Source organism: Hemiscyllium ocellatum, chromosome 30, assembly GCF_020745735.1.
Source record: "Hemiscyllium ocellatum isolate sHemOce1 chromosome 30, sHemOce1.pat.X.cur, whole genome shotgun sequence".
In the NCBI taxonomy this organism is placed as follows: Eukaryota; Metazoa; Chordata; class Chondrichthyes; order Orectolobiformes; family Hemiscylliidae; genus Hemiscyllium; species Hemiscyllium ocellatum.
The window spans coordinates 54,883,929-54,956,017 of NC_083430.1; the positions used below are offsets into that span (position 1 = coordinate 54,883,929).

The following is a 72,089-nucleotide window of genomic DNA, read 5'->3' on the forward strand; positions in this document are numbered from 1 at the left end:
ACTATCTCTGACATCTGTCCTATATCCATCATCCCTCAATTTAAAGCTATGTCCCCTCATGCTAGCCATCACCATCCAAGGAAAAAGGTTCACATTGTCCACTTGATCTAATCTTCTGATTACCTTAAATGTCTCAATTAAGTTACCTCTCAACCTTCTTCTCTCTAACAAAAGCAGCCTCAAGTCCCTCAGCCTTTCCTCATATGACCTTCCCTCCATACCAGGCACATCCTAGTAAATCTCTGAACCCTTTTCAAAGCTTCTACATCCTTCCTATAATGTGGTGACTGGAATTGTATGCAATACTTCAAGTGTAGCCGCACCAAAGTTTTGTACAGCTGCAGCATGACCTTGTGGCTCCGAAACTCAATTCCTCTACTAATAAAAGCTAACACACCACATGCCTTCTTAACAGCGCTATCAACCTGGGTGGCAACTTTCAGGGCTCTATGTACCTGGACACCGAGATCTCTCCGCTCATCTACACTACCAAGAATCTTACCATTAGCCCAGTACTCTTTATTCCTGTTGTTTCTTCCAAAGTGTATCAACTCACACTCTTCCAAATTAAACTCCATTTTCCACCTCTCAGCCCAACTCTGCAGCTTATCTATGTCCCTCTGTAACCTGCAACATCCTTCAACACTATTCACAACTCCACCAACCTCAATGCCATCCGCAAATTTACTAATCCACCCTTCTACGCCCTCAACCAGGTCATTTATCAAAATGACAAACAGCAGTGGCCCCAGAACATATCCTTGCACTTCACCACGAGTAACTGAACTCCAAGATGAATATTTCCCATTAACCACCACCCTCTGTCTTCTTTAAGCTAGCTAATTTCTGATCCAAACCACGAAATCACCCTCAACCCCATGCCTCCATATTTTGTGCAATAGCCTATCGTGGGGAACCTTATCAAACACCTTACTGCAATCCATATACACCACATCAACCACTTTACCCTCACCCACCTGTTTGGTCACCATCTGAAAGAACTCAATAATGTTTGTGAGGTATGACCTACCCTTCACAAAACCATCCTGGATGTTGTCAAGCTTCTTGAGTGTTGTTGGAGTTGCACTCATTCAGACTAGTGGGGAGTATTCCATCATACACCTGACTTGTGCCTTGTAGGTGGAGTCAGAAAATGAGTTATTAGGTGCAGAATTCCTAGTCTCTGACTGACTGGTCAGCATTTATTGCCCATCCCTAGTTGCCCTTGAGAATGTGATGGTGAGCTGCCTTCTTGAACTACTGCAGTCCACATAGTGTAACTTGACACACGATGCCATTAGGGAGAGAATTCCAGGATCTTGGCCCAGTAAAACCAAGTCAGGATGGCGAGTGGCTTGGAGGGGAACTAGCATGTGGTGGTGTTCCCACGTACCTGCTGTCCCTGTGTTTCTAGATGGAAGTGGTTGTGGGTTTGGAAGGTGCTGTCTGAGGATCTCTGGTGAATTTCTGCAGTGTACTTTTTAGATAGTACATACTGCTGCTACTGAGCATCGGTGGGGGAGGAAATGGATGTTTGTTGATGTGTTGTCAATCAAGTGGGCTGCTTTGTCTTGTTTGGTATTGAGCTTCTTGAATGTTGTTGGAGCTTCATCCATCCAGGCAGATGGGGAGTATTCCATCACACTCCTGACTTATGCAATGGAGATGGTGGTTAGGCTTTGGGGAATCAGGAGGTGATTTACTAGTCTCTGGTCTGCTCTTTTGGCACTGTGTTTATGTTGTGAATCCAGTTGAGTTTCTGGTCAATGGTCACCCCAAGGATGCTAATAATGGAGGATTCAGTGATAGTAACACCACTGAATGTGAAGGGCTGGTGGTTAGATTGCTTCTTATTGGTAATAGTCTTGGCTTGGCATTTTTGTGGCATAAATGTTACTTGCCACTTGTCAGCCTAAGTCTGGATATTGTCCAGATCTTACTACATTTGAACATGGACTGCTTCAGTATATAAGGAGTCATGAATGGTGCTGAACATTGTGCAATCATCAGAGAAAATCCCCCCCATTTGAGGGCAGTTAAGTGTCACACACATTGACATTTTACTGCCTGAGACACTACCCTGAGAAACTCCTGCAGAGATGTCCTGGAGCTGAGATGACTGACCTCTACCAGCCACAACCATCTTCCTATGTGCCAGGTATGACTCCAACCACCAGAGAGTTTTCCCTGATACCCACTGATCCCAGTTTGTGAGTGCTTCTTGGTGTCACACCTGGTCGAATGCAGCCTTGATGTCAAGGGCTGTCACTCTCCCCTCCCCTCGGGAATTCACTTGTATGTCCATGTTTGAACCAAAGCTGTAATGAGGTCAGGAGCTGAATGGCAGGAACTCAAACTGGGTGTCACTGAGCAGGTTACTGCTGAGCAGATGATACTTGGTAGTACTGGGTGGCATGGTGGCTCAGTGGTTAGCACTGCTGCCTTACAGCACCAGAGACAAGGGTTCAATTCCTGCCTCAGGCGACTCTCTCTGTGTGGAGTTTGCACATTCTCCCCGTATCTGCGTGGGTTTCCTCTGGCTGCTCCAGTTTCCTCCCACAGTCCAAAAATGTGCAGGTTAGGTGAATTGGCCATGGTAAATGTAGAGAAACGGGTCTGGGTGGGTGGCGGGTTGGTCTGGAATTTTTGGCCGAAGGGCCTGTTTCCACACTGTAGGTAAGTAATCTAAGTAATCTAATCAAGTAAGTAATCTAATCTAAATTGCCCGTAGTGTTAGGTGAAGGGGTAAATATAGGGGAATCGGTCTGGGTGGGGTGCTCTTCAGAGGGTCAGTGTGGATTAGTTGGGCTGAAGGTCCTGTAAGTAATCTAATCTACTGTTGATGACACCTTCCATCACTTTACTGACTATTGAGAGTAGACTGATGGGACAACAATTAGCTGGATTGGATTTGTATGTGCAGGACAGATGTGGGCAATTTTCCACATTGTCAAGTAAATGCTAGCATTGTAACTCTAATGGAAGAGCTTGGATGGAGGAGCAGCAAGTGCTGGAGCACAAGTCGTTAGTACTATAGAGGAATATTGTCAGGACCCATGCCTTTTGCAGTATGCACTGTCTCCAGGTAGAGTGAATCAAATTGCTTGATGACTGTTACCTGTAGTGCTGGGGGCCACTGGAGGAGGCTGAAATGGCAAATGCTCCAGCCTTATCTTTTGCACTGATGAATTGGGCTCTTCCATCATTGAGGATGGGGATATGTGTGCTGCCTCTTCCTCCAGTGAGTTAATTGTCCACCACCATTCCTGACTGGATGTGGCAGGACTCCAGAGCTCAGATCTGATCCATTAGTTGTATCTATCACTTGCTGCTTATGCAGTTTGACATGCAATTAGTCCTGCTTATTCCCTTCACCTGGAGTACAGATTCATTAGCCAAAGGAGAATGTTACATGGTAATCAGCAGGAGGCTTTCTTGCCCATATTTAACCTGATGCCTTGAGACTTCATGGGGTCTGGAGTCAATGTTGAGGAATCACAGGACTTTGCAGGATCGACAGGGCTGCTTCTGTCATTGTCTTTTCTGGTGCCTAGGTCAGTGCCAAGTGACCTGTCTGGTTTCATTCCTTTGAGACATAGTAGTGATTGCTTGCTGGGCCATTTCATAGGGTAATGGAGAATCAACCCCAGAGCTGTGGGTCTGGAGTCACATGTAGGCCAGACCAGGTGACATGACTATAGCGATTGTCATGACGTCAGCCAGGTGGACCTCATACAATATGAGTTTCTTGATCTAGCCCAATCAGAGAGCCCTGGCTGGCAGATATAAATTGGAGAGTCTGCACTTTTGTATGTAACAATATTGTCTAATGTACAAATGTCATTGATGTCTCTTTATGTTTTTATGTGAAACTGGGATTTGAGGTTTGTCCTCATGTCCCTGTAAACTGTTTGAACGGTAGGGTTTGGGGCCTGGCTTTGTTGCTCCTCTCCTTGTAAAATTGCTGTCTCTTGTATGCAGTTGTAAATGTAACTGTTTGTTGTAAACTGTTTTTGTAATTTGTTTAATAAAAAAAAACTGGAGAGTCACAGGTTCTGATCACTCTGGGAGCTGACTTCAGGTGGCTACGTCAGTGTCAAGGACTCCCCACATGTAAATAAAGGGTGATTTGGCGATGGGATACCAGCCTCTGTGGAGTTATTTCAGTGATGGTAACTTTAAGAGAGATTTGTTCTGTGCTGTTTCTCTTACAGAGAGATGTTGCCACAGTGGTGATGGGCCGTCTGCTTCAACATCTTTGAGTTATCCCTGAGTGTTTTTATTTAAATGAGATAAAAGGAACATGAGTGGGTGGAGTCAGGTTGACACAGTCCTACAGCTTAAGTTTTGCTTTCAGTTGGGGGTTTGAAGCTGTCTGTTGAACAGACAGGAGTTGGGAAGTACAGATTGGGAGCAATTGTTCCACAGAAAGGGCATAGCAGACATGTGGAGACTGTTTAAGTAGCAGTTGTTGCGAGTGATGCATGAATTTGTTCCTCTGAGACAGACAAGAAGGGGTAAGATTAAGGAACCTTGGATGACGAGAACAGAGGAACTTCTTGTCAAAAGGAAGAAGGCAGCTCACATAAGGTGGAGGAAGCAAGAATCTAGCACAGCTTTAGAGGATTACAGGCTTGCTAGAAAGGAGCTCAGAAATTGACTGAGGAGAGGCAGGAGGGGACATGAAACAGGTTTGGCAAGAAGGATTAGATAGAACCCAAAGGCATTTTACTCATATGTGAGGAATTAGAGAATGATCAGGGAGAAGGTAGGGCCAGTCAAGGATAGCGGAGGGAACTTGTGTGTGGAGTCTGAGCAGATAAGGGAAGCCCTAAATGAGTTTTTTGCTTTGGTTTTCACTAACAAAAAGGAATTTGTTGTGAATAGAACTTTGAGGAGCTGGGAAACAGGCTTGAACAGATGAAGGGTGAAGAAGTTGATGTGCTGGAAATTTTGGCAAACATTCAGATTGATAAGTCCCCAGGGCCAGACCAGATTTATCCCAGGCTGCTCCGGGAAGCGAGAAAGGAGGTTGCTAAGCCACTGGTGAGGATATTTGCCTCCTCACTCTCCACGGGAGTTGTGCCAGAGGATTGGATGGAGGTGAATGTAGTTCCTCTTTTCAAGAAGGGTAATAGGGAAATCCCTAGCAATTACAGACCAGTCAGTCTTACGTCTGTGGTCAGCAAGATTTTGGAAAGAATTCTGAGGGATAGGATTAATGAGTATTTGGAAAAAGCATAACGTGATTAAAAGCAGTCAGCATGACTTTATGAGGGGCAGGTCATGCCTCACAAATCTTATTGAGTTCTTTGAGGAGGTGACAAGACAGGTCAACAAAGATCAAGCAGTGGATGTGGTGTATATGGACTTCAGCAAGGCATTTGATAAGGTTCCCCATGGTAGGCTCATTCATAAAGTCTGGAAGTATGGGATACAGGGAGATTTGGCTATCTGGATTCAGAATTGGCTGGCTGACAGAAGGCAGAGAGTGGTTGTGGATGGAAAGTGTTCTGCCTAGAGGTCAGTGTTGAGTGGGGTCCCGCAGGGCTCTGTTCTTGGGCCTCTGCTCTTTGCAGTTTTTATAAATGGCTTGGAGGAGGATGAGGGGTAGGTTAGTAAATTTGCAGATGACACAAAGGTTGGAGGTGTTGTCAATAGAATAAAGGGCCACTGCAGGCTGCAGCACGACATAGACAGGATGCAGAGCTGGGCTGAGAAATTGCAGATGGTGTTCAACCTGGATAAATGCGAAGTGATGCATTTTGGAAGGTCAAACTTGAATGCTGAATAGAGGATTAAAGACAGAATTCTTGGCAGTGTGGAGGAACAGAGGGATCTGGGTGTGCAAGTACATAGATCCCTCAAAGTGGCCACCCAAGTGGATAGGGTTGTTAAGAAAGCATATGGTGTTTTGGCTTTCATTAACAGGGGGATGGAGTTTAAGAGCCGTAAAGGTTTTGCTGCAGCTCTACAAGTCCCTGGTGAGACCACACTTGCAATATTGTGTCCAGTTCTGGTTGCCCTACTATAGGAAAGATACAGAGGTTTGGAGAGGGTGCAAAGAAGGTTTACCAGGATGCTGCCTGGACTGGAGGGCTTGTCATTTGAAGAAAGGTTGACTAAGCTCAGACTTTTCTCTCTGGAGAGAAGGAGGAAGAGAGGAGACCTGATCGAGGTGTACAAGATAATGAGAGGCATAGATAGAGTCAATAGCCAGAGACTTTTCTCCAAGTCAGGATTGACTGATACGAGGAGTCATTGTTTTAAGATATTAGGAGGAAGGTATAGAGGAGAAGTCAGAGGTAGGTTCTTTATGGAGAGAGTTGTGAATGCATGGAATGTGTTGCCAGCTGTGGTGGTGGAAGCAGAGTCATTGGGGACATTTAAGTGACTGCTGAACATGCACATGGATAGCAGTGAGTTGAGGGGTGTGTAGGTTAGGTTATTGTATTTTAGATTAGGATTAATCCTCAGCACAACTTCCTGGGCCGTAGGGCCTGTTCTGTGCTGTAGTTTTCTATGTTCTATGTTCTAGATAGATACAGCTTTCTCTCTGCTGCAGCTAAAAGCCTGGAGTTCACTCTCTGCTGCTAAATTGTTTCTTTCAGTGTTCCTTTCTCCTGGACAGGGAGATAACTTGTGAGGAAAATCTGTTTTGCTGGGGTTGCCCTTGCCAAGGATATATTTATGGGATGCTGCTAAAATGGAACAGTTGTTGATTCATGGTTAAATAAGGTATTATTTTGTTTAAGCATTTCAACAGAGTGCAAGTTATGCCAATTCATTTTTTTTTGTTTGTATTTTAACTGTGATGGAAGAATAGAGTGTGCTTTGCTTAAAGCCAAGTGTTGGACCAATCAAATCACATCTTGAACAGAGCACCTTACACTTGCCTTTAAATAAAATAAAAAGCTGAGAACTCGGCTATCTCCTTCAAATATTTTGGGAGGATTTTGTCTCATACATAACAGTGAGAATGGCAGATTTCCTTCCCTGAAGGACATTAAGATGTTTTTCTTTTCTGACAATCCATGGTCATAGAGTCATAGAGATGTATAGCACAGAAACAGATTCTTCATCCAACTTCATCCATGACAACCAGATATCATAACTTAATCTAGTCCCACCTGCCAGCACCCGCCTATATCCCTCCAAACCCTTCCTATTTATATACCCATCCAAATACCTTTTTAAACATTGTAATTGTAGCAACCTTCATCACTTCCTCTGGCAGCTCATTCCATACACGTAACACCCTCTGTGTGGAAAAAGTTGTCCCTTAGGTCAGTTTTATGTCCCTCTCACCCTAAACCTATGCCCTCTACTTCTGGACTCCCCGACCCCAGGGAAGAGACTTTGTCTATTTATCCTATTCATGCTCCTCATGATTTTATAAACCTCTATAAGGTCACCCCTCAGCTTCCGACGCTCCAGGGAAAACAGCCCAGCCTATTCAGCCTCTCCCTATAGCTCAAATCCTCCAACCCTGGCAACATCCTTGTAAATCTTTTCTGAACATTTTCAAGTTTAACAACCTCCTTCCGATAAGAAGGAGATCAGAATTTTTCACAATATTCCAAAAGTGACCTAACCAATGTCCCATACAGCCACAACATGACCTCCCAACTCCTGTACTCAGTACTCTGACCAATAAAGGAAAGCATACCAAACACCTTCTTCACTATCCTATCTACCTGTGACTCCACTTTCAAGGAGCTATGAACCTGCACTCCAAGGTCTCTTTGTTCAGCAACACTCTCTAGGACCTTACCATTAAATGTATAAGTCCTGCTAAGATTTGCTTTCCTAAAATGCAGCACCTCACATTTATCTGAATTAAACTCCATCTGCCTCTTCTCAGCCCATTGGCTCATCTGTTATAATCTGAGATAACCTTCTCCAATTTATGAATTCCCTCCCTAAGAGCATTGTGGGTCTACCCACAGCACATGGACTGCACTGGTTCAAGAAGGCAGCTCACTCTCACCTTCTCAAGGGGCAACTAGAGACAAGCAATAAATACTGGCACAGCCAACAGTGCCTACAACACATGAGCCAATAAAAAGGCTTCTGCACTGGATTATAATACAATTCATTAGCGCTTCTCACATCAAGGTAAAGGCACCATAGTTCCACTGAACCAGCACCTCAATAGAGAGACAACTGCTGGCGGTGGTTTACCTGAGGGGGGGTCACCACTCCCTCAGGCGAGGGGTGAGGTTGAGAAATGGGACCTTCACAATAACGTCAACCAGTTTGGGATTCGAAGCCACGTTGTTGGTGTCACTCTGTGTTACAAACCAGCTATCCAGCTAACTGAGCTAACTTACTTTGCCACATAGATTATGTGAGTGTTTGCAGGGATATGATCGCTTACGTGCAGGACAGTTGGGCGGACACTTGCCTCATCAGCCTGGACCAGGAGAAAGCCTTTGACAGGATATCGCATACCTACATGAGAGATGTTCTCTCCAAAATGGACTTTGGGGAGGGAATCTGCAATTGGATCAGACTGCTCTACACCAACATTGTCAGTGCAGTCTCAATCAATGGGTGGCAATCAGATAGCTTCCCAGTCAGATCTGGAGTCAGGCAGGGCTGCCCTCTCGCTCCTGCCTTGTTTGTATGCTGCATAGAGCCACTTGCCAAGTCCATCAGGAAGGATGCGAACCTGAGAGGAGTGACTATTCCTGGCAGCGGGGACCTGCAGGTTCAGGCTTCCCTGTACATAGGTGATGTCGCCATTTTCTGCTCGGATCCGCTGTCCGTGCACAGACTCATGCGCACGTTTGACCAGTTCAAATGGGCCTTGGGGCCAAAGTAAACAGAGGCAAGAGCGAGGCCATGTTCTTTGGGAACTGGGCTGGCCAATCCTGTATCCCCTTCACCATCAGGACTGACCACCTGAAGGTGCTGGGTATGTGGTTCGGGGGGGCTGGGGCATGTGCCAAGACTTGGGAGGAGCATGTCACCAAAGCAAGGCAGAAACTGGACAGATGGGAGCAATGGTTGCTCTCCATCGTGGGTAAAAACCTGGCCATCAGGTGTGAGGCACTGTCATTGCTGTTGTACATGGCACAGGTCTGGCCAATTCTCTGAACCTGCGCCGCTGCATTCACCTGGGCCATCTTCCAATTTATATGGAGATCAAAGATGGACCGGGTCCAAAGGGACAGAATGTACAAAACTCTGGGCGACAGGCAAAAAAAACACATCAAATGTCACCCTCACCCTGATGGCCACCTTTGTGTGTGGCTGCATCAAGCTGTGCGTGGATCCCCGGTACGCAAACACCAAGTGTCACTACATACTGAGGTTCTACCTGTCCCCGGTGTTGTGAAGGATGGGCCTGGCCTCGCTGCCGCGGAACGCTCCGAGTAGTTGGACCGTTCCGTTTCATCTGTCCTTCGTGGAGAAGTTTATGAAGAAAAACACCTTTGACCACAAATCCATCAGGAAGTGGTCAGCACGTAGTGTCCTCGAGACCTTCAGGAAAAGGAGAGGGCGGATCCTATCGAGCGTTTCCCTGAGCAGACTGTCAAAGCCATTTAGCAGAATGCCTCATCGCCAGAAATTTCCAACAAGCACCAAGACATGGCTTGGCTGGTGGTGAGAAGGGCTCTGCCTGTGAGATCCTTTATGCACGCCCGGACTCTCAGCCGCACCGCACGCTGCCCTCGAAGCGGCTGCGGGGGGGACGAGACTGTCACACACCTCCTTCTGGAATGTGCCATTGCAGAGGAAGTCTGGAGAGGAATGCAGTGGTGTTTGTCAAGGTTCGTCCCGAGCAGCGCCGTGATGCGGGACTCTGTGCTCTACGGCCTGTTCCCTGGGACGCACACCGAGACAAACATCAACTGTGCCTGGACGATCATCAACTCGGTGAAGGACGCTCTCTGGGTGGTCCGAAACCTGTTGATTTTCCAGCTGAAGGAGTTGACCCCGACTGAGTGTTGCAGACTGGCACATTCCAAGGTCCAGGACTATGTGCTGACAGACTCACTGAAGCTTGGGGCAGCTGCTACCAAGGCGCAGTGGGGAAACACCACCGCGTGAGGTCCCTCTGCTGAGGAATAAGAGGGGGCCCATACAGTAATTGGATCCCGTTGTTGCCTCAGCTATCAGCCAAGAGGTAAATATAGAATATCGTAGACATCAAAGACTTAATTTTTTGTCTGTAAGCAACAAGAGTATAGATCTGAGTGGGTTCATTAACCATCCATGCACCAAAGATTTATTTTCTATGAATAAAGCATATTTTTGAAATTTAAAAAATTTTGTAGGTGTTGGCGTCAATATTGAACAAGTGTTTTCTGTGGCTGAATATTTCTAATTCTTAAAAGTGGAGATAAATTAATTTCCTAAAAGTAGAGATTAGATTAATTTATTTTTCAAATTCCTGAAATTTAAAACAACATCAAGGAGCAATAAAAGGAACCAATAATTGAGGTGCCACCTACTGGCTCAAGTGGAAAAGTATGATGCAACAAGTGTCCAGCCTGCAAGATACTTCACAGCCTCCTGAACCTCATATGGTGTTCAACATCTTCCAGTTGTGAACCTACTCCCATTCCTTTCCTTTCCTTTTCGCTTTACTTGTTGTACTCTCTGTCACCATGTCCTCTCTCCCCTCCTCCCCACCCCAGTGGGATTGTCTATTCTTCCTCATCTGGCAGTTAGACACACCATTATTCAACCATTCTCACATTCTGATCACTTAATCTGACCTATCAAGATCCTTTCTGCCCCAGCATTCCATCCTCTCCGTCCCCCACTCACTTTTGTATAAATGCTGTCCCCTCCATACTTCATGTCAGCTATGGAGAGTCATCCAGATTTGAAACGTTTGCTTGCTCTCTCTCCATGGATCCTGCCTGACCCACTGTGATCTCCAGCATTTTTTTGTTTTCAGTGATTCCAGCTTCTGAAAGTGTTCAGAAAAGATTTACAAGGGTATTGCCAAGGTTAGAGGGTTTGAGCTATAGGAAGAAGCTGAATAGGCTAGGGCTGTTTTCCCTGGAGCGTTGGAGGCTGAGGGGTGACCTTATAGAGATTTATAAAATCATGATGGGCATGGATAGGGTGAATAGCCAAGATCTTTTCCCTGCAGTGGGGAGTCCAGAACTAGATGGCATAGGTTTAGAGTGAGAGGAGAAAGGTTTAAAAGGGATCTCAGGTGTAACATTTTCACGCAGAGCATGGTGTATGTGTGGAATGAGCTGCCAGAGGAAATGGTGGAGGCCGGTACAGTTACAACATTTAAAAAGCATCTGGATGGGTATATGATTAGGAAGGGTTTGGAGGGATATGGACCAAATGCTGGCAAATGGGACTAGATTGGGTTAGAATATCTGGTCGGCACGGATGAGCTAGACTAAAAGGTCTGATTCCGTGCTATGACTCTATGTGCAGTAGTTTGCTCTGAGGAATTGCAACCTCTTACACATGGCTCAATGAATGTGTTAGTGTCTCTTCCTTTAAAATTATCGTTTGTAATATCTTGTAATCTTCGACCGAGCAATGTTACTTTAATTACCTAAATGTTGAAGAGGCCCAGCTTATTCATATTTTATTGCATTTAATACAATGGCATATAAGTATTCATGATATTATGTTAAGATTCATATTCTGAATCAATTTGTTTTTATCGTTTGCTGCTTTACATCACATCGTCCACTGATACAGCATGGAGTTTACTTCATATAGAGTCAATAGACAGTAGACAATAGGTGCAGGATTAGGCCATTCTGCCCTTCGAGCCTGCACCACCATTCATTATGATCATGGCTGATCATCCTTAATCGGTATCCTGTTCCTGCCTTATCTCCATAACCCTTGTAATCCCCACAATCCATGAGAGCTCTAACCAACTCTTTCTTAAATGAATCCAGAGACTGGGCCTCCACTGCCCTCTGGGGCAGAGCATTCCACACAGCCACCACTCTCTGGGTGAAGAAGTTTCTCCTCATCTCTGTCCTAAATGGTCTACTCCGTATTTTTAAGCTGTGTCCTCTGGTTCGGGATTCACCCATCAGTGGAACCATGTTTCCTGCCTCCAAAGTGTCCAATCCTTTAATAATCGTATATGTCTCAATCAGATCCCCTCTCAGTCTTCTAAACTCAAGGGTACACAAGCCCAGTCGCTCCAGTCTTTCAGTGTAAGGTAATCCTGCCATTCCAGGAATTGACCTCATGAACCTACGCTGCACTCCCTCAATAGCCAGAATGTCTTTTCTCAAATTTGGAGACCAGAACTGCACACAGTACTCCAGGTGTGGTCTCACCAGGGCCCTGTACAGCTGCAGAAGAAAATGCGGAGTCATAGAAATATACAGGATGGAAACAAACCCTTCAGTCCAACTCATCCATGCTGACCAGATATCCTAAATTAATCTAATCCCGTTTGCCAGCATTTGGCCCATATCCCTCCAAACCCTTCCTATTCATATACCCATCCAGATGCCTTTTAAATGTCGTAATTGTACCAGCCTCCACCACTTCCTCTGGCAGCTTGTTCCATACACGCACCACCCTCTCTCCACTATTTCCTTCATTTTTAATTTTCTGTATATTTTAAGTATTCTCCAGATTTGTTTTGCAACCCACTTGTCTTTTGCCTCCATTTATTGCTTTGCATTTTTCACTTCACTTTTTCATTCGGTCTTATTTTAAATGTTTTCATTTCATATTTTTTAAAATATGAGTCTCCCCTCACCCCTCCACCAAGTATGTTTTCTCAATTTTCCTTCTTTTGTCTTCTGAAGAAGAGTTACAGTGGATTTGAAACTTTAGCTCTGTTTCTCTCTGCACAGGTACTGTCAGATCTGCTGAGTTTCTCCAGCATTCTCTGTTTGATTCTGATTTCCAGCACGCGCAGTATTTTATACTCATTTATTCTTCTTCTGTGTCTAGTTTTCCTCACTATTTATTTCTTGTTTCACTCACAGATGTTCCAGAACTGTTTTATGTTCTTAAATAGCCAAGGGCTACGGGGAGAATGTGGGTAGGTGGAGTTGAAATGCCCATCAGCCATGATTGAATGGCGGAGTGGACTCAATGGGCCGAATGGCCTTACTTTCACTCCTATGTCTTATGGTCTTATATCAATTTATAATCAATATTGCCTTTTTTCTCATCTTCCTAATACAACCCAGTATTGTTTTTAATTGAGGGAAAGAGCATAACAAATTGACATCGATTTTTGATTCAAAGTTAATCTCAGTTTGTACCTGTCTTGGTTTCACAAACTTTGCTCTTGTGCTCTTAGTTACAGAGGTTCACTACATTAACCTGCCTAACCACCTTGACTAGCTGTTAATGGGTTGGCAAATGTCAAAAAAAATCATTCCTCAGAAGTTTATTAGTTGACAATTCCCTTTTCCAGATAGCAAAGGAGTCTGGGACTTTTATTGTATTCCAAGCTGAGCCAAATAGATATTTGACAAGAGTGTCAAAGATTATGAGAGTCAGACAGGAAATTAGAGCTGTCACCGCAACCAGATCAGCCTTTATCCTAATGAATGGCAGCTTGAAGGAGAAATTCACCTCCTGACTCTCCAAAACCTGTCTACCATCAACACCATCAACTGCAATGGGGCCAAGGTCACTGATTGGTTGTGTGCCAGTGGAACTGGAGGTGGCTTAACACTGGAGATGGCACGGTGGCTCAGTGGTTAGCACCGTTGCCTCACAGCACCAGGGTCCCAGGTTCAATTCCAGCCTTGGATGACTGTCTGTGTGGAGCTTGCATATTCTCCCCATGTCTGCGTGGGTTTCCTCCCACAGTCCAAAGGTGTGCAGGTCGCGTGAATTGGCCATGCTAAATTGTCCATAGTGTTCAGTGCATCAGTCAGGGCGAGGTGGATCTGGGTGGGTTGCTCTTCGGAGGGTAGGTGTGGACTTGTTGGGCCGAGGAGCCTAGATTACCACACTGTAGGTAATCTAATCAAGTCACAAGTCCCCATTTGCCTGATTGGATGCAGCTCCAACAACACTCAAGAAGCTTGACACTACCCAGGACAAAGCAGCTAACTTGACTGGTACTGCATCAACCACCTCCAATATTCACTTCCCCCACCACAAATCCACATTGACATCAGGGTATATAATCTACAAGGTGTTCTGCAGTAACTTGTCAAGTCTACTTTGACTGCACCTTCTAACTGATCACATCTACCACCCAGGAGAACACAGGCATCAGATGCAGGGAGGTACCACCCGTTGTGAGATCCCCTCCCAGACACTCCCCATCCTGACTTGGAAATACATCGCTGTTCCTTTACTATGGTTTAATCAAAGTTCTGGAATTGCCTCCCCCACAGCATTTTTGGTCAACCCACAGCAGATGGACTGCAGCAGTTTAAGAAAGGAGTTCACCACCACCTTTCAGGGATGGACAATAAATGGTGACCAGACAATCATACCCACCATCACATCGAAGAAGGTTAAAATTGGAGATGAGTTAACACTGGAGAAAGTGGAAGCAGAGATGGGATATCACTGGGGAAACTGGAACCAGAGATGGGTTAACACTGATGTAAGTGGAACTGGAGATGGGTGAACACGGGGTGGGGGGGGGGGGGGGAGTGGAACCTGAGATGGGTTAACACTGGGGAAAGTGGATCTGGAGATGGGTTAACACTGGGGAAAGTGGAACCAGAGATGGGTTAACACTGGGGCAAGTGGAACCAGAGATGGGTTAACACGGGGGAAAGTGGATCTGGAGATGGGTTAACACTGGGGCAAGTGGAACCAGAGATGGGTTAACACGGGGGAAAGTGGAACCAGAGATGGGTTAACACTGGGGAAAGTGGAACCGGAGATGCTACAATTAGCCCAAGGGAAGAAAAAACAGGTAACTTTCTGGTGAGGAGTGACCAGAGACTTGTGTTCTCCTGCCTTGATCTGAAATCCCTCTCAAGCCAAGGAAGAGCTTGTGTTGTTTGAAGTGAGAGATTCTCATTGAAACTAACTCCGATCACCCCTCGATTGCTTCATACTTTCAGGAAATGATTTGGTGGATGTGACACAAACCCATGAGCAAATCATATCAGTCCGATTGGTTCACAACCTCGGTACTGAGGGGAAATAGGAATTGTCCCAACACTGTTTTTCTGTTTTACCCCACAGGTTAATGAGCAAAATTAGGAAATAAGCTTTATGTTTGTGTTGTTCATCTTGAACTAACTCATAAATCAATAACACACCTGACATATTAGGAAGTGAAGACGACTGTTTGTTGGTTAATGAAGTTTTTGTTTTAAATTCTCTTTGGACGGAAACCCCAGCGGTGAGTGAGCTCGGATGTTACAGATCAATCCGTGAAACACAGACTTGGGGATTTCCAACTCCGTCAGAGGGAGATAGCAAAAAGGGGTAAAAAGAGAGAGAACAAAATACAGGGGGTACTCCATTTATGAACGCCCAATCCTACACATGGTTTTAAAATGTTAAGACCCAACATATGAACATTTTCTGAATCACAAACAGCTGCCTTACATTAACCTACATTGTGTTCCAACTTGTATACTCATGGACTCGAGAATGCAACCCGTTCACAGCCCCGGGTCTGCCCAGGTACACAGGAAGAGTGGGGGGTGGGGGGAGCAGGTGGAGAGGGGGATATATGGAAAAAGGAAAACTGGTGAATGTGACCGAGTGGCCTGACTAGTGTTCCACAATAAAGCTTCAGTGGGACCAGTAGTGTGCTACTCCTCTGAGGGAGGGGCGAAGGAAGGACAGGGAGGGGGGAAAGTGTGGAGCAATGGGTGGGAAGACCAGGGTTGGGGGCTTGCGGGACGGAGGTGTAAGGAAAACTGAGAAACAGCAAGAAGGATGGATGAAGAGGCGGAAACTCCAGGAGTCCCAGGGGGATGATGAGTTTCTCCTCGAGGTGAATCCCTGGATCCAGCTGAGGATTTCAGGCGGGGCGAGGGTGAGGGTGGGGGGTCGAACCGGCTGGTTTCAGCTCCAGGCGCTGAATACAATTCAGTGTAACCAAAGCAGCTGACAATTCGCTTGCTGCTGTTTCCACAGTGTCCCCCTTCTGTCTGCCGGACACACAGAGCAGAGAGGCAGCTGATCAGACGCTCTGATCAATATTCTCCAGTTGCTTTTCCATGGAATGGACTGTCCACAAATGGATGGTGACCTTCCTGAATCAGCTGTGCAGCAAGTGTTGTCTTATTCCCACCGCCCCCGCCGCCCTCCTCACCCCCGACTGACCCCTCATGCAGGCAAAAGTGAGGACTGCAGATGCTGGAACCCAGAGTTTAGATCAGAGTGGTGCTGGAAAAGCACAGCAGGTCAGGCAGCATCCGAGGAGCAGGAGAACTGACGGATTCTGTTAGCAGTTTGTATTTAACATGGTGAATGAACATATCGCCATTTTTTCTTTCTAAAACCAGTCCCTTGAACTAGTTCACTATTGAGAGCGAGGAGCAAACTACTGCAGATGTTGGAATCCCGACTGGACACAGCAAATGTTGGGGATCCCAGCGGGTCAGACAGCATCGTGGGGAGAGAGAGCGAACTAACCCTATCGAGTCTCGATGACTCTCCATCAGAGCTGATGTGGTGTGGATCTGAAATAGTGAGGGGGACATTCCACATCAGCTCTGATGGAGAATCATCGAGACTCGATAGGGTTAGCTCGCTCTCTCCCCCCACGATGCTGTCTGACCCGCTGGGATCCCCAATATTTGTTGTTGTCAGTCAATACCGAGAGGCGCCTGATACATTTACTCAGTTTAGAAAATGTTTCTAGTAAATGTGCCGTTTTCTTTTGAATGTGAGCATTCCTGTATAGACAGCAGGTTCCTGTGTTCAGGCATCCTCACAGTATTCCCCACAATATTCCTGAAGGCGTCTTTTTTTTCATTCATTCATGGGGTTGGCTGGATCAACATTTATGCATTTGTCAAGCTTTTTGTGTACAGGACATACCTGGGCAGTTTTTCACATTGTTGGGTAAATGCCAGTGCTGTAACTGTACTGGAAGAGGTTGGCTAGGGGAGCAGCAAGTTCTGGAGCACAAGTCTTCAGTACCATTGTCTGAATGTTGTCAGGACCCATAGCCTTTGCAGTATCCAGTGCCTCAAACCTTTTCTTGATATCACATGGAGTGAATCAAATTGGCTGAAAACTGATATTTATTGTGTTAGGACAAACACTGAATCATCACGAAAGCTGCTGTGATTTCCTGGTTGCCTGAGTTTGGAAACAGGCTGTGAAAAAGCTGTAAAATTAGACTCTCACCTTGTTCTGCTCCTCGCTGCCAATCACAGTCATGAAATAAAACTGGCTCCTGGTGTTACCAAAAGAGAAAATGCTGGAAAATCTCAGCAGGTCTGGCAGCATCTGTAAGGAGAGAAAAGAGCTGACGTTTCGAGTCTAACTGACCCTTTGTCAAAGCTTAAAAAAAAGGAGAAATAGGAAGGTATTTATACTAGACTGAGAGAAGGGGAGTTGAAAAATGTGTTGCTGCAAAAACACAGCAGGTCAGGCAGCATCTGAGGAGCTGGCGATGGAGGAGTCCAAGGACCTGCATGTCCTTGGTGGAGTGAGAGGGGGAGTTAAAGTGTTCAGCCACAGGGCGGTTGGGTTGGTTGGTGCGGGTGTCCCAGAGGTGTTCTCTGAAATGTTCCGCAAGTAGGCAGCCTGTCTCCCCAATGTAGAGGAGGCCACATCGGGTACAGCGGATGCAATAGATGATGTGTGTGGAGGTGTAGGTGAATTTGTGGCGGATATGGAAGGATCCCTTGGGGCCTTGGAGGGAAGTGAGGGAGGAGGTGTGGGCGCAAGTTTTGCATTTCCTGCGGTTGCAGGGGAAGGTGCCGGGAGTGGAGGTTGGGTTGGTGGGGGATGTGGACCTGATGAGGGAGTCATGGAGGGAGTGGTCTTTCTGGAACATTGATAGGGGAGGGGAGGGAAATATATATTCCTGGTGGTGGGGTCTGTTTCAAGGTGGCGGTAATGACAAAGGATGATATGATGTATCTGGAGGTTGGTGGGGTGGTTGGTGAGGACCAGTGGGGTTCTGTCCTGGTGGCGATTTTAGGGGCGGGGTTCAAGGGCAGAGGAGCGGGAAGTGGAGGAGATGCGGTGGAGAGCATCGTCAACCACGTTTGAGGGGAAATTGTGGTCTTTGAAGAAGGAGGCCATCTGGGTTGTTCGGTATTGGAATTGATCCTCCTGGGAGCAGATGCGGCAGAGGTGAAGTAATTGGGAATATGGGATGGCGTTTTTACAGGGGTAGGGTGGGAGGAAATGTAATCTAGGTAGCTGTGGGAGTCGGTCGGTTTATAGTAAATGTCCGTGTTGAGTCAGTCGCTCAAGATAGAAATAGAGAGGTCTAGGAAGGGGAGGAAGGAGTCTGAGACGGTCCAGGTAAATTTGAGGTCGGGGTGGAAGGTGTTAGTAAATTGGATGAACTGTTCAACCTCCTCGTGGGAGCACGAGGCAGCACCGATACAGTCATTGATGTACCGGAGGAAAAGGTGGGGGGTGGTGCCAGTGTAGCTGCAGAAGATGGACTATTCCACATATCCTACGAAGAGGCAGGCATAGCTGGAGCCCATTCAGGTGCCCATGGCAACTCCTTTGGTTTGGAGGAAGTGGGAGGATTGGAAAGAGAAGTTGTTAAGAGTGAGGACCAGTTCAGTCAGTCAAAGGAGGGTATCAGTGGAAGGGTACTGGGTTGAAGGAGGGGTCAGTGGAAGGGTACTGGATCGAAGGAAGGTGTCAGACCATGGCAGACCATGGCAACACGACGCCTGGAGGAAGAGCGCCTCATCTTCTGCCTAGGAACCCTCCAACCACAAGAGATGAATGCAGATTTCTCCAGCTTCCTCATTTCCCCTCCCCCCACCTTATCTCAGTCCCAACCCTCGAACTCAGCACCGCCTTCTTGACCTGCAATCTTCTTCTTGACCTCTCTGTCCCCACCCCCACTCCGGCCTATCACCCTCACCTTAACCTCCTTCCACCTAATGCATTTCCAACGCCCCTCCTCCAAGTCCCTCCTCCCTACCTTTTATCTTAGCCTGCTGGGCACACTCTCCTCATTCCTGGGGAAGGGCTTATGCCCGAATCGTCGACTCTCCTGCTCCTTGGATGCTGCCTGACCTGCTGCACTTTTCCAGCAACACATTTTTCCAGCTCCTGAAGCCATGACTCCCCTTCTCTCAGCCCCACATAAATACCTTCCTATTTCTCCCTTTTTTTTAGCTTTGACAAAGGGTCAGTTAGACTCGAAACGTCAGCTCTTTTCTCTCCTTACAGATGCTGCCAGAGCTGCTGAGATTTTCCAGCATTTTCTCTTTTGGTTTCAGATTTCAGCATCTGCAGTAATTTGCTTTTATTTGGCTCCTGGTGTTATTTAATTTCATGAATTTAAACTCTTATGACACAGAGATTAAACCCTAGTGTGCCCTAACGGGGAAATGTTGCCAAGAAATGCCGTTAACAATTTGAAACCATGTTTCCTTTCGATATGATGTTAGATCATTTACTGTTCACGCTGTGACCCTGATTGGTAAATTGACCCCTGAACTTCCAAATTTACAGAAGCAGCATCTGATAAATATACTGACAGGCAGTGAACACGTTTGGGAAATTCACTCCGAGCCTGTTGGATCTGAAATCCCGCAGGAATTAAACCAGCTCCTCCCCAACATTCTAACTTTAGCCCAATCTCTGTCCAGTTTCACGATCATAAAAACAGACTCAAACAACATTCTTCAGTTGAAGACAATTTCCAGCAGCGTTTTCCTGGAATAGCTGTCGGTGATGAGCAGGTACCAACCCAACAGCTGAGACTGACAATTTTGGTGCAGTCATGATGTGGAGATGCTGGAGTTGGACTGGGGTGTACAAAGCTAAAAATCACACAACACCAGATTACAGTCCAATAGGTTTATTTGGAAGCACCAACTTTCCAAATCCAGGTAAACAGGACACTCCGGGAAATGACCGAGAGCTCGCTCATTTACAGGGGAATCTGTGAGAAATCTCAGTTCACCCCAGCTCACCCGGGGGGGGGGGGGGGGGGACTGACCTTCTGGGATAGTGAGAGGGTGGGGCTCAGAGGGGAGCAGGCTCCCGCCTCCGGGAGGGGCAAGGTTGTGGTGAACAAGGGGTTAAGGGGAGCTGCTAGGTTCTGAGCGGAAAGTCCCTACTCCTGTCTCTGAGCCCGAGCCTGGGGTGGGGGGTGGGGAGCGGAGGGTGAGGGGGGTGTGGGAGCGGAGGGTGAGGGGGTGGGGAGCGGAGGGTGAGGGGGGTGTGGGAGCGGAGGGTGAGGGTGAGGGGGAGCGGAAGGTGAGGGGGTGGGGGGACTGTGCTTCTAGATGGAGCCCAGCCCGGGGGTGGGGGCAGCTGTTACTGGAGCTCACCAGCTGGAGCCTGGGAAAGGGGCAGGGTGTTTGCCGAAGGAGAGGCTGGGGCTGAGATAAAAGCTTCCTTTCTAGTGGGGGCTTGGCTCCGACAGACAGCGGCAGCTCCCTCTCTCTCTCCCACACTCTGTCGCTCTCCCTCCCTCTCTCTCTCCCACACTCTGTCGCTCTCCCTCCCTCTCTCTCTCCCACACTCTGTCTGTCTCTCTCACTCCCTCTTTCTCACTCTCACTCTTTTTCTCTCTCCTCCTCTCCCCCTCCCTCTCTCTCTCCTTCCCTCTCCCTCTCCCTCTCCCTCCCTCCCTCTCTCCCTCTCCCTCCCTCCCTCCCCCTCCCTCTCCCTCCCTCTCTCTCCCTCCCTCTCTCTCCCTCTCCCTCCCTCTCTCTCTCCCTCTCCCTCCCTCCCTCTCTCCCTCCCTCTCCCTCCCTCTCTCTCCCTCCCTCTCTCTCCCTCTCCCTCCCTCTCTCTCTCCCTCTCCCTCCCTCCCTCTCTCCCTCTCCCTCCCTCCCTCTCTCCCCCTCCCTCTCCCTCCCTCTCCCTCCCTCTCTCTCTCCCTCCCTCCCTCCCTCTCTCTCCCCCTCCCTCCCTCCCTCTCTCTCCCTCCCTCTCTCTCCCCTTTCCCCTCTTTCTCCCCCTCCCCCTCTCTCTCCCCCTCCCCCTCTCTCTCCCCCCTCCCTCTCCCCCTCCCTCTCCCCCTCCCTCTCCCCCTCCCTCTCCCTCTTTCTCTCTGTCCCCCCCTCCCCTTCCCCCTCCCTCTCTCTCTCTGTTCCCCCCTCTCTCTCTCCCCCCACCCCTCTCTCCCCACCCCCCACCCCCCCTCTCTCCCCCTGTATCTCTGCCTGGGCTGTGATGGAGGAGACCGGCACACTGCCGGACATACTGTCAGACAGCAATGTAATGAAAGCGGTTGAACTGCGGGCTGTGATCAGTGAGGACATAGTGAGACCGACCAGCGCCAAACCCTTCATCCATCATTTGAACAAACTGCATGAGTACACGCTGCAGTTATGTAGCACCAGAGGATACCAGCGGAAATTCCGCAGGATGGTGGAGCAGGCGCTGTTTGATGAGGAGATCTATAAGACCCTCCAAGAAGCCCGAGTCCTGAACTGGTGCAGGGAGGTCAGAAAGCAATTTCCACTCAAGGTTCCTGGTAAGAGAGATATATTATCAGTGAAGCTTGTTACACACACAACGGGAGCCCAGGCAGCAGGAGTCAATGGTGCTTTTCTTGCGATCTACAGATTAACTTCAAAATGCGTTTCACATTTTGTTTGGTAGAAATAATGTCGGTAAAACAAGTTCAGTGTTTTAAAAATATTACTGAGGTTTTAAAAACCGTAGGGCCATGTTCTGAGCCGGAATGCAACAGTAATTGTTACAGTAAACCTCACCGTGTCATAAGATGGTTACAGTCAAAATAAACAAGGAACTGAGGAAGCTGGAAATCGGAAACAAAAACAGAAATTGCTGGAAAAAACACAGCAGGTCTGGGTAGTGTCTGTGCAGAGAAAGCAGAGTTAACGTTGCGGATCCAACGAGCCTTCCTGTTTAGAAATGAATGTTGGAACGGTTCCTTAGATATAAATGTTTAAACTTAGGAACTGTTCAGAACGGTGACACAGTTTCAATATGGGCAGATCTAAAATGTTCGAGGAGAAAGTGAGGACTGCAGATGCTGGAGATCAGAGTTGAAAATGTGTTGCTGGAAAAGCGCAGCAGGTCAGGCAGCATCCAAGGAGCAGGAGAGTCGATGTTTCGGGCATGAGCCCTTCATCAGGAATGAGGAAAGTGTGTCCAAGAAGGGCTCATGCCCGAAACGTCGATTCTCCTGCTCCTTGGATGCTGCCTGACCTGCTGCGCTTTTCCAGCAACACATTTTCAGCTCTGATCTCCAGCATCTGCAGTCTTCACTTTCTCCTAGAGAAAGATTAGGGCCAATCAGGGACAGTTGTGTACGGAATCTGAGGACAAAGGGGAACCTCCTGTCAAGAGAAAAGGGCTTTATGTTAGGATGAGACTACACGGGATTGGGGTTCACAAGGCAGAGGTGTTAACAATCCTAGAAAGTGTAAAAATAGATAAGCCCCTCTAAACCTTCCTCTGGGAAGCCAAGGAGGAGATTGCACAGCCTTTGGCTTTGATCTTTATGTTGTCATTGTCTGTAAGAATATTGCCAGAAGGCTGGAGGATAGCAAATGCTGTCCCTTTGTACAAGAAGGGGAATAGAGACAACCCTCGTAATTATAGACCAGTGAGCCTTACTTCGGCTGTGGATAAAGTATTGGAAAAGGTAATAAGAGATAAGATTTATAATCATCTAGAAAGGAGTAAATTGATTAGAGATAGTCAGCATGCCTTTGTGAAGAGTAGGTTGTGCCTCACAAATCTTATTCAGTTCTTTGAGAAGGTAACCAAACAGGTGGATGAGGATAAAGTGGTTGATGTGGTTTATATGGATTTCAATAAGGAATTTGATAAGGCAGGCTATTGCACAAAATATGGAGGATTGGGATTGAGAGTGATTTCATGGTTCAGATCAAAAATTGGCTAGCTGAAAGATGACAGAGGGTAGTGAATGATGGGAAATGTTCATTCTGGAGTTCAGTTACTAATGGTGTACTGCAAGGATCTGTTTTGGGGCTATTGCTGTTTGTCATTTTTATAAATGACCTGGATGAGGGTGCAGAAGGATGGGTTTGCAAATTTGCAGTTGACATTAAGGTCAGTGGAGTTGTGGATAGTGCTGAAGGATGTTGTAGGTTACAAAGGGACATATATTGGCTGCAAAACTGGGCTGAGGGGTGGCAAATGGAGTTTAATGTGGAAACGTATGAGTTGATTCACTTTGGAACGAGCAACAGGATCACAGAGTGCTGGGCTAATGATAAGATTCTTGGCTGTGCAGATGAGAAGAGAAATCTCGGTGTCCATGTACATAGATCCCTACATGCCACCCAGGTTGATAGGGATGTTAACGAGGCATATGATGTGTTAGCTTTTATTGGTAGAGGGATTGAGTTTCAGAGCCATGAGATTATGTTGCAGCTATACAAAGCTCTCGTGCAGCTGCACTTGGAGTATTGCATACACTTCTGGTCACCGCATTATAGGAAAGATGTGGAATCTTTGAAAGAGTTCAGAGGAGATTTACCAGGATGTTGCTTAGTATGGACGGACGTATTATGACAAAAGGCTGAGGTACTTGAGGCTGTTTTCGTTAGAGAGAAGAAGGTTGAGAAGTGACTTAATTGAGACATACAAGATAATCAGAGGGTTAGATAGTGTGGACAGTGAGAGCCTTTTTCCTTGGGTGGTGATGGCTAGCATGAGGGGACATGGTTTTAAATTGAGGGATGATGTATATTGGACATATGTCAGAAATAGTTTCTTTACTCCGAGAATAGTAGGGGCATGGAATGCCCTGCCTGTAACAGTTGTAGCCTCGCCAACATTAAGGGCATTTAAATGGTCATTGGATAAACATATGGATGATAATGGAATAGTATAGGGTAGATGGGCTTCAGATTGGTTCCACAGGGTGGCGCAACATTGAGGGCCGAAGGGCCTGTACTGCGCTGTAATGTTCGATGTTCCGAGCTGTTCTGAATACATTTGCCCAGTAAAATAAAGATATGCATTGGCACCTGGTTTCTGTTTGGCAATGCATATTGTGAAGGTTTGTTTTTTTTAAAGCAGGGAGTTGCAACAAGGAGTTGTTTCCGAAAGCACTGGAGCAATTTATCTTTTGAATCTGACGGTGCTTACCCTGTCCCTTTTGCAGATAGTTAGTTACTTCCCTCCATCCTATCTTTCTCCCTCTCCTATCTGTCTTCTCTCTTCTCTCAATAGTTAATCCCTCCAAGTTACAATAGCTCCTTTCAGTTTCGGTGCTTTCTGTTTCTAGAAGGTCCCCGGAGTAACAGTTTATTCACTGGAAAACAAAACCCTCGCGTACTCTTAACAGCAGATTCAACAATTCATGGGCAAGGTAATAATCCCCATTTATAACCCAGTACAGTGCAGAGATTTTGTAATCACCCGTTTCAGAGATGTTATTACACCCCTCGAGAGCAGGTGGGACTTGAACCCGGGCCTCCTAGCTCAAAGGCAGGGCCACCGGTTACGGTGTATTTCTGCCTATATGTGAGTGTCGGGTGGGTATTTTAGGATAATGAGTGACACAAGATCACTGAACATCAGACTTCCTTCACTTGTGAATGTAAATGTGCAATGCGACATTAAAGGCCAAGTCCACAAATTGTTCATGTGCGTCAGTTTATTGTTTTATCAACATAACATTACAAACTAAAAGGTTTAAAATAACCAGATTAATGAGTTTTGTTAAAATAGATCCCAATTTCCGGGCCTTGAGCGTGAAATGCAGCCGCCCACAATCACAGAGGTTGAAAACATAAACATCTTTAGAAGTGAAGAATGACTTAACTGGAGTCTGAGAACTTACTAATTTTGAGTTCTTGTGGTGGTGTGGGCCAGTTCCCAATCTCATGGAATTTCAGTAGCTTAATAACCAGAAGAATTCAAAGGGGAACTGAAGTTGGTTGGTGATGTTTTCCTTTTGCTGAAGTTCTCGCTTGCTATTCCGTGCAGCAGCGTTTTGCAGATCACAACTGTGCGTTTGTAATCTTCCCAGATGGTGTCTCTTTTCTTATTAATAACCAATGCCATGTGGCTTTTTCAGTTTGCGTGCTCACCTTTCCTTATTACTGACAGGAGTTCCGTTTATCTCTCTCGACCCTGCTCTGGATTGATGAGAATTGCAGCTGGAACAGTTCCAGCTCCTTGTGTGCTCGCGTGGATTCAATGTTCTTTTTCGTGAATGCGCTAAGTTTGGTTTATGTGGAACTTTAAATCAGCTTCTTACATCTTATTAACTAGTTTGGGTGTTCAGGTGATCAGCTAATTCCAAAAATGAAGGATCAAAAATCAGCATTGTGTGATTTCTGTGACTAGACTGTAAATGTAATAAACACAAGGATTATCATAAATTTCTGAATAGATTGACAGATTGGAGACACATGCAGTTAATCTTGGATCAGAGGGTTTACATCGCAGAAGAGGAGTCTTTGGGAGCAGTCACATGAATTCTCATAATTATTTCCGGATGCTTTGTAGTCTGTTAGTCAGGAGTTATCATTATCAACAGGGAATGGTGGGTATGAACTAGTCACAGAGTTAGAACAATAAATTGAAGCATCAGGAAATAATCATAAATGTATCATTGACTAATTGTATTTGTATAATGTTCATAAATATATTTCTTCTTGGGCAGGAGAAGGGAATAGTCTCCTACACTCTATCTCACTGTACATGTGGGGTGTTCAAGACACAGACCTTGTCCTGCAGAAAACCTTCCATGAGGCATTGGTGAAAGCACATGATGCAAATTTCAAATTAAGATTTCAGACAGAATACAGAACAGACCAGGGATTTCTCGACCCAGCTCTGCTGCATCAGCCTAAGGTAGGATTAGAAATTCTTCAGTCATTTTTATTTCATGAACTCAGTAGAAGTTACGGGAAGATTGGATGGAAATTCAGCTGATAATTGTTCGATCACCCATTTTACCCAGTGTACAAAGTTCCAATTATCCCTAAAACGTTTCTACAGATTCTTTGCTGCTTTGGTGAGAGATATTTGCATTTAAAAACTGAAAATGTTCAACATCTGAACTAAAAAATGAAAGCACAGAAAATACGTAGTCATTCAGTCAACACCTATAACAGGAAAAATCACTCAGTGCTCTCCTCATGGTGCTGAGTAGTGACAGCGTTCTTTGAATTTGATTTAACTATGCAGGCAAAGGCCTAGCGGTATCATCACTAGCCTGTTAATCCAGAGTCCAAAATAACGGTTTGGGGACATGAGTTCAAATCCTGCCACAGCAGATAGTGAAATTTGAAATCAATAAAAATTTGGAATTAAGATTCTAGTGATAATCATGAATCCATAGTCGATTGTTGGAACAACACATCTGGTTCGGGAAGGAAACTGCCAACCTTACCTGGTCTGGCCTACATGTGACTCCAGACCCACAGCAATGTGGTTGACTCCAAACTGCCCTCTGGACAATTAGGGATAGGCAATAAATGCTGACTCAGCAGTGACTCCCTCATCCCATGAATGAATAAATAAAAACTGTGGTCTGAGTGTTTGATGCTGACACTGAGATGGTGGTAGTCCCTCCCTCACATCACACATAGAGATTTTGAAAATGTTTTGTGCAACGTTTGCGAACTGTTTGAGAGAAGGTGAATAAAATATTAGAAAGATGTCCATTATTGACTCAAACCTCAATGTCTGTATAACAGTGGGTTTTTCTGGTGTTTTAGTTCAGTATTTGTTTCTAAAGTAAAAGCCCAAAGGGGTTTTTGAGGCAGATTTCTCATTTCCTTTCAATGGGTTTGCACCCAGTGAATCATTTGATATTGTGATGATTAACCATCGCACCAAAGATTTAAATGTAACCTCCATTGTCCTACATCCAATCACAGATCCAATCACAGATCTTCCTCTTTGTTCTGTTCCCTTCCCTGTCAGATTTCTAACATTTTCAATTCTGGCATCCTTACCCTGACCTGAAACTTCCATCATCCCCCCTCCAAGTCCCTCCTCCCTACCTTTTATCTTAGCCTGCTTGGCAAACTCTCATCATTCCTGAAGAAGGGCTCGTATCCGAAACATCAATTCTCCTGCTCTTTGGGTGCTGCCTGACCTGCTGCGCTTTTCCAGCAACACATTTTCAGCTCTGAAACACTGGGCAGAATTTAATACCCGCCCTTGAGGCATGTTTGGTGGTAGAGGCATTTAAGGAGGCTGAGTTCTGACAAGTAGGGACCCCATCAAATTCATGCCTCCACCATGATTGGATCCATGAAGGGAAGATCCAGGGCCAATCTTCCTGTCAACTGGAAATTGAGGCCGTTCAGTGGGTAATTAATCCTCTGCTGCCATCATTAGTATTATCCAGAGGTGGGCAGGGGCTCTGTGTGTTGGTACCAGGGGTCTCCTTGTTCAAAAGCAACAGTGCCTGATCAAGGGCTTGGCATCATAAATAGGAGAATGTGCTGGCATTCACCCCTACCCTTCCTGCTGACTGCCCCAACCCCTGCCATTGCTGTCCCCCTTGACATCCTGCCCTATGAACCCACTTACCCTTCCCCACCACTACCATTACAATAATTCACCCATGGTCAGGGTCCAGCAATAATCCTGGGCACCACATGAGGTTCATACCCATAGCAGCTAGTACCTTGTAGATGGTGAATGGCCTGCAGCTCTGTGGCTGGAAAACCTGGTCCTGGTCTTCTCGATCCTGGGGGAGAGATACTGCCCCTTCCTCGAGGGAGGTGTACAGAGCCTGTCGCTATCTCTCCAGAAGTTGGATCCTGGTGTTTCTGTTCAGTTCGACTCCTTCACCCCTGCTTCACCTTTTACACACACTCTCTAAGCTGATGAGTCTCTCTAACATGATACTTTTTTTTTATCTGCCCCTCAGTGTTAACTTTGCAAAATGCTTTCCAGCTTCTCTCTACACTCTGCTTCAAAGTGAAATACATTCTGCATTATTCATGTAATTTCACACTCTTAAAATTTGAGTAAAATGACTGGTTTTGATCAGCGCTGTTCTAAATTTCAGAAAAGCTGGAAACACTGCATTAGGTATGATGTCTGGAGTGGGGAACTGAGGTTGTGTTTTGGATCAATAACCTTTTCATCAGAACAGCCTTTACTTTGTTTTAAGATACCTAAGGTATTTAGCATCTGACATACTGCCTTTTCATCATTTTAATATCAGTAAATCTGTAATGTAGCTGTTAATCACTGATCCTGATGTTCTGGAACTCAATCAGCCTGTGTCCTATTCGTTTTTCATTATCGAGCATACTGGAAATCACTGCTACATCTAATGAGAAAGGTCACAGGAACTTCCCCAAATTAATTCAAGTCCCTTCGTGAATATCGAGCTTCACCTCACTGCCCCACTGTTTCCTTTGTGAGGAGTAAATTTGGTGCAGTTTCTCACACCCAATGGTTTGGAGCAGTAAGTATTTGGTGAGTCGATAGGAGCATGATAAAGGTCAAATTCCTAATTTGATCAATTCTTGATTAGGTTTTTCTTTGGAGGGATGACTGTGGGGAACTTAACTCACGCAGTTGCCCTGTTTAACTGCTTGATGCCAGTATCTTTATGAAGTTAATTTACTTCATATTTCTAAATGATATGTTCTCATTCTCCTTATGGCTTTTCTGTTGCAGATCTGGGATCAAGAATGGCAGAATGTGATTGAATCTTCCAATCCTGGGTCTCCTGCAGGCCATCCTTTGGCAAACATTTATCAGGATGTCCACATCTTTGTGTTAGCCAACATTGTCAGGAGACCTATAGTTGTTGTTGTAGGTGAGTTTAAAATGTGGAACAAGACCAGTTAGATGGTTTGTAATATGGTGTCTTCAAATAACCACAATCTCAGCTCATTTTGTTATCTTAATGAAATCCAGGTGACTTCCTTGCTGCAGGTTTATCAATTCCTTCTTTCCTGAAGGTGTGGATATTCTGCCAAAAGTTTCTACATATACCCAAATATTATCTCACTCAAGTGCCCTTTTGTCAAGTATTTAACCATGAGGATGGTTTACAGCCTCACCACAAGGGGTGGCATGGTGGCTCAGTGGTTAGCACTGCTGCCTTACAGTGCCAGGGACCTGGATTCAATTCCCATCTCCGTGTGACTGCCTGTGTGGAATTAGCACATTCTCCCCGTGTCTGTGTGGGTTCCCTCCAAGTGTTGTGTGGTCCATCTGGCTGGATGTATTACATTTTTAAAGTATGACATATTCTTGCCTTCAATTACTACCCCATTAAAAACGCAGTTCCTTCCGGATGCTCTGGTTTCCTCCCACAATCCAAAGATGTGCAGGTCAGATGAATTAGCCATGCTAAATTGCCCGTAGTGTTGGGTGCACTAGTCAGGGGTAAATGTAGAAGAATGGGTCTAGGTGGGTTACTCTTTGGAGGGACTTGTTGGGACGAAGGGCCTGTTTCCATACTGTAGGAAATCTAATCTAATCTCATCTTCAATGAAGCATTATCCAGGGTCAATGGTTAACAATGTCTCTCAAGGACCATTGCACTCGGCACCAAATGCAAGAGTGGTGCTTATGTCCTGGAGCTTAGATAGCATCACAGAACATTCCAAATATTCACCCCATGCAACCATCAGCTTAGCTGGATAATCATCTCTCACTGAAAATGTGTTGCTGGAAAAGCGTAGCAGGTCAGGCAGCATCCATAGAACAGGAGAATCAACGTTACGGGCATGAGCCCTTCTTCAGGAATGAGGACGGGCTTCCTGAAGAAGGGGTCATGCCTGAAACGTCGACTCTCCTGCTCTTTGGATGCTGCCTGACCTGCTGCGCTTTTCCAGCAATACATTTACAGCTCTGATCTCCAGCATCTGCAGTCCTCACTTTCTCCTCTAATCATCTCTCACGTCAGTCCTAAAGTCATGAGTTCAAATCCTACTTGGAAAGCTGAGTATACAATCAAGCTGACACTTTAATCCATGGTTCAAGGAGTGCTGAGTGTCAGAAGGTGTCATCTCTGAGTGAGATGACACATTGCTGCCCTGTGGTCCACATCAACTGGTTTTTAAGATCCTCAATTCTCTCTGAAGACGAACATGAAGTTTTGCCAATGTTCAACCAATCTTCATCCTTCAGGCAATACCAGCAGAGGGAAGATGATGACTAGTATTATGGTGAGACTATTAATCTAGAGACTCAGGTAATGATTTGGGGACCTTGGTAAAAATCCTACCATGACAGAGAGTGGAATTTGCATTTGATTTTAAAAATGTATGAGTTAAGAGTTTAATGATGATAGTGAAACCATTGTCAACTGTTGAAAATAAAACCCTCCTGGTTCAATGATGTCCTTCAGGAAAGAAATCTGTTGTCCTTACCTAATCAAGCATGCGTATGATTCCAGACCCGTAGCAATGCATTTGATTCTTAACTGTTCTCAGGGCAATCTGTGAGTATAGACCCTCTGACAGTGCGGCACTCCCTCAGTACTGCATTGACTTTAGCCTAGATTGTTGCAATCACTTCAGTAGGACTTGAACCCATGAACTGCTGACTCAGGCCAAATTATGACCAACTGTTCCATGTTTAAAATGATGCAAATGATCAATTCCAATGTGATATTTTCTGTCAGTCAATCTGTGTAAATTAATCACAGAGTAAACTAACAGTGTCTTGCCTCCGCATAGTTCCCATTCTTCTATTTGCTGCTTATTCAGATGTTTGTCAAGATTCTTCTTCAATGTTTCTATTGTATGAGCCTCCACCACCACCTCTGTAGTGATGAAGGCTTTGCAGCATCACCATTAGTGGGAGGCCATGGGTGCAAACTTTCATTGATAGTTTCCTTGTGGATGGTGAGATATCTCCCAAATATATATACACAGGATTGAATACTTCATTTAAAATAGAAACATAAGCGTGCGCTGACCCCAAACTCCCCTTTACCTGATGTTCACCTCAACCTTAATTCCCAAAGCACACACCTTGATGGAAATCAATCTTAATCAGATGTTAAATGGAGGTCCCAGCTGCTCTCTGAAGTGAAGTTAGAACTAAAAACAAAGAGCATTTCAGCATAGGAACAAATCATTTGATCCACCAAGACTGTACACACACACGATGTACACACACACGATGTCTTTCTAAACTGTACACACACACGATGTACACACACACGATGCCTTTCTAAACTAACAGTACCTCGCCTCCGCATAGTCCCCATTCTTGTATTTGCTGCTTATTTAGATGTTTGTCAAGATTCTTCTTCAATGTTTCTATTGTATGAGTCTCCATCACCACCTCTGGCAGCACATTCCAGATGCTTACCACCCTCTACGTAAAAAAAACCTGCCTCTCATGTCTCTTCTCAACTGTTCAGAAAACAAGCAGCAGTTATTCCCCAGGGCCCTGCCATTATTTATCCTTCAGCAAATAAATGAAATACAAAGTGATTGCAGTGTTTCCTGCATTAATACAGTGACTACATTTAGAAAAAGTATTTCACTGTATTGAAACATTTCAGTTAACTCTGGAGACAGTATGAAATCCCGTGGATGGACTGTGCGATATTGAAAAGGTGCTGCTTTGTCAGACGTGCTGTTTTAAGAAACATCGGACTGATGTCTTGGTGGGTTTTTTTGCTGTTTATGACTTATTACAGGCACACCATGAGTACAATGTGCACTGACAGAACTGTCTTGCACTTGAAATAGAATTCATTGGGGCAACTCAAGGGCAACTGGGCAATAACTGCTGTCCCAGCCAGTGATATCCACGTCAAAGGAGGGAATAAATAAAAAAAACATATAAACATATAGCTTAGGCACAGGAGCAGATCATTCAGCACTAGAATCTGCTGTGCCATTCAATACGATCAATGCTGACCTGATTACCACACACTCCTGCCTACTCCTGGTAACCTTTCAACACCCCTTTCTCTTCTCAAGAATGCCTCCAACTCTGCCTTAAAACTATTTGAAGGCTCTGCTTCCATCATGTTACAGGAAGGATACAGGAACTTGGAGAGTGTTCAGAAGAGATTTACCAGGATGTTGCCAGGAATAGAGGGTTTGAATTATGGGGAGGAGTTGGGACATTTTTCACTGAAGTATAGGAGATGGATTTCAAGACTAGAGGACATAGTTTTAAGGTGAGGCATTTAAAAAAACACAAGGGACATTTTTTTTAAACACAGCGAGTATGTGGAATGAACTTCCAGAGGGAGTGGGGTTTCTAAGCTGTATAATTCTATGACTTTATGTTTTCAAGAAGAGATTTCCAAAGATTCTCAAAGCCTGTGAGGAAATAAATACACATACCTATCTCAAATATTATTGGAAAGCTAAATGGAATCATTAAATGTAAATATTATGGAATAAAGGAACAAAATCTTCCTGAAAAATAATTTGAGGGCAGGAAATAGCAGCAGAAGCGTGTTGTCATTGGATGGAAATGATTTGGGATATTTCACAGCAGAAAGGAATCTGAAACAATGCATGTCGTTGGTGAAGAAACATATATTCCACCTCATTTATGTCAATGCATCCATTTTATGCAAAGACCTTCTTCCCCTGGTTTTAATTGAAACATTATTTATCCAATACCTCGCATTCTCCAGCCAAATCATATTTATTACCGATTTTTGAGATCATATTTATAATGAGTTTGCATTGCAACTGAAGTACCTTAGTTTTCCTCTGGGGGCAATACTATTGGTCACTGTGGAGGTAAATGCAACATTGTAGGATCCAGTGATCTTTCATTTGCTTTTTTTTGAAAAACAGGAAACTCAAAAGGAAGTTCCAAAAGTGTTTCAGAGAGGATGACATCGAGTCCAGCTGGGATTTATCTGCCTTTGCACTGGCCTCCTCATCTCTGCTACTCTTACCCCATTTTGCTCAGCTATGCACACCAATATTTCACACCACTCATCAGTGTCAATGACGTAGGACCAGGTAAGCTGGTGAACTTGTCCAATTCATACAAGGATCTGCATCACACCTGAGGCCAAAATGATGGTTGTTATGAATTAACTTTCCCAGAAACAAACCATAAATTCAGATTAACAGTGTGATCTACTGCTAACCTGAGCACCTATTGTTCAGAACAGGGAACAAATAAACTCTCCAGCCTTGAGGGGAAGTATTCATACACATTAGCAGAAGAAGTATCCACCTGGGCCACAGTCCAAGTAATTAAACCAATATCGTAAACTTGCCAGAAACTCCAAATCCACATCATCACCATCCAGTGCAGGTCGCCCCCGGGGGGTGGGGGCGGGGGAAACTACAGTGTCCTGTCTTAAGGCTAATTTTTAAAAATAATCCTTTAGTTGGGGTTTTGAACTCAGTGTTATCGCTCACTCCACCTTGAGGAAGCTCCTCACCAGAATTAAGCAGCTTAGGAAACCCCTAGCGCTGTGGGTCACAATGGCCTGTTTAACCCTGTCTTCTGTTGTGTTGTATTTGTTGTCCGAAGCCGCGTCTCGGCAGAGACCCAGCTCAGTGTTAACCCTGGACTGGGAACGTGACAAATTGTTTTGGAGGTGACGGGGGAGCCTGAGGGTTCCTCTGTACAGCTGATAAGGAAACCAGAAACTTCGGGGTTAAAAATCACACAACAGCGGCGTTATCTGGAAACACTGGGGAAGCACTCATCATCGAGGAGCAGCGCTCCGAAAGCTAGTGCTTCCAAATTAACTTGGTCCACCCCAGTCCAACACCGGACCTCCAAATTCAGAAACTTCAGAGAAATTATAATTGAATGGGTCTCCTCAGCCCCTCACAGCTGTTGCTAACAGAGAAAAACACAAGCAACAAATGCTGGAAAAGCTCGGCAGGTCTGGCAGCATCTGTGCAGAGAAATCAGAGTGAATGTTTCGGGTCCAGTGACCCTCCCTCAGAACAGGGCCGAAATGTGAACTCGGATTTCTCTCCACAGGTGCTGCCAGACCCGCTGAGCTTTTCCAGCAATTTCTGTTTTTGTTTCTGATTTACGGTTTTTCGGTTTTTATTGATCTTGGTCAAGCAGCACCTGTGTCTTTGTAGAGACTTAACTCAGTCAGTTCGGGGGAGATGGAAGTGCTTTCCTGTGTGGTCAGCGTTTAGAGAATTATTCAGGATTCTCCAATCTTCCAAAAGCATAGAACCTGGCTTCATGGTCTTCTCACAAACATCTGGAGCCAAGGACCTAACCACAGATTACAGTTTGTGACTCCTTCCCGATCTCTCTGACATCACTATTAGGAACATCGTTGTTAAGGTTTGTCAGGTTAACCCATTACTCCTTGGAAAGTTTCAACTCAAGTGTGGGAAAATAAAGGGGATGATGGAAGCTGACATAATCTATTCTGCTGCCTCAGGAATACTGCAGATACTTGAAATAAAAGTTTCAAATGTCTACCCCTTTCAGAAATCAATGCTTTTCCCCTGGCCGTTCCGAGTGAGCAGGGGAGTGTGGAGTTACCGATTCGCTTTCTACTTGATGCTGAAAAATGTGACCGGAAGCAAGTACTGAGCAGTTATCTGCTTGTGGTTCCTCTCCCAGATTGTCACGGTGGGACATTTGTAGATGCAGTTCGGTGAGTCCAGTCTCTCAGTAACTTCCTGAAAAATACCGAATTTATGATTAGGTCGATCTCCACATTCCTGACTCTCCCAAGACCAAATTAATTGGATTCAGGAATGCACATGGAGAGATAATACATCTGAAGGCAATGTTTGTTCAGCATTGGAGCGGAGGTGGGTGGCCAGGGTGTGAGGCGTGAGTGTGATGGAAGGGGATCATTACAGACCGTCCACACTTTCCGCAGCCTTTTCAAATCGCAATTAATTCTTAGTACGCTGTCGTGAAGGAAGAGAGTTCGTGATTGCGAGAGAAAGCCAGACGTTGCTGGAAAAGCTCAGCAGGTCTGGCGGCATCTGTGGAGAGAAATCAGAGTTAATGTTTCGGGTCCGGTGACCCTTCCGTTCTGAACAGATGTTGCCAGATCTGCTGAGCTTTCCCAGAAACTTCTGTTTTTGTTTCTCATTTAAACATCCGCAGTTCTTTCGGTTTTATATTTCGTGATTGTGAAACTTGTGGCTTGATTCGATTCGCTGGCAACTTTGGGTTAGCAAAAGATTTTAAATATTCTCATTGAATCAAAACACAAGCGAACTCTGTGGGTGAGACATTGACAGAGTCAATCCACAGAGAGAGCTCTGGGTTTTTTGAGCTAACAACAGCTGGATGTGAAGGCGCTACTCCAGCTCTCCTAAATCCAACAGGCGAACGAGGCTGGAGTTCTATCACAGGAAGAAACTCCACACAACCAAATGGACTCAGCGCTGAATCCCAGCGCTGTCAGGGTTCCTTGGGCTCTTTTTCACTGCAGTGGGGGCTCACATTCCGACGAAATATTTATAAACGTTCCCGAAGGATGGATATGGTCTGTATGTTTCTAATCCTTTTTTATATAGTGCACCATTTTTCAAACCTTAAACAAGAACAGGCAGCAAATACCAGTGGGATTCTTACATATTACCTTGGTTGAATTGCTTTGATTTGCTATTATTCCGACTGATGGCAAATCCAGTATTTCAGCCTTATAGTTTGTACTGATGTGCTGGGCTCACCCATCATTCAGGATGGGAATATTTGTGAAGCTTCTCCATAAGAAATAGGAACAGATGTAGACCATTCGGCCCCCTCAACCCTGCTCCACCATTCAATGGAAGCATGACTGATCGGGACTCCTCGCATCCACTTTCCTGCTCTTTCCCCACAAGCCTTGATTCCCCAATGATCAAGAATCAATCTCAGTCCTCAATCTACACAGGGACTCTGGCCCCACAGCTGGCTGGGGCAAGGAATTCCAAAGACACTCAATCTTCTGAGACAAGAAATTCTTCCTAATCTCAGTCTTAAATTGGTGTCCCTTTATTTTGAGATGCTGCCTTCTGCTCATAGATGCTCCCATGAGGGGAAACATCCTCTCAGCATTGACCCGGTCAAGCCCCTTAACAATCCAATATGTTTCAATGAGATCACCTCCCATTCTTCTAAACCCTAGACAATAGTGTCCAAACCTGTTTAGTTTTGCTCACAAGACAAACCCTCTATTCTGGAGATCATCAAATGAACCTTCTCTGAGCTACCTCCAATGATTTTTTTTTGTTTAGATTGTAGATTTTATTGTCAGATGTATTTGAGTACAGGAGTACAGGTATTCTACCATTCTCCAGCACCATGTTAGTGTACAAGAAACAGGATTAAAAATAGAAGCAGAAATAAAAGAAACAGCCAAAAGAAAAGGAAATGTCCAGATCACTCTCCCACCTCCACCATGAATCCTTGCTACCAGAAAAACAAAGCCACTAAGTCCATCCCTCAGGATGCGAACACTCCAAATAAAACAATATCCTTCCAGAAATAAGGGATGGGGCAAGCCTGATGCTCAGAGTTTTGATTGGATCCACTGGTTGAGGAAGCACTTGGTCCTGTTTGCTGCCTGCTGTTTACAGGGATGCCCATCCCCACCCACACCCTCCACCTCCTCCATGACTTTCAGTTCCCTGGCCCCCGGTGTCTCATCTTCACGATGCACATCTGGTCTCTGTACACGTCCATCCACCATAACAAAGGCTTCCAAGCCCTCCGTCTCTTTGTCTCCCGCCAACCCAACCACCACCCTTCCACTGACACATTCATTCTGTTGGCTGAACTGGTCCTCACCCTCAACAATCTCTCCTTTGGATCCTTCTACTTCCTTCAGACCAAAGGGGTAGCCATGGGCACCTTCATGGGCTCCAGATATGCCTACCTCTTCATCAGGTATGTGGAGCAGTCCATCTTCTGCCGTTACACTGACACCATTCACCACCTTTTCCTCCACTACATCGATGACTGTATCGGCGCCACCTTGTCCTCCCACAAAAAGGTTCTTCAACTTCATGAACATCTTCCACCCTGACCTCAAATTCACTGAGACCATTTTGGCCATGTTCCTCCCCTTCCTGGACCTCTCTGTCTCCATCTCCAGCCACAACTCAACACGGACATTGACTTCAAACCCACCGAATCCCACAGCTACCTGGTCTACACTAGCTCTTCTCCCCTCTGCTCCCCCCCCCCATAAAAACATTATCCTTTACTCCCAATTCCTCTGCATCTGCACCCAGGAGGAGCAATTCCACTCCAGGTCATCACAGAAGGCTCCTATTTACAGGACCGCAATTTCCCCTCCCACATGTTCAACAATACCGTCCAGCACATCTCCTCCACTTCCCACACCTCTGCCCTTGGACTCCATTCCTCCAACCACAACACAGATAGAACTCCTCTGGTCCTCACCTTCCACCCCACCAATCTCCAGATACAATGCATTATCCTCCACCATTTCTGCCACCTACAAACAGACCCCACCACCAGGGATATATTTCCCTCCCCACCCCTGTCTGCATTCCGCAGAGACCATTCCCTCCGTGACTCCCTCGTTATGTCCACGCCCCCCACCAACCCACCCTTCACCCCCCGCCGGCACCTTCTCTTGCCACCTCAAGAGGTGTAAGACCTGTGCCCACACCTCCCCCCCCCCCCCTCACTTCCATCCAAAGCCCCAAAGGATACTTCCACATCCAACAGAGATTTTCCTGCACATCGGATGCAATTTAAGTACCGATTTGCTAATTTTTTTTAACTTTACATCTCTGCACCAAGAAATACCAATAAATTTCTCTCAAAGCTCATGCTGCAACTAACACAATGTGTTTTGAAATTCCTGAGAGATTAATTGGGATATTGTTGTGTCAATGATCTAGCACACCCTGGCCTTTTCAGTTCAGGTTCCTTGCTCTATAAAGTAAGCTAAATTAAATTGTCTTGTCTTCTATTGATAAACAGTTCATAAAAATTAAATCTTTCAAAGCAGTAAAATTGGCTTTTAAATAAATGCAGCTTTGTTCTATTTGCAGGTTGTATATAAATCCTTTGCCTGACGATCTTAACTTGGTTCAAGATTATTTCCAGCTGGTTAATCACCAATACAAATTCTGGCAGCAAAATACAGACAAAGAAAGGAGTGGGAGAAATGAAGATGGGCTTGCTTTCCTAGCTAATCTGTCTATTGTAGGAGACAAATGTTTGACTCCTGGATGCACGTACTTTTGCTCAAAATTCACAAAGCCATTCTGTCACACATGTCGTGATGCCTTCCGAAAAACAGATGTGCCTTCAGGGGCCAACAATTGTAAACAAAGTGATGGCCAAGGAGACAATGTGAAGGAGTTAGAGTCCAAAGGTACAACACTCCATGGATTGAAAGACATCAGGAAAACCCCATCAACTCCCCCCCAACCAGCACCACCATTGTCAGCGCACAGTTCTTTCTGCAGTGAGAACAATGCCCTCAAGTGCAAAACATCTCATTGTCCATTCACTGGGAATGTGACAATGAATGGACTTTGTCCAAGTTGCTTCCAAGAAAGAAGTGGCCACATTCCAGAGGAAGGCAGTAATTCTTCTCCAAAAGCTGCAGGTGAATTTGTGGAGGAGGAGATGGATTTGTGGGGAGAAAGATGCAACAGTTGCAAGCAAGTGATAAGAACATTCAATGGTTTATGTTTCTCTTGCTCAGAGATGAGGGATTCACTCTCAAAATCACAGAGCAGAACCAAGCAAACACCTTCGGGGTCACTGCAAGCTGCCATGGCCAAGATTGGTAACTATGGACCACTTGTTCCCCAGGGGCAGAGACAGCTGTTTAGTCAGCTGGGTGAATCAGCAAAGTGCAAAAATCAAAACTGCCAGTACTTTGGGACTGAAGAGCAGAATGGATTCTGTACCACGTGTTTCTTTAGATACGTGGAAGAAATTGGTAAGTAGTTTGCTTTTTGTAAAGCATGCTTCCAAAAATCATAAACACCATGACCTGATTTCTTCCAAGTATCTGCCAATACAAGGAAACCAGGCTGTTTGGTACTGGAGATCAACAGTTCAATTTTAACTGTGATACACCCAGCAGCTGAGGCTCTGGGATCACACTGTGCAGAAATCTGTCTACAGTTTTTTAGATAATCATTTGAATTTAAGTTTGATTTATTGTTGTCACATGTACCCAGAGACAATGAAAAATGTTGTTTTTCATGCTATACAGACAGATCGTACCAGGGTAGCATGACAGAGTGCAGAATATAGTGTTGCAGCCACAGAGAAGGTGCAGGTAGACAGATGAACATTAAATTTGAGAGGACAATTCTTTGTAACCTTCTTAAATTGCCTAATTCCACTCTTCACCTGCATCCGAGCCACTCTCAGCTCAACAGTTGCTGAAACCCCCACTCATATCTTTGTTAGTCTTCAGACTTCAGCCCTCCATCTCTGCCCTGACTGACGCCTTATCTTGTGCCACCTCTTCTCCACTGAACAAGGAGTTAATCTCCATCAGGAAACACAGTGTCCATTAACATGGGGAGATCCACTATACAATTCTGTTACACTTGCCTTAAAGACAGTAAAGTCCAGTTTTCTCCTTAGAAGTAAACTCAAAATGAAAAAGAACATAAAGATTACTAAAAGGAACTTAAAGTTGGAGCTTAATCCTAACCCTTTCTTTATGCAGCTTAATAAACTCTAGCTTGTACTTGAATTTACTATTGAAAGGAAGCAATCAAATGAGCTTCCTTTTTCGATGCATTAATTGAGAATCATAGAATTCCAACGGAGTGGGAAGAGGCCTTTCAGCCCATCCAGTCTGCACTGACCCTCTGAAGTGCAGCCCACCCAGATGCAGCTCCCCCACCCAATACCTGTAACCCCGCCCCCCCCCATTTACCATGGGCAATCCATCTAGCCTGTACATCTCTGACATCAAAAAGTCAGAAGTCAGAAAATATATTCTTAATTATTATCTACATTTACTGGTCAATATACACATTGAGATTCCTAAAGTCACATGCACTACAAGGTCAGCCTTTTGTGTAGAGCACTAGCCATCTGATTACCGTGTTAGCTTGACATGCAATAGGACATATAGAAACTATTCTTTATAATAATGGATAGCCTGAGTGAATCACCCCTCACTATATATTGTGAAAACTCATGAAAGAGTTACATCCATCACTTTGGCCTTGAGCAATGTCCGGTCTACCGTAGATTACCCTGAATTGGGAAGGCATCTCAAAAACTTGAACTATTTCCCCGGGCAGTACCTTCCAAACCCATGATCACTTCCATCTAGAAGGGCAAAGACAGCAGATATATGGGAACACCATTGCCCTCCAAGCCACTCTCCATCCTGACTTGGAAACGTATTGCCATTTCTTGAGTGTTGCTGGGTCAAAATCTTGGAATTCTCTCCCTAACAAAATTGTAGGTCTACTTATAGTAGATGGACTGCAGCAATTTAAGAAGGCAGCTCACCACCACCTTCTCAAGGACAACTAGGGATGGGCAATATATACTGCCAAGCCAGTGAAACCCACATCTCATGACTCAATAAAACTAAAGAAAACAGATGAAGCCAGATGTTCTGTGCTGTTACTATATAGTAAACCCATGAGTGGTTGTCTGCTCTAACATGATGTTGCCATCAAATCAAACAGACATTTTGCCTACTACATAAATTAGTAACATGATGTGAATTTCAGTGCCAGTGTGATGCGAGGTCTGAAGGTTGTACATCATATTGACTGGCAGATCATATCAAATAACACGTACAGTTGACCATTCACGATGGGCAGCAAGCCATTTGTGCCAATCCAGTCTGTGCTTGCAAGCCCCAGGAAAGTATGTTCACCAGTTTGAGTTTATCTGCAATTGGAAACCGCTTAGTGCCAAGTTACACCAAATATTAACTGAAGATCAGTAGCCAGGCCTTAAGTGTACTTGTGCATGCTAGAAGCTACTTAAAAAAACCACCAGACCCTGAACTATATAGACAAAAGGAGGTTGCACAGATATCCAAATTGAATCTTTCTCAATAAATGGGATCATAGAGAAAGCCAAACGCTGTTCCATCCCCATGGCAACACCATGACAAATCAGAGGGTTAAAATGAAGAGGGTTAATTGCATTTACTAAATCTCCAACCAATTCATACACTCTTTTCATTTTGTATAAATTTGTGGTTTTTTTTTTCAAGTTTGTTTCTTGCTCCTGGTTCTGATGAGTGCAAAATGAAAACCTTCAGAATCTTGTCTCCTTTTAGTATTATTTACATTTTCTCCTGAGACCATTTAAAATGAACTCAAAATTGTTGCTGCCCTTTTTGAATGTTTCAGTATTGTGTGAGATGCTGCCTGGTTCCTCCAGTTTGACTTACCCACACGGTCTTACACAGGAGCAGCTTCATCCACCAGCTCTACATGTAACTGGCAATATTTCACTAGATACAGCCTTCCAGAAATATCTTCCTCACACAGTGCAATCTTTTTTATTAATGCAAATAATAACCAAGACTAACTTACCTGGAAAGAGCTCTGATGGTCAGGAGTTTCCTTTGTAAATATTTCCCCTCAAACATCCCTTTGCTCGCAGCAGGAAGTCTCTGCTTCCAAGTTAGTTGTTTCTATAACATCCACAAATTCCCAAGGAAATATTGGGAAACACATTGCACCTTCCTGCTACCCTAGTTATTTAACATTCATGACATGTCCTACATTGGGATGTTTGATGGTTTAATCCTCAGCAAATCCATACTGGAACACTATTCCAATCCATTGGGAATATGGGGAGCAAGAGGTCAGTACTCATGTTCAGGGATTTCAGTAAAACTAATGTTCACTTGTGGAAAGAAACTTCAGTCACTACAAAGAGAGAATTTACAAAGAGAGTGTGGACCTGATATGACACGGGTAAAAAATGAGGTCTGCAGATGCTGGAGATCACAGCTGCAAATGTGTTGCTGGTCAAAGCACAGCAGGCCAGGCAGCATCTCAGGAATAGAGAATTCGACGTTTCGAGCATAAGCCCTTCATCAGGAATAAGAGAGAGAGAGCCAAGCAGGCTAAGATAAAAGGTAGGGAGGAGGGACTAGGGGGAGGGGCGATGGAGGTGGGATAGGTGGAAGGAGGTCAAGGTGAGGGTGATAGGCCGGAGTGGGGTGGGGGCGGAGAGGTCAGGAAGAGGATTGCAGGTTAGGAGGGCGGTGCTGAGTTGAGGGAACCGACTGAGACAAGGTGGGGGGAGGGGAAATGAGGAAACTGGAGAAATCTGAATTCATACCTTGTGGTTGGAGGGTTCCCAGGCGGAAGATGAGGCGCTCCTCCTCCAGCCGTCGTGTAGTTGTGTTCTGCCGGTGGAGGAGTCCAAGGACCTGCATGTCCTCGGTGGAGTGGGAGGGGGAGTTAAAGTGTTGAGCCACGGGGTGATTGGGTTGGTTGGTTCGGGCGGCCCGGAGGTGTTCTCTGAAGCGTTCCGCAAGTAAGCGGCCTGTCTCACCAATATAGAGGAGGCCACATCGGGTGCAGCGGATGCAATAGATGATGTGTGTGGAGGTACAGGTGAACTTGTGGCGGATATGGAAGGATCCCTTGGGGCCTTGGAGGGAAGTGAGTGTGGAGGTGTGGGCGCAAGTTTTACATTTCCTGCGGTTGCAGGGGAAGGTGCCGGGGGTGGAGGTTGGGTTGGTGGGGGGTGTGGATCTGACGAGGGAGTCACGAAGGGAGTGGTCCTTGCGGAAGGCTGATAGGGGAGGGGAGGGAAATATATCCTTGGTGGTGGGGTCCGTTTGGAGGTGGCGGAAATGGCGGCGAATGATACGTTGTATGCGGAGGTTGGTGGGGTGGTAGATGAGAACCAGTGGGGTTCTGTCTTGGTGGCGGTTGGAGGAGCGGGGCTCAAGGGCGGAGGAGCGGGAAGTGGAGGAGATGCGGTGGAGGGCATCGTCGATCACGTCTGGGGGGAATCTGCGGTCCTTGAAGAAGGAGGCCATCTGGGCTGTGCGGTGTTGGAATTGGTCCTCCTGGGAGCAGATGCGGCGGAGACGAAGGAATTGGGAATATGGGATGGCGTTTTTACAGGGGGCAGGGTGGGAGCAGGTGTAGTCCAGGTAGCTGTGGGAGTCAGTCGGTTTATAATAGATGTCTGTGTTGAGTCGGTCGCCCGAGATAGAAATGGAAAGGTCTAGGAAGGGGAGGGAGGAGTCTGAGACAGTCCAGGTGAATTTCAGGTCGGGATGGAAGGTGTTAGTAAAGTTGATGAACTGTTCAACCTCCTCGTGGGAGCACGAGGCAGATATGACACGGCCCTTCCACTTGAGTGCGAGTTGTAGCAGGGAGGGGGACATGAGGTAAGGTGAGTGCCCCGGCACCCTCCATCGAGTTCATCTGGTAGAGCGTGAGAGAGTACCACACCAAGCAGCTCTACCACCACATGTAGAAAAATAACTCATGGCCAACTGATCTTGTTAGAAGCTGTGTCAGGGTTAGGCTGAGCTAAAACACCCCAGTATCACATGCCCATTGCCATAAAGCAGTTGGTGATGGGGGAACGGCAGCTCAATCCTTTTATTTATTCACAGAATGAGGGCGTCACTGCCTAGGCCATCCCTAAATACTTAGAGGACAGTTAAGAATCTATCCCATTGCTGTGGGTATGGAGTCAGCAGGTTGCCTGCTTCCTTCCATAACAGACATTAGTGAACCAGATGAAATTTTTTGACAATAATGCTCATCATCAGACTCTTAATTCCAGATTTTTATTGTATTCAAATTTCAATCATCTGCCATAGCAGGATTTGAACCTGGATCCCCTGAACATTCCTGGGTCACTGGATTAACAGTCCAATGGTAATACCACTAGGCCATTGCCTCCCTTCTTTTTGACAAAGATTTTAGTAATGCAGGAGGCATAAATCTTTGCCCCTTGGGACACTCTCTGAGACGATGATGCACTGACTTCTTTCTTACCTGAATATAAAAGTCATCGCTCACCAACACCACCCCTTCCGAAGGTAGACAAAGCCACCTTACCCACAGCCCCCAACATCAAGATCCTTGAGGTCTGCAGTAGTTCCAGAGGGTAGGATTCTCATCACTGAGGGGCACAGGGTTCCCCTCTGCCCACACCAGTTTAGCTCACCCAGTGTGTCTATATCTTGGCCTGTTAGCTCACCATCATCAGGAGGAGACACAATCAACTGAACTCCAGGCCTCTGCAGTGAAGGCCTGCCCAGCTTTTTCAAAATTATTGCAACTGATGTAGAAGGAAACAGTCCAAGGATGAAAAAGTAGAAGATTCTAAAGGGAAATTCACAACTTACAAAATATAAATTAATCATGTTAACAGAAGATTTTTAAAGCAGAAACTGACCTCGGGTATAAGGGAGATAGAAATGATATATGTAAAGAGAAAAATACATATACGAGCACAAAACAGTTATGTCAAAATAATAAATTATAATTACAGGCACTTCTTGGTTACAGAAGTTCCCTTGAGGAATAGATTATCTTGGGATGTTTTGTTCCTTTCACAGAATAGGACAACAGGAGATTCAGATTTTTTCCATTTTCGTAGAATGTGAAACAATATTCAGGCAGATTCTTAGAGTCATAGCGATGTCCAGCACTGAAACAGACCCTTCAGCCCAACTCGTCCATGCCAACCAGATATCCTAAATTAATCTAGTCCCATTTGCCAGCACTTGGCCAATATCCGTCTAAACCCTTCCTACTCATATACCCATCCAGATGCCTTTTAAATGTTGTAATTATACCAGCCTCCACCACTCCTTTGGCAGCTCATTCAATACACTCACCACCGTCTACGTGAAAAGTTGCCACTTAGGTCCCTTTTAAATCTTTCCCTCTCACTCTAAACCTATGTTCTCCATTTCTGGACTCCCCTACCCCAGGAAAAAGACCTTATCGATTTATCCTATTCACGTCCCTCATGATTTTATAAACCTCTATGAGGTCACCCCTCAGCCTCCAATGCTCTAGGGAAGACAGTGCCAGCCTACTTAGTCTCTCCCTGTAGCTCAAATCCTCCAACCCTAGCAACATCCTTGTAACTATTTTCTGGACCCTTTCAAATTTCACAAAATCCTTCCAATAGGAAGATCAGAATTGCATACAATATTCCAAAAGTGGCCTCACCAATGTCCTGTACAGCCACAACATGACCTCCCAGCTCCTATACTCTATGCACTGACCAATAAAAAATAAACTGAGAAAAAAACAATTCTGTAAATATGATAAAAATACAAGAATGCAAGTTAGCTTTCTGGTAGCAATACCAGTGTGTAAATTGTACTGACTTGGGGCATAGGGATATTGAAATGTACAAAGGACACAGAAAAGGGAACATAACCCTTCCCTTAAAAATAGAAACATTTTGTTATGAAATACAGTTTGAACAAAGCCAGTGTTTCTGATTCATGATTTCCAGTTGCTGTGCGGTATTGTTGATGGATTAGAGGTGGGAAGAGAGCTTTTATTGAGTGAGAATTTGACTGAAATCTGTGTGTGTGTGTGTGTGTGTGTGTGTGTGTGTGTGTGTGTGTGTGTGTGTGTGTTGCTGTGCTCAACACAACTGAATCTTATCTTTTTGACAGAGTGTCAGTTGGGTCAAGTTTTATGGAGGGTCTTTTTCTGTGAGGTCAAGTGAGGTCTGTCACTGCATCTCATCAAACCCACCTCATTAACTATCCGACCCTGCCCCTACAGTGAACCCATCACCTCATTCTAGCTCCATGTTACAACCTGCTGTTCCCAGAACAGCTCACCACTGCCATGATATCCCAGAAATCACCAGCACTGGAGACCACACCGTTTTTAAAATCCTATTGTGTATCCGGATAAGTTCTGTCAGTGTCCAAACTCAATTCTGTTTTGCACAGAAATACTGATTTCATAAAAGACATGTATCCAGTGCCTTTACTGACATGTTTTGTGGGGCAGTAGAATTAACAATCAGACTTACAATAACGTTTTTCTTCCTAGAAGCATCTGCTCAGCAGGATCCAAACCAGCACGTTAATCATTCTCCAACTGCTCCTAATGGGAACCTTGCTCAGATTTCATCCCACCTTAAAAACATGTCAGTTTGTTGTAAAGCTGAGTGTAGCATGCTTGCCAATCCAGTGTATAGCGGATATTGTGAAAAATGCTATGTTTATGCTCAGAGTAAACATGCACAAAGAATCAAATCTGGCAGGGATATTCCTGCAGATCAACACATTTGGGTGAGTTAATTCTTTCTTTAATATCAAGGGAAGGTCCGTATTGCATAATTTTAAAAAATATTTATAATTTAAAATAGTATAAATTTATAGAATATATCATACAGTCTCTATTGAATTAGGAATGTTGCAGTTTTCCCAGTGAATCTTCTATCTGACCAGGAATAATTAGCATTTCTTGTGTTCATGTGTTACTTCAGTTATTTCTAAATTTCATTTAGTTGCTAATTTTGTATTTTACTTTTTCTGATGTATTCCCTTTATTGCCTTAAAATAAATGATATCAACATAAATCAAATGAGCATATTAGCCACTAGGACAAGTTGGACCAAAGGGTCTGTTTCCATGTACATCTCTATGACTCTATTTTGATACAGGTTTCTGGCAACTTACAATAAAATCAGAAAATACTCAGTAGCATCTGTAAAGGAAAAGAAACAGAGTTAATGGTTCAGGCTAGTGACAGATGGAGCATCGATACTGTTTCTGTTTCCACACTGGCTGCTTTACCATAAGTGATGTTTCTGGTCAGAAACAACATGGCTCCAGTACAAGCAGACAAACTACCAGCAGCAGGTGGCCGTTCAGACCCCCAAGCCAACTCAGCCATTCAATCAGGTCATTGCTGATCTGATTCTGGACTCGCCACTACATCTCCACCTCCTCCCACCAACCAGTGAATCCTTTGTCAGTCCACAATTGATCTGCTTCTGCCTTAAAAATATTCAGTGACCTTGCCTCCTTTGGGAGGAGTTTCAAGTTCTCACAACCTCCCAGAGAAAAAGATGCTCCTCATCTCTGTGTTAAATAGATGACCAGTTATTTTTTAAACTGTGTCTACTGGTTCTAGTCTCTCCCTTAGAACATAGAATAGTACAAACAAGAACAGGCCCTTTGGCCCATCATGTCTGGACTGTTTATGATGCCCTTCTAACCTAATCCCATCTGCCTGCACCTTTATTCCCCATTTGTTCATGCATCTGGCTAATGGCAATATATTCCAGGTTTTCTGACTACCTGCCCTATCCCATGCCTCTCATAATTTTATACACTTCTGTTAGGGTGTCCCTCACCTCAGAGACTCTAATGAAAACAATCTAAGTTTGTTCAACCTCTTCTTACAACTACTACCCTCCAATCCAAGCAACATCTTGGTAAACCTCCTTTGTACCTTCTCCAAAGCATTCATGTCCTTCTGGTATTGTGGCGACCAGAAATACACACAATATTCCAAATGTGGCCTAACTAAAGGTTTATATAGCTGCAACATGACTTGCCAATTCTTATCCTCAATGCCCAAACTAATAAAGGCAAACATACCATGCACCTTCTTTACCACCTTCTCCAGTTGTGTTGACACTTTCAGAAGCTATGGACTTGCACCCCAAGATCCCTCTGTACATCCTTGCTCCTCGGGGTCCTGCTATTAACTATATGCTTCCCTGTTGCATTTGACCTCACAAAATGCATCACCTCACAGTTGACCGGATAAAACTCTATCTGCCATTTCTCTGTCCAACTTTTCAATTGATTTTCATCCTGCTGTGTACTTTGATAACTGTCCTCACTATCCACCATTCCATCAATTTCATGCCAAGTGAAAAATTAGTAATCAGACCACCCACGGTATCATCTAAACTATTTACATATTACAAACAACAGTGGTCCCAGCACTGATCCTTGTGGAACAGATCTCCAGCCAGAAAAGCTTACCAGAAAAGCACCTTTCCACAACTACCCACTGTCTTCTATAGCCAAGCCAATTTTGTATCCAACTTAGCAATTCACCATGGATTCCATATCACTTAATCTTCTAACCAAACTCCCATAAGGGACCAAATAAAGTCCATGTAGACAACATCCACAACCCGACTTTCATCAAACACCTTCATCACTTCCTCAAAAACCCAGTCAAATTTGTGAGATAAGACCCTTCCTGCACACAGCCACGAAGACCATCTCTAATAAGTCCATTCTTTTCCAAATGCAAGAAAATCCTGTCCCTCAGAACCTTCTCCAATAATTTCCCTACCTCTGATGTCAGGCTCACCAGCCTATAATTTCCTATTTTATTCCTGTTGTCCTTCTTAAACGTCACTCGCTACCTGACAATGGAGCAGCAATCCAAAAGCTTGTACTTCCAAATAAACCTGTTGGACTATAACCTGGTGTTGTGTAATTTTTACCTTCCTAACTTCGACATGCCCCAGTATATCAATTTATTCCTCCCCAATTTTACCATCATTCATATTCTTCTCCTTGGTGAATACGGATGCAAAGTGGATACTGGGGATCTTGTAGATGCAGGATATCTTGACTTCCAGAAGGCATTTGATATGGTGCCAAATGAAAGGTGAATGGACAAGATAAGATCACATGGGGTTGGGGTAATTTATTAACTTGGATAGATGATTGGCTAACCAACAGAAAGCAGAGCATTGGGATAAATTGTTCTTTTTCTGGTCAGCAAAAAGTAACAAGTGGAGTGCCACAGGGTTCAATTGGACCTGTTTACAAATTGTTTACAAACTTCTTTAATGACTTGGATGAGGGTTTAGAAAGTACTATAGTCAAATTTGCAGATGACACTCAAATAAGTGGGAAAATAAGTTGCAATAAATTGGTTTACCTGAGGGTTTAGGGTCTGAAATGTACTGCCTGAGAGTTTGGGGGAGGCAGGTTCAGTCAAGGCCATTAAAAGTAAATTAAAAATTATTTGAAGAGCAAACAATTTCAGGACTACCGTGAAGGGGGGGGGGGGGGGGGGGGGGGGGGGGGGGGTGTGGGGTGGTGAGAGGAATTAGGAGAATTCCTCTTGCAGGGAGCTTGTACAGACTGAGGGGGCCAAATCGGCCCTTTCTGGGCTGTAACCATTCTGTGGATCCTGGGTTTTTTTGAAAGTAAATGTAAGAAGAATTGGTCTCAGACGTGAGCACAGCCAAACCGCTCTTGATCTGGGTAAACTGAAGCACAGAAATATTGCATTGGTTGTTCGCAACTTTTCACAGAAGCATAATTCATGATGCAAGAAACGGGAGTTTATTCATACATTCATACAGTGCAGAAAAGGCCCTTCAACCTATCAAGCCTGTACTGCTGCAACTGCCCCTAAAAGTATGCTAATCCAAATTTCCTGCACTTGTCCCATATCCTTGAATGCTATGATATTTGAAGTGCTCCTTGAAAGTAGAGTTGCAGGTAGATAGGATAGTGAAGAAGGCGTTTGGTATGCTTTCCTTTATTGGTCAGAGTATTGAGTGCAGGAGTTGGGTGGTCATGTTGCGGCTGTACAGGACATTGGTTAGACCACTTTTGGAATACAGGCGAAAGTGAGGACTGTAGATGCTGGAGCTTAGAGTCTAGATTAGAGTGGTGCTGGAAATGCACAGCAGGTCAGGCAGCATCCGAGGAGCAGGAAAATTGACGTTTGATGAAGGGCTCCTGCCTGAAACGTCGATTTTCCTGCTCTTCAGATGCTGCCTGACCTGTTGCACTTTTGGAATATTGCATGCAAGGATGTTGTGAAACTTGAAAGGGCTCAGAAAGGATTTATAAGGATGCTGAAAAATGTGTTGCTGGAAAAGCGCAGCAGGTCAGGCAGCATCCAAGGAGCAGGAGAATCGATGTTTCGGGCATAAGCCCTTCTTCAGCCCTTGATTCCTGAAGAAGGGCTTATGCCTGAAATGTCGATTCTCCTGCTCCTTGAATGCTGTCTGACCTGCTGCGCTTTTCTGGCAACACATTTTTCAGCTCTGATCTCCAGCATCTGCAGTCCTCACCTTCTCCTCCTTTATAAGGATGTTGTCAGGGTTGGAGGATTTGAGCTACAGGGAGAGACTGAACAGGCTGGGGCTGTTTTCCCAGGGGCATCGGAGGCTGAGGGGTGACCTCATAGAGGTTTTTAAAATCATGAAGGGCATGGATAGGTTAAATAGACAAAGTCTTTTCTCTGGGGTGGGGGAGTCCAGAACTAGAGGGCATAGGTTTAGGGTGAGAGGGAAAAGATATAAAAGAGACCTAAGGGGTAACTTTTTCACATAGAGGGTAGTACATTAATGGAATGAGCTCCAGAGGGAGTGGTGGAGGCTGGTACAATTGCAACATTTAAGAGGCATCTAGATGGGTATATGAATAGGAAGGGTTTGGAGGGATATGAGCCTAGTGCTGGCAAATGGGACAAGATTAGGTTGGGATATCTGGTCAATATGGACGGAATGGACTGAAGGTCTGTTTCCATGCTGTACATCTCTATGACTCTATGACTGTATGCTCATTGTTATATTTTTTAAAGGTTGTAAGGTTTTCAGTCTCCACTACTTTCCCAGGCAGTGCATTCCAGATTCCCACCACCTGCTGAGTGAAAACATTTTTTTCCCAAATCCCCTCTGAATCTCACTGCCTCTTACCCTAAAGCTGCCTGACCCCTCGTGATTAGCCCTCCAACCAAGGGAAACAATTCTCCTCTATTCACCTTGTCCATGCCCATCATAATCGTATACACCTCAAATATGTCCCCACTCAGGTTTTTCTGCTCTAAAGAAAACAATCCAAACCTATCGAGTCTCTCCATCCCAGGCACATCCTGGTGAACTTCCTCTCTATCCCCTCTGCTGCTATCATATCCTTTCTGTGGGGAGGTGACCAGAACTGCACACAGTATTCCAGCTATGGCCTGACCAATGCTCTGCACAGCTACAACATTACCTCTTTGCTCTTATACCCTATGTCATGGCTGATGAAAACAAGTATCCCATATGCCTGCTTAACTATCCTTTTTAGGTGTTCTGCCAACTTCAGGGATCTGTCAACAATTACCACAAGATCCCTATGTTCCTCTAAGCTACTCAGTGTCCTCCCATTCGTCTTGTTTTTTTCTTCCGAAGTACATCATATCACACTTATCAAGGATTAAATAAAGTACCATCTGCTATTGCTCTGTCCATCTGACCAACCCATCTATATCTTCTGTAACCTACGACCATCTTCTTTGTTATTCACCACTCTACCAATTTTGCTGTCATCTTCATATTTGATAACAGTCCCCCAACATTTCCTTTTATATAACAGAGGGTTCTCGTGGTACACTGCGAAACACTAGCCTCCAGTCACGCAAACAGCCTCCTACCATTTCTCTTTGTGTCCTATTACTAAACCAGTTTCTGATCCATCTCACCAAGTTTACCTCAATTCCATTTGCATATTCTGAAAACATTTTCTGAAGAAACCCTCTCCTGTACCGGATCAAAGAGGAACACTTCACAACAAAAAAACAGGAACACTTCACAGCCTGTTCTAGTGAAAAACCATAACTAGGAATTGTGACCGTTATCTGCTTCTTTCTGCGGTTCACTAGTTTTTAAATATGCTTCATTTCGGAGTATAGAGGCAGAATGGGTGATATAAAGTTAATTTAGAGATATTACCTGAAACTCTACAATTTTTACCCCAAATATCCAAATGGGTGTAACCACAAGGCAATCCTTGTGTCATTAATTTCCAGCTTTCTTATTGCACACTCTGGGATATTGTGGGAATGGGTGATGGAGTGTGTTGGGAAGGGGGGGGGGTGGTGGAGGTTTGGTTGCAGGAGATTATGGGAGGGGGGAATGGGGGGGCGGTATTCCAGAGTGTGTTGGGGGTGGGTGCTGGAAAACTGATGATGGGTTACTGCTGTGGTATTTTTCCAAATGACCACTCGTGGTGCACTGTGGTATTTACCACCTTTGCCAGTGTGTGCTACTGGGTATGAGCTGTTGAGGTGCTTTGTTGCCCCCAGTACTCCTCTATATTTGCTTAGTCTTTGGCATCTCTAGTGATTCTTGGTCCAGGATATCAGTCCCTATAGTGTATTTACAGGAGAGACACTGTTCTTGGATCGAGAGAAGGTTTGTTCAATGATGGCAATAAATACAATTCCATTTAGTTAGGTGTAATGACTGGACCATACAGAGTGGGTGCAGATCCATCTGCTCCCTCTGAAAGCCAGAGGAGAATTTCTGTCTCCACCCACTGACCATCTGTAGCATCAGTAGAATGGGTGGAACCACAGCTGTATGAACACTAACCCCTTCAGGACCATCATCTTGTATAACAGGCTGGGAGTGAGATGCTTTATCATTAAGAAAGATAAAGCATTAAGAAACTCCTGAATAGTCTTCAAGCTAATCTGCTGAAGGTGACAGTAATGACAATGGATAAAACTGGATCAGAATCTCAGATGACCTCAGCAAATCCTGACTCATTAGATTCTGATGATGTAAACATCGTGTGAGGTGCTGAAGAGCTGCGGGTTGTCACCCTGAAGGCATTGCCCCTACAGGAGAAGAGAGATACATCTTCTCTCCTGTCAGAGATATCACTGTGATCCTTAGACTACTGCAAAGGGCAGTTAGGGATCAGTCATACAGTATGAAACTGGACTCATATAAACCAGATAATGGTACCCTCTCAAAAAAACGTTAGTGAGCCAGATACTATATTTAAGATAACCTGAGGCTTCTTTGTCACTGAATTTTTGATGCTAGCTTTTAATTTCCAGATTGTTTTTAACTCAAGATGAGGTTTGAATTCTCCACTGCTTAGGCTTTAGAGAAACCCTTTTTGCGGTTATAAACTGATTAGATTAGATTCCGTACAGTATGGAAACAGGCCCTTCAGCCCAACCAGTTCACACTGACCCTCCGAAGAGGAACCCACCCAGACTCATTTCCTTCTGACTAATGCACCTAACACTATCAGCAATTTAGCATAGCCAATTCACCTGATCTCCACATCTTTGAACCATGGGAGGAAACTGGAGCACCCAGAGGAAACCCACGCATTCGCGGGGAGAATGTGCAAACTCCATACAGACAGTTGGCCGAGGTTGGAATGGAACCTAGGACCCTGGTGCTGTGAGGCAGCAGTGTTAACCACTGAGCCACCATGCCACCTAAACTAAACTGGAATGTTGCTATTCCCAGTATAAGGGAAGATATTTGCAAATACCCTTCTGCCAATTCTGTGGGTGCTCGACGTACCAAGCTCTGATGCTGTTCAAGAGGCAACTCACTATCGCCTTCTCAATAGTAACTAGGAATGGGCAATAAATAATGGACTAGCCAATGGGATTGACATCCCATAGATCATTTTAACAAGTAACTTTGACAGTGAGTTTACTGCATAACATCTCCACCTCCTTAGCTACACATTCCAAAAATAGTAAATAAAAAGAACATAATGAAAGTTTATCTGAGATATTGGAATATCAACCAAACAGTAATAACAGTAAAATATTGAAACAGAACATTATGTTGTTATGACTGACAAAAGGCTGGCTCTGAAATTTCAGCCAAACTAGCAAATCGAAAATGTATAAGCCAAGTTGTAATGTACCCTGTGCTGATTACAATCAGTGAAAACAATGAAGTTAACAACAAAATGTGCAAAACTGTTAACTGACTTTTAAATGAAGTTGGCTAAATAAAATATTGTCATTTCAGAGTCCTGTGCTGCCAAGATGTCACAATTATAATGCATCAAATGATCAGGGATTGTCTGACAGAACGACCAATGAACTCTTTGAGGTGGAGTTAGTGACAAGCAGCAACAGCAGCAGTGGTCATTTGCAATCTTCACAGATTCGTACTTTCTCATCATCAGATCAACAGAACTTGGAGACAAGGAGAAAGCTTTGTAGAACTCAAGACTGTGAGAACTTCGGGAATGCAAAATGTGATGGCTACTGTAATGCTTGTTTCACCACCTTACAGATGCACAGAAAGTAGATATTCTGGGGCAACAGACAGGGGGCACCAGTCGATTTCACCCTCTCCCCAGTTGTTCATTACCAACTTGTAATGCAGTTCAGTCACATTTGAGTATCGAGCAAAAGACTAATTTTTTTTCAGCAAAAACAAAGTTGGAAAAATAATTTGTAATTTAGTTAAAATTAAAGCACATGGGACTGAGGGCAGTGTACTGACATGGATAGGGAGCTCGTTGGCAGACAGGAAGCAAAGAGTAGGAATAAACGGGTCATTTTTCTGAGTGGCAGCCAGTGACTATTGGAGTTCATACGGACAGGGTATTGAGGACAAGAGTTGGCAGGTCATGCTACAGTTATATAGGACTTTGGTTCGGCCACATTTGGAATACTGTGTACAGTTCTGGTCATCACATTACCAAAAGGATGTAGATGCTTTGAAGAGAGTGCAGAGGTTCACCAGGATGTTGTCTGGTATGGAGGATGCTAGCTATGTAGAGATGTTGAGTAGATTAGGATTATTTTCTTTAGAAAGATGAAGGTGGAGGGCGGACCCGATTGAGGTCAACAAAATCATGAGAGGTGTATACAGGGTGGATAACAAGAAACTTTTTCCCAGAATGGGGGATTCAATTACTAGGGGTCATGAGTTCAAAGTGAGAGAAAAAAGTTTAGGGGAGATATGCGTGGATAGTTCTTCACACACTGGGTGGTGAGTGCCTGGAATGCATTGCCAGCTGCAGTGGTAGAGGCGGCCATGATATCGTCATTTAAGATGTATCTAGACAGATACATGGAACAGAAGAATACAGATCCTTTGAAAATAGGCTACAGGTTTATGCAGAGGTTCTGGATTGGTGCAGGCTTGAAGGGCCAAAGGGCCTGTTCCTGAGCTGTAATTTTCTTTGATCTTTGTTCTACCGCAGGGATCGGTGCTTGAACCCAGCTATTCACAAACTATATATTAATTATTTTGATGAGAGAGTTAAATGTTACATCTCAAAGTTTGCAGACAACACACAGCTGGGTGGACGGGTGTATTGTGAGAAGGATGCAAAGATGCTTCAGTTTGATTTGGACAAGTTGTGAGTTGGGTAAATATGTAACAGATTAAATATAATGCAGATGAATGTAAGGTTATCTACTTAGTCATAAAAACAGGAAAGCAGATTATAATCTGAATGCTAATAGATTGGGAAAGGGGGAGGGTCAATGTGACCCAAATGTCCTTTAGTGCCAGTCGCTGAAGGTAAGCATGCAAGTGCAGTCGGTATAAAAGAAGACACATGGTTTGTTGGCCTTCAATTGACAATTGTCAATTGTCAGGAAAACCCATCTAGTTCACTCATGCCCTTTAGGGAAGGAAACTGCCGTCCTTACCTGGTCTGGTCCATATGTGACTCCACACCCACAGCAATGTGATTAACTCTTAACTGTTCTCTAGGCAATTAGGGACGGACAATAAGTGCTTGCTTAGCCAGCAATACTCTCATCCTGTGAATGAATGTGAAAAGGTTTCATGATATTTGCAAGTATGGATAAATATTACATAAAACTAGATTCTGGTCTTTTTTTTAGGGTATTTGTTTAAATGTCTTATGATCTTCCTTTTGTTTATTAGGTGATTATTACATTCATAGCAAACAACAAGTTTAGGGATTTGATTTGTCTTGACACAGTAAAGCATAACTTTCATGCTGTAGATTTCTTCCCTTTGAAAGTGGTAACTAGGTGTGAGATATAACATTAGAGGTTATCTCACTCTCTGGTTTTTACTGTCATCCCCTATAGGAAGTCATCTGACCCCAGACAGTCATTTCCAGGCAGCATAGCAGTGAGTAGGACCTGATGATGTGATGACTCATTGAGTGAAACCTGTTTCTATTATCGGAGAGAACTCACCACTGTAATCCCCTGCATCTCTGTGTTCTGACCGATTAACAATGAGGATACTATGCTCTCTTAACTAAAACATAGCAAATTGTTTGCAAATATATACATTATAGGCACGAAATCCTCATGGAATATATTAAATAGAGAATGTTTTTTAAGATTGACAAGTGCCTCAATATATATTGTAATCTTTTTCAGAAATTGTAACCAATGTAGTGTGAATAAAATAGAAAATTGAAGTTGAGAATTATTGACTTGTGTCGGGAATTTTATTCTCACTGTCAGGTGTAGGTGTCACACTGAAGCGTCCAGTTCAAAGGTGTATGAATCAGGCAAGTGAATGGAAAGAACAATAACATGGAAAAATCTGAGCTTGTCAAGTTTGCTGGGAAGAGCAGAAAAGCAGCAATTTATTTGAGTGGAGGGAAGCTGCAGAGTGCTGTAATACAGTGGGACCTGGGTGTCATTGGACATGAATCACTAAAAGTTAGCATTCAGTCTCAAAAAGTAATTAGAGAGACAAACTGATTGTGGTGCTTGGCAAGGAGAGTAAATTTTAAAGTAGGGAAGTCTTTTTGCAGCCAAAATGGTGAGATTTGATCTGCAGTATTGTGCAGTTTTGCTCTTACTTAAAGAGGGGATACACTTGCAAGTTCAGATGAGGCTCATTTGGTTGACTCCTGGAACGAAGCATTTGTCTTTTGAGGCAAGGTTGAGTAAGTTGGGCTTGTTCTCATTGCAGTTAAGAGAAATGAGAGATGAGCTTATTGATTATGTAAGAATCTGAGGGGACTTTGATGGGGTAGTTGCTGCAAGACTATTTTCCTTTGGAGGGGTGTCTAGAATTTGGGGGTATAGTTTCAGAATAAGGCATTCTTCCATTTAAGTGTTTGGTGGGGAGAAAATTTATTCCCTGAGGGTCATTAATCTTTGGAATTCTATCTCAAGAGCAGTGGTCACAGAGTTAATGAATACATTGAAGACTGAGTGGACAGATTTTTGATTGATTAGGGAGTCAGAGTTATTGGAGACAGGAGGGAAAGTGAAGTTGAGGCTACGATCAGATAAACAATGGTCTTCTAGACTGACCAAGCAGGTCAACTGGCCTGTCCTAGTTCTCATGTTCTTGTGAGATTTCCAATTTGTCTTGAATGATGAATGGTTGATGAGTAGAAAACTGCTCTGGGTGTACTCATGTAAAAGTTGGGCTGCGGCATTTTTGGCAAAATTCCACTTCAGAATGAAACCTTTTATTGAATGGATAGAATTTGGACTTAGGTACACATGGGAAGGTCACAGTGATGCAGTAGCTATTTTATAACTGGTAATTTGTTTTGTTTAACCAAACGCCTCAAACGTTACTTGATTATATTATGTATTGTTTGTATTATGTATACATTGTTTTAGCAGTTCATTTTTTTTAAAGATCCTAGACTTGGGGTAATTTACAATCATTTAACCATTCATGTATTTCCAAGAAACAATATTTCAATGGATAACTCTTTTTCTTTACAAAATCCTTTCAATATTTAATACCGTCCTCCCTTTGTAAACCTGCAGCTCAAGAGCTGAATAATGAACTTTCTATAGTTGGCCTCTCTGTAAAAGTTTCTGACACTAATTTGCAATTTGAAATCCTTTGACCTTTGTAGCAAATGCTTTATGCCTCATATGCATGTCTTCCTTTCATTGTCAAGCTGAAATTCATAATTTTTATTCGTGGGACAACAAAAAACCAAATCTATTCAATAATTTGCAAGGCACAAACCTCTTCAAACTGTCTTCAAATCAAAGTGTTTCCACCATCATACCTTCACTCATGATGATTACTTATGACTCACTAGGTCTGGACTGTAATCAAATCACTCCCCTTCTTCTCTCTCTGATAGCAGAGAGTAAAGGGAGACCAGCAATGAAAGCTATCAATTATCCATAACATTCATCAGTGACCATCATCTTCATCACCCAATAAAGGTCTGAAGACAGAGTGCTCTCGCTTATTCTTCCCAGTTACTGAGATTCCTGAAACTGGATCCATCAGTTCAGGAATATGTTTACATGTCATTATTCTTTAGAAAATGACGTTAAATTATGGTGTGTGTTATTACGTTACTTTGCAGTTTGAATCCTGAAGGCAATGTTAAAAATTACTGGGTGGCAGTACTCATCAAAATGGGCATGGAGGAAATGGACATTCTTTAAACAGAGCATCATTTTCATGGATTGTGTACGCTATTTAACATTTCTGAAATGCTGTTTTTAATATTTTCAGCATGGATCTTGGTCCAATTTGTTTGTTTAATGCAGTTGCCAGCTAATGATCACTGCAGTGGATATCACTTACTTGACGTCTCAACTTTTCAGGCTCCTATTTGAAATATTCAACAGTCAAGAAAAATGTTTATCAAAATAAGTTGTCAAATTCTATGCTATTACAGGCTGTGAGTAAACTTCATTCAGTGGTTTCACTTCCCCTGATGACTGTGTTAGTATCAGGGACTGCCCAGTGAAGCATCACTAGCTACAGAAGGAGGTGGGAAATCCCAAGCTCTGTACTGATTGAGATCATCTCACCGTATGATGGTGACGTGTTGGATCTTGGTCCCTTCAATCCAGAGAGGAGGGGAAAAAAATAGATTCCGTTGATCACTCTGTGCCTGATCCTGGAAATCAGCTGGTATCCATCTGCATTGAGGAATGATCACTTTGGGGGAGGCAAACAGGTGGTATCTTTCATAATAAAGGCCTGTTTTTTTATATGTCACCTTTATTTTATGACTTGACAAAACATCCCAGAGCAGTTTTTTATCTCTCCACTGCAGGCACTTTGCCTCTATTCTTGATGAAGGGTTTTTCCCGAAATGTCGATTTCCAGCATCTGCAGTCCTTGTTTTTACCTTTTTTTTCCCAAAGCAGTTCCCAGGGCGTTATAAATCAATTTCACACCAAGACATACAGGGATATTAGTGCAGATGACCAAATATGTAGTGAACAATTTTGAGTTCAAGCAGCCTCTTGAAGCAGAGAAGAGTGATGATGAGGTTTAGGGAAGGAAGGCGCTAGAGTTTGGGGCTGAAAATGTATTGCTGGTCAAAGCACAGCAGGTCAGGCAGCATCTCAGGAATAGGGAATTCAACGTTTCGAGCACAAGCCCTTCATCAGGAATGAGAGAGAGTAGCCAAGCAGGCTAAGATAAAAGGTAGGGAGGAGGGACTTGGGGGAGGGGCGATGGAGGTGGGATAGGTGGAAGTAGAGTTTGGGGTCCAGGCAACTGAAGGCACAGTCACCAATAATGGAGTGTTTAACTGGATATTCCAAAGAAATCAGAATTTGAAATACCTCAAAATTGTAGGCAGAGGAGAACAAGGACAAGGAAGGGTGAGACCGTTGAGAAATTTGAAGAAAAGGATGATAATTTTAAAATCAAGACATTACTTAGTTAGGAGCCAATGCAGACCAGTGAGCACAGGGACAATGGTGAATGGACTTGGTGTGAATTAAGATAACAGCAGCAGAATTTTGGATGCCTTCAAGTTTTCTGAGAATAGAACTTTGGATCTTGCTCAGTGTGAATTGAAAGTGTCTGATCTAGAGATAACACAAGGCATGACCAAAGATTTCTGCATTAATTGGTTTGAGACAGGGAAGAGTGAGCTGCTGATGGAGAGTTGTACAAAGATTGTCCTGGTATGTGAAGGAAAGTTGGTCAGTTTCTTTGGAGAAAAATGAAATATATTGAAGAGATGGCACAATGGCCCCCTTCTTCTATACTGATTTAAATTACATACATTTCATCTCCATTCTCTCACAGGAAATAGATCCACTATTTCTGGCTAGATCTATTATTGATTTTAATGTTGTGATTAATAGATTCTTGACAGAGGGTGTAAGGAGTAGGAGATGATGGTCGCTGTATGGGAATTAAAGCACAGTTCAGCTGTGATCTCTTCGAATGGAGGAAGAACTGAAGGGGCTTTTAATGATTTCCTTTCTGTTTGCACGCCCTGTACTGGTTCAAAACTTTTGGTGGATTTGTTTTGTATCAAGGGGTAGCAATGAAAACTTCTGTCCATTTTCTATCATAGTATCAACATATGGACTAATAGATAATGAAAATATAAATTTACAAAAGCTGGTGAGTTGAGTGTGTTTTGTGTTGATAACAGGAATAAGTGTTTTCTTCCTATTCACTTGCACACCCAAACAAAATATCATCTTTTCTAAAACACTTAGTCTTGTGTTGCTGATATTTATTTTTCAAACTTCAATTTTTAATAAAAGTGGTGTAAATTATACAAAAAATTACATTGTTTCGTATTACATTTAAATTTAAACCTCTCAATAGCATTTGAGTCTTTGTATTTGAGTTCAGTAAATTTTCATGAACTGGTGAAATGTGAGTTCTGTTTCTCATTCTGTTACTGTGCATTTTCTGTTAAGGTTACTGAAAAAATATTCTTAAAACTTTCCTATCTAGCAGGGGAAAGTTCAAAGATTTATGAGACCCTTGAAATCTTTAAAGTTTCCTGTGAACATTTTGTAAAGTTTGAGAAGCAAGTGGGATTTTCCTTCATTTAAAAAGTTAGTTTATTTCTAACCTCTTCAGTCTATTCAGTTCCATCGGTGAGCTCCTCCTAACAAGCTGGGCCTTGAAACATCTGAAAGATTGATCTTAAGTCAGATAAAATTTATTTTGAAAGACGAAAATGATTTGTAAATGGATAAAAGACCGGTGTCTTCGACAAACCTATTGAACTGAAAGTAATATAGCTTAGTAAAAACCAAAAGAACAATGGATGCTGGAAATCGGAAAACAGAAATTACTGGAAAGGCTCAGCAGATCTGGCAGCATCTGTGGAGAGAAATCAAAGTTAACTTTTCAGGTCAAGTGACCCTTCCTCAGAACGGCTTAGCGGTGACTAATGCATATTCTTTCATAATAGACACTTAGTACAAACAGCCCATCTCCACCAGAAATTGCATTCAGCACATCAGACTGCAAATTAGTATTTGATTCACCTTGAACGTTATCATTGGCTGTAAATGATACCTGCATGTCCTTTCTGTTAGATTTAATGTTTGTGTTTTATTGCCTCAGAGATTTGATTTAATAAAGAAAATTAACAAGAAATGCTATAGCTTGAATAAAAATTAAAGATTACTTTGCAATCCCTGAAAATATTTCCATATTAGGGCAATAAGAATACAAGGCAATATCCTGTGGAAACCAAACCCTCCAATATTTCCAATGACTTGTTGTCAAGAGTAGCTACAATCTCCCTGCTATACTGACTGCTCCTCACTCTCTGTGATCTCCTTGCTCCTGGAAAAGCACATAGAGATCGATGAAATGGATCAGAAACTGGACCATACCTGAGAGACCCCCTTCCTATCATCCATGAACGAAGCGTGTGTTTAGTTTGTACTTTGTGTTTTTTTGAACTGCTTTGAAAATTGTTGTAGCTGCAGCAACAAGTTGAATGTAAAAGAGGAAATAATGTTGTCCTTGTTTGGAATGTGACCTCATTGATAGTGGGTAGTTCATCTCCTGTGGGTGTAATGTGGGCAAAGGTCAGAAGATTTCCCTTGTCAATTCTGATACCACAAAACGTCTTTTTCATTTGCTGTTAGATCTCACCGAGTCTTTTTATGACTTTGCCTTTCAATCAACAGGGACCTGAGGTTTTAAGACAGGCTAGCAAAGAGTATCATCCTCTGTTGCTGCATCTCCAACAAATTCTCAATAAACTGGAGGTGTTATTCCCACATTGCCACTCACCGGCACCATCTCCATCAAGGACATATTGAAAGGCAGCAACATTCTGTTCACAGCTACCTGCCTTACAAGATTTGCCACTCACTAGCCAATTACCCAAGACTTGGGCCTTTTGGGATTGAAAGGGATGATGGGTAGTAAGCTGTATACAGCAAAGGTGGGCATTCAAATTTGAAATTAATTACTCTGATCAAACAGAACAAACACAGATCGAAAACACCTCAAAATCAGGCCAATTGACATCAACTCAAAATCTTCTCTCCAATTGGTATCAAAAATAAACAGCGTCATGACCAAAAAAAACTCTTGCAAACTGCTCCCAGCTGCTATTGAGGTCCCAGTAGTGCAGTATGAACTAATTGTTTATCCTATCTAAGGAACAAGATCAAGTGTTATTTAGCTTACACTACATTATTTTGCCCCATCCTGCAGTAAGGATGTTAAAGGTGAGGTAGTGGTGAAGTTACTAAATAAATAACCCTGAGGCTAATTCTCTGGGGGTGTGAGTACAAATCCTACTTGAGCTGTTTTTCTTCTCCAGAAATTAAGTTAATGAAAAGTTGGCTTGAGTATCCATAGAACTGTCATATTTTGACATAACACCTGGTTCTGCAAGATAAAACAAAGGAATGCAGATGCTGGAAATCTGAAACGAAAGCAGAAATTGCTGGAGAAACTCAGCAGGTCTGGTAGCAGAGAAAACAAAGTTAACTTTCGAGTCTGGTGACTCTTAATCAGCTTCATCAGCAAGTTCTGTTTTGATTCATTAACCTCCTCCAGGTAAAGTGGTTGATGTGGTGTATATGGATTTCAGTAAGGTGTTTGATAAGGTTCTATATGGTAAACTATTGCACAAAATATGGAGGCATGGGATTGAGGGTGATTTAGTGGTTTGGATCAGAAATTGGCTAGCTGTAAGAAGACAGAGGGTGGTGGTTGATGGGAAATGTTCATCCTAGTGTTCAGTTACTAGTGGTGTACTGCATGGATCTGTTTTGGGTCACTGCTGTTTGTCATTTATATAAATGACTGAGATGAGTGCGTAGAAGGATGGACCAGTAAATTTGCCGATGGCATTAAGGTCGATGGAGTTGTGGGAAGTGCTGAAGGATGTTGCAGGTTACAGAGTGACATAGATAAGCTGCAGAGCTGGACTGAGAGGTGGCAAATGGAGTTTAATGGGGAAAAGTATGAGGTAATTCACTTTAGAAGGAGCAACAGGAATACAGAGTACTGGGCTAATGGTAAGATTCTTGGTAGTTAAGATGAGCAGAGAGATCTTGGTGTCCATGTACATAGATCCCTAAAGTTGCCACCAAGGTTGATAGGGTTGTTAAGAAGGTATACGCTGTGTTACCTTTTATTGGTAGAGGGATTGTGTTTGGAGCCATGAGCTCATACTGCAGCTGTACAAAATTTTGATGCAGCCACAGTTGGAGTATTGCGTACAGTTCTGGTCACCGCATTATAGAAAAGGTATAGGAGCTTTGGAAAGGGTGCAGAGGAGATTTACTAGGATGTTGCCAAGTGTGGGGGGAAGGAAAGGCTGAGGGACTTGAGGCTGTTTTCGGTCGAGAGAAGAAGGTTGAGAAGTGACTTAATTGAGACATATAAGATAATCAGAGGGTTAGATAGGGTGATTCCTGAAGAAGGGCTTATGCCCGAAACGTCGAACCTCCTGTTCCTTGGATGCTGCCTAACCTGCTGCACTTTTCCAGCAACACATTTTCAGCTCTGATCTCCAGCATCTGCAGACCTCACTTTCTCCTCCGGTTAGATAGGGTGGACAGGGAGAGCCTTTTTCTTGGATGGTAATGGCTAGCATAAGGAGACACAGCTTTAAATTGGGGAGTGATAGATATAGGGATGCCACTTTTGGAATATTGCTTGAAATTCTGGTCTCCTTCCTATCGGAAAGATGTTGTGAAACTTGAAAGGGTTCAGAAAAGATTTACAAGAATGTTGCCAGGGTTGGAGGGATTGAGTTATAGTGAGAGGCTGAGTAGGCTGGTGCTGCTTTCCCTGGAGCATCAGAGGCTGAGGGGTGACCTTATAGAGGTTTATAACATCATGGGGGGCACGGATAGGGTAAATAGGCAACACCTTTTCCCCAGGGTAGGGGATTCCAGAACTAGTGGTTGAGGGTGAAAGGGGAAAGATATAAAAGGTGCAACATTTTCATGCAGGGGTTGGTGTGTGTATGGAATGAGCTGCCAGAGGAAGTGGTGGAGGCTGGTACAGTTGCAGCACTTAAAAGACATTTGGATGGATATATGAATAGGAAGGGTTTGGAAGGATGTGGGCCGGGTGCTGGCAGGTGGGGTAGATTGAGTTGGGATATCTGGTCGGCATGGACAGGTTGGACCGAAGAGTCTGTTTCCATGCTGTACATCTCTATGAATCTAAGAACCAGAGGGCAGTTAAGAGTCAACCACATTGCTACAGGTCTAGAGTCACATGTCGGCTAGACCAGGAAAGGATGGATTTTTCTTCCCGAAAGGCATCAGTGAACCAGATAGGGTTTTCTGGCAATTGACAATGGATTCATGGTCATCATTAAATTCTGAATTCCAGGTTGTCACTGAATTCAAGTTTCACTACATGGCTTGAAACCCGGGTCCCCAGAACATTACCTGGGTCTCTAGATTAATAGTCCAGTCATAAAGAAGTCAATTCAGGTGTTCCCCAACAATAAACCTTGTATGAACCAAAATATCCACTCCCTACTGAAGCCCAGATGGGCAGCATTCAAGTCTGATGACCCAGACCTATACAGAAAATCCAGACATGATCTCTGCATAGCCAGAGATGCCAAGAGGCAGTACCAGACCAAGTTAGAGGTCCAAACCTACCAAACAGTCTCCCACCACCTATGATCAGGCTGAAACAACCCAATGGGATATAAAATGAAGCAGGGAAAGATAATGGACAAAGACACATCCTTCTTTGATGCGCTCAATGCTTTCTATGCTTGGTTTGATTTGAGCAGATCACCAGCAGCGCAGTGTCACCGCCCCCCCCAACCCCCGCCAGCCCCAGACACATCTGTTCCCTCAGTCACCACTGTAGACATCAAATCAGTCTTCCTGGGAGTCAATCTAAGGAAAGCAATGGGCTCAAATGGAGCCCCTGGCCAAGCACTTAGATTCTATGTGGAGCAGCTGGCAGAAATATTCACTAACGTCTTCAACCTCTCCTTCCCAAAAGCCAAAGTTCCCACCTGCTTCAAGATGACCACCATCATCCCAGTACCTACGAGAGCACATACAACATATCCTAATAACTCCTGCCAATAGCCTCCTATCTCCATAAGCATCAAGTGCTTTGGGAGCTGGCCATGGTTCACTTCAAACCTAGTCTCCCAGCCTACCTCGATCCCCTACAAACTGGTGTAACAAGTCCACAGTAGGTGCCATATCCCTAGCCCTGCACTCATCCCTGGCACATTTGGACAACAAAGACACCTACATCAGACTCCTGTTCATGGACTACAGCTCCACCTTCAACACCATTATCCTGCCCAGACTGATCTCAAACCTCTGAGACCTTGGTCCTGGCTCCACCCTCTGTAACCAGATCATCAGTTCCTGACCCACAGACTGCAGTGAAGAGAGACAACTGCACCTCCCCCAAATCACACTCAACACTGGAGACCCACAAAGAAGCATCCTCAGCCCCCTACAGTACTCCATGTCCGTCCACAACTGTGTTGCTAAATTCCAAATGAACACCATCTACAAGGTCATTGGTGATACCTCTATGATGGGACGGATATCTTACAATGATGAGTCAAAATACAGAAGGGAGATAAAAGGCTTGGTTACATGATGAAATGAGAACAATGTCGCCAAAACTAAAGAACTGATAATTAACTTCAGAAAGAAAGGAGAAGAACACACCCCATCTACATCAATGGAACTAAGATTGAGAGGTTGGAAAGCGTCAAGTTCTTTGGAGTGACGATAATCGACAACCTGTCCTGGACACACCACGTAATTGCGACGGTCAAGAAGGCACAACATTATTTACATGGCTCACTGATGCAGAAACACTGCCAACTTCATCAAAGACACAGGTACTGCTCTCCTACAACCTCTTCAATCAGGCAGAAGTTACAGAAGCTTGAACACACACACACCAGCTGTTTCAGGAACAGCTTATTGGACTGATGAATGGACTCTCTAGCCTCAAATATTACTGATCTTGCTAACGTCGATCTCGCCTATATGCCTCTGTATAGGTCTTTCTGATCAATTAGTCCTTGCTTACTATGATCTGCTTGTACTGCTCGTAAAAAAATCTTTTCACTGTACCTCAGTACACTAGGCAAGCAATCAATCAGTACTGCTAGGCTGTCACCTCTCTCTGTGTCAAAGGTTTCCCTAAAGGGTTAAAATTAACTGCTGAATCATGATATAGGATATGTGTATAACCCCATCAAGAAAATTATTCCAATCTGAAAAGGTTGCAGTTCTCTTATTTTTGACTGACTTCAATACTCACTGAGATGTGGGCGTATAGTCAATGCATTAAATTTACACCTTTGTGAATATTAGGAGTTCCCCACCATCTTTCAACCATTACATTGTTTTTTTTCCATTACCACACACACCACATCCTCCTGTTCTGGTTTGTCTACCAATTGAAACAATTCAGTCTTGTCAATGCTGGTATGAAATGTACCATGGATGAGATGAGTGCTTCCAAACCTTTGTCTTTGTGACAGAAAGACCACGTTGTGTAGAAGGAGGCTGTTAGAGTGATCAAATATAGCTGCCAAGAACAACTTATCACTGGTCTGCCTTTCTCTCCCAGAAGAATAAGAGAGGGCAAGAGATGATTATAATTTTAAGTGGCGTGTTAAAAATACATAATTGGACAAATGAAAGTCTATTTATTGAAAGTAAGTGAAATCCCCGTGCTGTGGCTGTTTTCTAATCTTGTAAAGAGAATAAATTACCCCCTGACAATATGGCTTTTTTTAACAACACAATTTATGTTTGCAACAAGGATTAATTTCTCAAACTGAGTCAATGCCCTGACAGTTGAAAGTATTACTCGTAACTGATGGTTTGAACAGAGAGTTGAGCAATTAGCCTTTTCCCAGTGGCTGGAGAGTCACTGATCAACTTTTATGTTAAAAACAGCACACAAGTGCAAGTTGTTATTTTGCAATGAACAAACTCCAGTTCAATATGAATTCAGAACAACAGAACTTGGAAGATTTAATTGAAACATTATCTCAAAACTCAAAGTAAGTTCAGGACAATCTGTTGCCAGTTTGCCAGATGAAGCTAAATGTATCTTTGAAACAAAACTCATTTAGGAGGAGAAAGTGAGGTCTGCAGATGCTGGAGATCAGAGCTGAAAATGTGTTGCTGGAAAAGCGCAGCAGGTCAGGCAGCATCCAAGGAGCAGGAGATTCGACGTTTCGGGCATAAGCCCTTCTTCAGGAATTAGAAGGCTTATGCCCGAAACGTCGATTCTCCTATTCCTTGGATGCTGCCTGACCTGCTGTGCTTTTCTAGCAACATATTTTCAACAAAACTAATTTCCTTTGTTTATACTTAAAAGTCCAGCCATACTGCACAGCACGGTGGCTCGGTGGTTAGCACAGCTGCTTCACAGCGCCAGGGACTCAGATTCAATTCCAGCCTCAGGTTACATTCTCCCTATATCTGCATCGGTATTCTCTAGGTGCTCCAGTTTCCTCTCACAGTCCAAAGACGTGCAGGTTAGGGGATTAGCCATGGGAAATGCAGGATTAGAGGGATAGCGTGGCTGGGTAGGATGCACTTTGGAAGGTTGGTGTTTCAGCAGCAGGAAGTGTGGGAGTGTGAACAGGAGGCTGATGGGAAGGTGAACCACTGGTTTAAAAACTTACCTCCTGAATAGGCAGAGTGCACACAGAGCAGGAGCAGACACAAGACTGCTGATTAAGTGAAGTACAATAATATATTTGGGTTGTTGTATTACCTGAAGCACTACTTAGGCAGTGTCTCCCACCCATCCTTCTCCCCTAACCAAAAGCCAAGGTTCTCTGTGCCAGATTGGTAAGGTAACCAGTTTTTAAAAATTCTTCATTTTTGTGCAGTCTCCTTGGGAATTTAGAATAGTGGGAATGGTGATTAGGGCAGTTGAATGTTCCTCCTGCAGAATGTGGGAGGTAAGGGTCACCACGCGTGTCCCTGCTGGTTGTATCTGTGGGAAGTACGTCCAACTCCAGCTCCTCAAAAACTAGGTTAGGAAACTGGAGCTGGATGAACTTCGGATCATTCAGAAGGTGGAGGGGTTTATTGAGAAGAGTTACAGGGAGGTAATCACACCTCAGGTACAAGAAAAAGGCAGATGGGTTATTGTCAGGGAATGGAGAAGGGAACCAGCAGGCAGTGCAGGGATTCCTTGTGGCTGTGCCCCTCAATAACAGATATACTGTTTTGGATACTGTTGGGGGGGATAACTTATCAGGGTAAGCAATGGGGTAAGCAGGTTTCTGGCACAGAGTCTGTCCCTGTTGCTCAGAAGGGAAGGGGGGAGATGAGCAGAGTATTCATCATTGAGGACTCCATTGTTAGGGGGAGAGATAGGAGGTTTGAGAAGATTTGTAGTTCAGGTTGAGGTTCTGGATGTAGGTTTGCTCACTAGGCTGGAACATTCATTTTCAGACGTTTCGCCACCAGACGAGGTAACATCATCAGTGAGTCTCTGGATGAAGCACTGGTGGCATGGCCCACTTTATATTTATGTGACACATCTCAGAAATGACTGCCAGACTACTCAGACCCCTTGACATCATGGTAACCCACAAACCCACCAACACAGTAAAACAGCAGCTAATGAACTTGAAAGACCCTATACAGACAACAAGCAAAACTAATATCATTTACAAAATACCTTGCAAGAACTGTAACAAACATTGGACAACTACATTGGACAAACAGACAGAAGACTAGCCAGCCACCAGGATACATGAACATCAACTAGCCACAAAACGACATGACCCTCTCTCACTAGTATCCTTACATACAGATGAGGAAGGACACCACTTTGACTTAGACAGCACATCCATCCGAGGATAAGCCAAACAAAGACATGCACAAGAATTCCAAGAAGCATAGCATTCCAAACAGAACTCTATCAACAAACACATTGACTTGGATTTCAATTAGCACCTCCTGAGAAAAAGAACAGGAAATGACATCGCCCACAGGAAATAACATCACCAACCCAAGGAAACCTAAATACATAACTTTCCAGCTCAGCGAGCATCTACATCCAGAGAAAGGAGGTTTGTGGGAACAAGAGAATCTCATAGTTAGTGTGTTACTTCTCAGGTGCCAGGATTTGTGATGTTTCTGATCATGCTTTTGGGATCCTTGAGGGGGAGGGGAGGGGGAACAGCCCCAAGTCATGATCCACGCAGGCACTAAGGACATAAGTAGGAAAAGGGGTGGGGATTTAAGGCAGAATTTCAGAGAGTTAGGGTGGAAACTTAGTGGTAGAACAGACAAAGTTGCTATCTCTGGTTTGTTGCCCGTGTCACATGCTAGCAAGGCAAGGAGTAGGGAGAGAGAGGAGTTGAACACACACACTACAGGGATAGTGCAGGATGGAGAGTTTTGGATACTTGGATAATTGAGGCTCATTTTGGGGTAGAAGCAGGATGATCTACACCTGAACCAGAGGGATACCAACAAGGGGGGAGTGTTTGCTAATGCTCTTCGGGAGGGTTTAAACTAATTCAGCAGGGGAATGGGATCCTGAATTGTAGTTCCAGTGTACAGGTGGTTGAGTGCAGTGAGGTCAGAAATGAGGTTTCAAGGTCACAAGAGTTCAGGACAAGCAGGAAGGTGGTTTGAAGTATCTACTTCAACACCAGGAGCATCTGGAATAGGGGGGGGGTTGAACATGCAGCATGGGTTGGTACCTGGGAAGGCGATACTGTGGCCATTTCAGAGACATGGATAAAGCAGGGACAGGAATGGTTGTTGCAGGTTCTGGGATTTAGATGTTTCAGTAACAGAGAAGATGGTAAAAGAGGGGGAGGTGTGGCATTGTTAGTCAAGGATAGTATTACGGTGGCAGAAAGGACCTTTGAGGACTCAACTACTGAGGTAGTATGGGTTGCAGTTAGAAACAGAAAGGAGAGGTTACCCTGGAACATAGAACAATACAGCACAGAACAGGCCCTTCAGCCCACGATGTTGTGCCGAACATTTGTCCTAGCTTAAGCACCTATCCATGTACCTATCCAATTGCCACTTAAAGGTCACCAATGATTCTGACTCTGCCACTCCCACAGGCAGCACATTCCATGCCCCCATCACTCTCCGGGTAAAGAATCTACCCCTGACATCCCCCCATACCTTCTACCCTTCACCTTAAATTTATGTCCCCTTGTAACACTCTGTTGTACCTGGGGAAAAGTCTCTGACTGTCTACTCTATCTATTCCCTGATCATCTTATAAACCTCTATCAAGTCACCCCTCATCCTTCGGCGTTCCAATGAGAAAAGGCCGAGAACTCTCAACCTATCCTCATACGACCTATTCTCCATTCCAGGCAACATCCTGGTAAATCTCCTCTGCCCCCTCTCCAAAGCTTCCACATCTTTCCTAAAGTGAGGCAACCAGAACTGCACACAGTACTCCAAATGTGGCCTTACCAAGGTCGTATACAGCTGCAACATCACCTCACGACTCTTGAATTCAATCCCTCTGCTAATGAACGCTAATATACCATAGGCCTTCTTACAAGTTCTATCCACCTGAGTGGCAACTTTCAAAGACCTATGAACATAGACCCCAAGATCCCTCTGTCCCTCCACCTTACTAAGAACCCTACCATTAACCCTGTATTCCGCACTCTTATTTGTCCTTCCAAAATGGACAACCTCACACTTGACAGGGTTGAACTCCATCTGCCACTCCTCAGCCCAGCTCTGCATCATATCTAAGACTCTTTGCAGCTGACAACAGCCCTCCTCACTATCCACAACTCCATCAATCTTCGTATCGTCTGCAAATTTAGTGACCCACCCTTCGACTCCCTCTTCCAAGTCATTAATAAAAATTACAAACAGCACAGGTCCCAGAACTGATCCCTGCGGAACTCCACTTGTAACTGAGCTCCAGGCTGAATATTTACCATCTACCACCACTCTCTGACTTTGACTGGTTAGCCAATTCTCTATCCAACTGGCCAAATTTCCCAATATCCCGTGCCTCCTGACTTTCCACATAAGCTTACCATGGGGAACCTTATCAAATGCCTTACTAAAATCCATGTACACTACATCCACTGCTCTACCCTCATCCACATGCTTGGTCACCTCCTCAAAGAATTCAATAAGACTTGTAAGGCAAGACCAACCCCTCACAAATCCATGCTGGCTGTGGGGAGTTTTCTACAGGCCTCCAAATAGTTCCAGAGATGTAGAGGAAAAGACAGCAAAGAAGATTCTGGATAGGAGCGAGAGTAACAGGGTAGTTATTATGAGGAACTTTAACTTTCCAAATACTGACTGGGAATACTATAGTTCAAGTACTTTAGATGGGTCAGTTTTTGTCCAATGTGTGCAGGAGTGCTTCCTGACATAGTGTTAGATTTGATGAAGGGCTTTGGCCCGAAACGTCGAATTTCCTGCTCCTTGGATGCTGCCTGACCTGCTGCGCTTTAACCAGCAACACATTTTCAGCTCTGATCTCCAGCATCTGCAGACCTCACTTTTTACTTTTTAGCTTTGAGGTGGGTGAGCACTTTGGTGATAGTGACCATAATTCAGTTATGTTTACTCTAGCGATGGAAAGGGATAGGTATATAAGGCAGCACAAGAGTTATTGCTGGGGGAAAGGCAATGATGATGTGATTAGGCAAGATTTAGGATGCATTGGATGGGGAGGGAAACTGCAGGGGATGAGCACAATTGAAATGTGGAGCTTGTTCAAGGAACAGCTACTACGTGTCCTTGATCAGCATGTACCTGTCAGGCAGGGAGGAAGTGGTCAAATGAGGAAGCTGTGGTTACTAAAGAAGTTGAATCTCTTGTCAAGAGAAAGAAGAAGGCTTACGTTAAAATGAGACATGAAGGCTCAGTTAGGGCGCTTGAGAGTTATAAGTTAGCCAGGAAAGACCTAAAGAGAGAGCTAACAAGAGCCAGAAGGGGACATGAGAAGCCATTGGCAGATAGGATCAAGGAAAACCCTAAGGTTTTCTATAAGTATATCAGAAATAAAAGAATGACTAGAGAAAGATTAGGGCCAATCAAGGATAGTAGTGGAAAGTTTTGCGTGGAGTCATGGGAGATAGGGGAAGCGCAAAATGAATACTTTTTGTCAGTATTCACATTAGAAAAAGACAATGTTATCAAGGAGAATACTGAGATACAGGCTACCAGACTAGATGGGATTGAGGAACACATGGAGAGGGTGTTAGCAATTCTGGAAAGTATGAAAATAAATAAGTTCCCTGCCTTGGATGGGATTTATCCTAGGATTCTCTGGGAAGCCAGGGA

General features: G+C 44.1%; 1 protein-coding gene across 4 annotated transcripts; it reads left to right on the forward strand.

The window, feature by feature from the left end:
- The first annotated feature begins 21,254 nt into the window (after positions 1-21,254).
- LOC132829959 (tumor necrosis factor alpha-induced protein 3-like) lies at positions 21,255-55,477 on the forward strand. Of its 4 annotated transcripts, none has more exons than XM_060847385.1 (8): positions 21,255-21,547; positions 25,688-25,878; positions 28,675-28,816; positions 32,787-32,957; positions 34,414-34,582; positions 37,956-38,857; positions 45,924-46,165; positions 53,644-55,477. In XM_060847385.1, exons 1-8 carry the CDS (start codon positions 21,292-21,294, stop codon positions 53,926-53,928), a joined length of 2,358 nt encoding a protein of 785 aa, XP_060703368.1. In that variant the 5' UTR covers positions 21,255-21,291; the 3' UTR covers positions 53,929-55,477. The 4 variants fall into 4 exon arrangements, with proteins under 4 accessions (XP_060703368.1, XP_060703369.1, XP_060703371.1 ...); XM_060847386.1 differs by having other exon boundaries at positions 45,927-46,165; XM_060847388.1 differs by lacking the exon at positions 45,924-46,165 and having other exon boundaries at positions 53,644-53,760.
- The last annotated feature ends 16,612 nt before the right edge of the window (positions 55,478-72,089 follow it).

What these genes read in the sequence shown, in the direction of transcription:
- LOC132829959 (XM_060847385.1), top strand. Translation starts at nt 21,292, where the DNA reads ATGAAAGCGGTTGAACTGCGGGCTGTGATCAGTGAGGACATAGTGAGA. An exon ending in TGTCAATGACGTAGGACCAG is followed by an intron (nt 32,958 to 34,413) that starts GTAAGCTGGTGA and finishes TACCCCTTTCAG; the next exon opens with AAATCAATGCTTTTCCCCTG. An exon ending in ACATTTGTAGATGCAGTTCG is followed by an intron (nt 34,583 to 37,955) that starts GTGAGTCCAGTC and finishes TTCTATTTGCAG; the next exon opens with GTTGTATATAAATCCTTTGC.